The sequence below is a fragment of the Lonchura striata genome, chromosome Z, assembly GCF_046129695.1.
Source record: "Lonchura striata isolate bLonStr1 chromosome Z, bLonStr1.mat, whole genome shotgun sequence".
Taxonomy (NCBI): Eukaryota; Metazoa; Chordata; class Aves; order Passeriformes; family Estrildidae; genus Lonchura; species Lonchura striata.
Genome location: NC_134642.1, coordinates 74563520 through 74635608, shown reverse-complemented (window position 1 = coordinate 74635608; position 72089 = coordinate 74563520). Strand labels below are relative to the sequence as shown.

General features: G+C 44.2%; 1 protein-coding gene across 1 annotated transcript; it reads right to left on the bottom strand.

Moving 5' to 3' along the window:
• Positions 1–35651: 35651 nt before the first annotated feature.
• Positions 35652–60386, bottom strand: LOC144248252 (3'-5' RNA helicase YTHDC2-like). The gene is made up of 27 exons (XM_077790223.1): positions 60212–60386; positions 59491–59581; positions 58925–59118; positions 57126–57325; positions 56361–56518; positions 53818–53920; positions 52490–52646; positions 50179–50286; positions 48938–49086; positions 48413–48548; positions 47933–48059; positions 46910–46975; positions 45932–46116; positions 45685–45781; positions 45521–45608; positions 45341–45421; positions 44817–44899; positions 43790–43895; positions 43533–43652; positions 42912–43184; positions 42287–42413; positions 41638–41843; positions 40148–40343; positions 38932–39041; positions 37214–37503; positions 36641–36818; positions 35652–35841 (listed from the first exon to the last, which is right to left on the bottom strand). Exons 1-27 carry the CDS (start codon positions 60384–60386, stop codon positions 35797–35799), a joined length of 3849 nt encoding a protein of 1282 aa, XP_077646349.1. The 3' UTR covers positions 35652–35796.
• Positions 60387–72089: the final 11703 nt, after the last annotated feature.

Here is a 72089-nt window from a genome sequence, read left to right as displayed (position 1 = left end):
CAAACTACGTGTGCCAGGGAAGACTCATGCAGACAAGATGCACTCTCTTCTCATCCATTGCAGATGAGTAGAGAAATATTAATACATTATAATTAACAGCTCTACTTTCTAGAAGTGACCAAAGTGGATTTTTAACCTCTCATGTTTGCAGTATGTACATGCATATTCACAGGATAAGACCATGACCACTCACCTGTCTAAATAATTCACAACACTGGGACTCCTATGCTTCTTCATGATTGTGATTTCATTAACAGTTAGTTGCTTCCTCTGCTGTCCCTTAAGGCTTATTTTCTTTATGGCCACCTAAAATGACACTGAAAATCAGTAACTTGAGAAGCTGGTGGCACAAGGCCACAAGGCACATGGAGCAAGTGATTTTGCAATGACACAGTTGAGCTGTGCCAAACTGCCTTGTGATTAGGCATTGCAGTAATTAGGAAATGACATTGCAATAGCCCATTTCTCCACTCCCTCGGAGGCTAGTTACAGGACATGTGGCCACTGAAGTTTTGCTGTGAACACTTGGTAACACTGGTGTCTCAACTATCACCCACAAACCTCTGAGCCCACTCCCTGCTGCTTTGTATGGGATTCAGAAGAAGTAATCCATGCCTTAATACTCTGTGGCTACATCTTGGGCTATGGGCAGGGCTTCGAGTTTCTAGGGACGCCTCTTCGATCTCTCCCTATGTGCAGTTCCCAAGTGCAGCACTGCAGGTGGCTAAAGAACTACCAGTAACTTTCAGATGTATTTGCTGGCAACCAGAAGTGAGAATTCAGGACTCTGAAGCTGTAGCCCCAAAGAGCAGTGAGATGCTCTAAGGCACCACCTTTGTTTTAGCAATTGAGAGCGAGTGAGCACATCCTTCTCTGAAATGAACTGCTGCCCTGCGTGACTTCCTTCTGGCAGCTGAAAAGGACAAAGACTGTCCCCAATGTATTTTGCAGGCTGGTACCAGTCTGTGTTTCTTGTGCCTCTTCAGCACAGCTCGACCCAAAGCTCCAGCCACAGCTGCTCGCACCAGAGGGGAAAGGCCTTGAGTGCAGCAGAGTCTGTGGGGGATGTTGACATTTACCTCTCCTCCTGTGGCTTGGTTGAGTGCTCTAACCACAGATCCAAAATGCCTAGAAACAAAACAGAAGCAGAGAAAGGAGAAGCTGTTTATTTCTTAGAGTGAAAGCTGGCCCACACAGGAGATCTCTGCTGTAAATGCCTAAAACCTGCAGGATGCAGGAGGGCTCTGCCAGAAGGCAGATGATGCATTTTCCTCTCAAGTGCATGGGCAGTGCCTGGGCTGGTTGCAGAAGCGCTGGGGTTTACTGCCTCAGCTCCTAAAGGGAATTTATTCTTTCATCTTGCGTTTCAGTTTCTAAACTCTGTGGTTCCTATTCTGAGCATGGAGCATTTCCTTCCAAGAACCGTGGATTGAATGAAATGTTCCTGGGAACTGTTATCTCATAGCTTTGAGAGGGGCTAGGTTGCCCTTTCAGGCAAGCAAGATTCTTCTTTATTCATTAGTGTGGCAGTGTGGTTTTGAGACATACAAAAATACTGAAGAAATTAACACAGAGCTGTCCCACACTTGAGAGACAAGGAGATCTTCCAGGTCCTGCTCCTTGATGTAGGCAGACTTTGGCAGCATGGAGATGTCTCTGACAATGCCTTCTGAGCACCCTCACAAGTTCTGAGCAGCACTGAAGAGATAGGACAATCTATCTCCAGTGTCTGAACATGTTTGCAGCTGACCTGACTTCACACTGGATAGATATTCCAGTGGAACTCCTGATATACCAGTGATATACCAGAAGAACCCCTGGCCCATGGTTGTGTAGAAGTAAGTGTGGCTGGACTCACCCCTTGCCAATATATTCCATTTCAGTGTATTTCATCTTGGGATTTTCCACGTTCACCATTTTCCCTGAGGGAAACAAAATGCAAGATGCTCACTTTAAAGCATAGATCCCAGCTTCCAGGAGATACAAAAGGCAGCCCCAGTGTCTGGAGGCAGTCAGCTAGTTGCAACAACAGCAACAACATCAACAGGACAGGCAGCCCTGCAGTGCAGATGGCTGGCACAGAGACTGATTGTGTAGAGCCCTTGGAAGAGTTCTCTTGACAGGAAACAAAGCACAGGGAGATGCATTCCCAGGAGAGGAGCACATCTTCTCCAGCTTTCAGCCAAAACATTGCCCAAACAATGCCTTTCCAATTGTAATCCAGAGCAGCTCATGCTATAACCAATGTCAACAGTGCTTTCAGCATCGGGACCCTCACCCTTCATGAGCAGGCTGAGCTCACAGACACCCATCTTGGGGCTAAGGAAGGTTCCAGCCCTGTCCCGCCAGCCCTCAGGGACAGGGCAGCGACCACAACAAGGCTGGCAAAGCCCAAGCATGAGTACTGACAAGCAATGGGAAGAAGCCACAGGCAGCCTGGGCCCCGTACAAAGTGTTGCCCCCATTCATGCCACAACAGGATGGGCTTTGAGATCAGACACACCAAGGTGCAGATCAATGCCATTTTTGTCCCAACAGGTGATGGTAGACACAGAATCCACTGGGCTCTGTTCTCAGCCCCACCAGGTCTTATCTGAGAGTTCAGCACTGGCAGCTGTTACGGGCAAGAGGCAGATTCCTTGGGCTGTGCTGCAGAATCCCAGAGGACTTGATGTGTTTTCCTAGAGACGGATCTGAGCAGGGCTCGGGCCAATGGGTAGGATTCTAAGAGTCATGGGAAAGAGTGGGGAAGGTACGAAAAAGTGCCATGGATATGAGGAATATACCATGGATGGGCTGGAGGCTGTCTCCTGAGAAATGCCTGCAGTACAGATTTATCTGATCGCGCCACTTCGATGTGTCTCTCTTGGACACATCTTTAGAGGCATAAAACTAGGATATGAAATACAGATTGTTATAAAAGTATCTGTTTTTTTCTTTGGGGGCACACGGGAAACACCTCCTGCTCTCTATTTCTCCTGTAACCTGATATTCTTTCACAGTATTTTTTATTGACAAAAATATAGCATTCTCACGAAAAGAAACTGTATATGTAGTAGTGGCAACATAAAAATGTCATAAAAATGACATCAATAAGACATGTGGGGCAGAAGGGCTCCTTCAGGATGGAGATAAACCAACTCCACCAAAAAAAAACCCCTACAAAGAAACAAACAAAACCAAAAAACCCAGCAAAAAGAAAACCAAAAAAACAACCCCATAAAAAATAAACAGGGAAAAAGCAAAAAACCTCAAACCACCAGCCCCCTAAAAAAAAATCCCCAACCAAAAAGACAAAAGTCCAAAACCATAAAATTTCTGTGAAGATTTTTTGCTCTGATGACTGGTTGGGAGTCAGGAGTCTAAGGGGAAATTAGGAAGCTAAAAATTCTCTTTGGTTTGCCCACTAGCATGCAGGACTTGCCTAGCCTTCTGCTGATGCAAGAAAAATCCCTGCTTCAGCCTTTAGCCGAGAGGGAAGCTCAGGCAAACCCAGGCCAGTCCCAGCTGTCTTCAGAGGCAGCAGGAGCACCCAGAGCTCTCTCTCGCTGCCTCGGAGCACAGCACTTCCTCTCGGGAGTCCTAAATGGCCCTGTGACACCAAACTCAGGAGGAACATTTGGTACAGCTCTGCTGACACCTGCACACAATCCACTGACCCTGAGACAAGAAATACACCAGACGTACGGAGCATACGCAGGTACTGTTCCTCAGTCTCCTGGTTCTCAGAAGCCACGTGGAGGTCGATGAAGGAGCTGAGAAGAAGGAGATCACCAAAGGCTGAGATTGAGTTCACAGGTTCCACATCATAGGTTCCTTTAAGTAATGCTGCTGCAGAGCGAGGATTGGGACCAGAGCCCGTGCAGACGTGCTGAAACTGCAGCACTTTTCGAGGAGGGGGAAGTTCCAGTGGTCCGGGACAAATTTGGTGATCTTCACGGCCAGTGTGTTCTTGGAGGTTTTTGGAGGCTGCCTGGTGAGATATCAACACATGCACCTCAAGTCAAACAGAATAGAGCAGTCAGAGACAACAGCTTATCCCTCTCAGACAAGAGTGACTGACTGTGAGGAAAGGGAAAGAACAGGTTAACAAGGAATACAGACAGCTTGGAAAAGAATGGGGCCTCACAGATTCCTAGACAACTCAATCATCTCCTTGCAGCTTAGCAAAAGCCAAAAGAGACTGTACAAGTGAAGAAGTGCTCCAGAAAACTGCAGAACACTTCCACAAACCAAACACACCTTTCCACAAAGGGAAAACAGACAAAAAAGCCCTGCCACCTGCAGCACTGCCACGTGTGCCCTTGGCCACGACGCTGCAGAAGCCCAGAGATCGACCTTCCCTGAGCCGAGCAGCCAGAAGCTCAGCCAGAGTCCCCAGACCTTCAGGGCCTCAAAGTGACAGGTCAAAGGCCAATTTCTAGCTGGAGGCCACTGCCTGCAGGAAATGGCTACGTCCCACAGGATTGCAGCACTCTGCATCCTCAGCAAGCAACATGCAAGTGCTGGCTGGTCAGAAACTTGCAGCTCTGCCTTGCACTAAAGACAGCACCACCCACAACTGGCACTTACTGTCTTGGATCGATCGGCCACAGCTGCAGGCTTGTGGTCATCTTGCTCCTTTTGCTCCTTTTTGGCTCCTTCTCCAGGAGCAGAGGGAGCCGGGGCAGAGACCGCTGTTCCTTCTGCCATCTGCGGCAAGAGAGAAGCATGAGGGACAGGCCGTTACCTCTCATTTATGACCTCGTTTCTCCTCAGATCCACAACCACCTTTTCAAAGGAGAAATCCTCAACTTTGTTAGCAATGGGATTCTAAGTCACTCCAACCAGATGAAAATGGGCCAGCTCAACAGAACTCTATTTGATGCACTCTATGAATTTGATAGTCCTCCCCGGCTGCCATCAGCAAGCAATGGTGCCCCTGCACAACAATGGAGCTTTGAGCTCTTTTATTTATTGGCCTGAAATGGAAAAAGAGGAAATAGCCAGCAAGGCCATTGCTATTGCTGCGGCAGATATGGAAAAGTCAAACTGGATCAGAATGCCATCCAGTGCGTGAAAAGGGCAGGAACGTTTGTGCAGAAGCATCTGTGCTTGTTGTAAAAGAGAGAAAATGGGCAGGGCTTCACCTCCTAGCAAGCCAACAAGCCAAAGTGTTCCCTCCTCAGGTGGCTAAAGCACTTGGAGGCAGTGAGGGCATGTTTGGCAGGGAAACAGCCCTGGTGGTGAGCACTGTCACATATGGATCTATGGAAGTGTGCCTGAAGGTCCCTCAGGAGGCTCCCGTTGTCCAGGCTGAAATCCCTCCCTAGCTCTCGTGTCCTTCTCTGCACACGCTCCAGCCCCTCAAGGACTTTCAGCTTCAGAGGGGCCAACAAGTGGACACACACTCCCAGCTCTGGCCGCAGCGCTGCCCAGCCCAGGGGGACGGCCACTGCCCTGCTCCTGCTGCACCACTGCTGCTGACACAGGCCAGGATGGCCTTGGCCTTCTTGGCTATGTGGCCAAGCGCTAGCCCACATTCAGCTGCTCTTGACTGGCACCACTGGGTCCTTTTAACCTACTCAGGTCCCTCACCACAAAATTGCCCCTTTGACTTCAAATACAGCATCCCCGGTTCCAAGATGTCCTGCCTCTTCTCAGCTAAACAAGACAGAAGTCAAGGACTTGCAGCTTCACCCCCACCCTAGGCCCTAATGCCATTTCCAAAGCTGCAGGCTTCATCACAAAAGGCGTCCACAGAAACTTGCTGCTTCTTCTTTCTGCCACACAAGAAGTCTTCCCAACGAGGCACTTGGTTTCTTTGGCCACACTCAACAAGAATGGCACCCACAGATTCCTAGACAACTCAATCATCTCCTTGCAGCTTAGCAAAAGCCAAAAGAGACTGTACAAGTGAAGAAGTGCTCCAGAAAACTGCAGAACACTTCCACAAACCAAACACACCTTTCCACAAAGGGAAAACAGACAAAAAAGCCCTGCCACCTGCAGCACTGCCACGTGTGCCCTTGGCCACGACGCTGCAGAAGCCCAGAGATCGACCTTCCCTGAGCCGAGCAGCCAGAAGCTCAGCCAGAGTCCCCAGACCTTCAGGGCCTCAAAGTGACAGGTCAAAGGCCAATTTCTAGCTGGAGGCCACTGCCTGCAGGAAATGGCTACGTCCCACAGGATTGCAGCACTCGGCATCCTCAGCAAGCAACATGCAAGTGCTGGCTGGTCAGAAACTTGCAGCTCTGCCTTGCACTAAAGACAGCACCACCCACAACTGGCACTTACTGTCTTGGATCGATCGGCCACAGCTGCAGGCTTGTGGTCATCTTGCTCCTTTTGCTCCTTTTTGGCTCCTTCTCCAGGAGCAGAGGGAGCCGGGGCAGAGACCGCTGTTCCTTCTGCCATCTGCGGCAAGAGAGAAGCATGAGGGACAGGCCGTTACCTCTCATTTATGACCTCGTTTCTCCTCAGATCCACAACCACCTTTTCAAAGGAGAAATCCTCAACTTTGTTAGCAATGGGATTCTAAGTCACTCCAACCAGATGAAAATGGGCCAACTCAACAGAACTCTATTTGATGCACTCTATGAATTTGATAGTCCTCCCTGGCTGCCATCAGCAAGCAATGGTGCCCCTGCACAACAATGGAGCTTTGAACTCTTTTATTTATTGCCCTGAAATGGAAAAAGAGGAAATAGCCAGCAAGGCCATTGCTATTGCTGCGGCAGATATGGAAAAGTCAAACTGGATCAGAATGCCATCCAGTGCGTGAAAAGGGCAGGAATGTTTGTGCAGAAGCATCTGTGCTTGTTGTAAAAGAGAGAAAATGGGCAGGGCTTCACCTCCTAGCAAGCCAACAAGCCAAAAGACAAAAGCGTCCCCTCCTCAGGTGGCTAAAGCACTTGGAGGCAGTGAGGGCATGTTTGGCAGGGAAACAGCCCTGGTGGTGAGCACTGTCACATATGGATCTATGGAAGTGTGCCTGAAGGTCCCTCAGGAGGCTCCCGTTGTCCAGGCTGAAACCCCTCCCTAGCTCTCGTGTCCTTCTCTGCACACGCTCCAGCACCTCAAGGACTTTCAGCTTCAGAGGGGCCAACAAGTGGACACACACTCCCAGCTCTGGCCGCAGCGCTGCCCAGCCCAGGGGGACGGCCACTGCCCTGCTCCTGCTGCCCCACTGCTGCTGACACAGGCCAGGATGGCCTTGGCCTTCTTGGCTATGTGGCCAAGCGCTGGCCCACATTCAGCTGCTCTTGACTGGCACCACTGGGTCCTTTTAACCTACTCAGGTCCCTCACCACAAAATTGCCCCTTTGACTTCAAATACAGCATCCCCGGTTCCAAGATGTCCTGCCTCTTCTCAGCCAAACAAGACAGCAGTCAAGGACTTGCAGCTTCACCCCCACCCTAGGCCCTAATGCCATTTCCAAAGCTGCAGGCTTCATCGCAAAGGGCGTCCACAGAAACTTGCCGCTTCTTCTTTCTGCCACACAAGAAGTCTTCCCAACGAGGCACTTGGTTTCTTTGGCCACACTCAACAAGAATGGCACCCACAGATTCCTAGACAACTCAATCATCTCCTTGCAGCTTAGCAAAAGCCAAAAGAGACTGTACAAGTGAAGAAGTGCTCCAGAAAACTGCAGAACACTTCCACAAACCAAACACACCTTTCCACAAAGGGAAAACAGACAAAAAAGCCCTGCCACCTGCAGCACTGCCACGTGTGCCCTTGGCCACAACGCTGCAGAAGCCCAGAGATCGACCTTCCCTGAGCCGAGCAGCCAGAAGCTCAGCCAGAGTCCCCAGACCTTCAGGGCCTCAAAGTGACAGGTCAAAGGCCAATTTCTAGCTGGAGGCCACTGCCTGCAGGAAATGGCTACGTCCCACAGGATTGCAGCACTCGGCATCCTCAGCAAGCAACATGCAAGTGCTGGCTGGTCAGAAACTTGCAGCTCTGCCTTGCACTAAAGACAGCACCACCCACAACTGGCACTTACTGTCTTGGATCGATCGGCCACAGCTGCAGGCTTGTGGTCATCTTGCTCCTTTTGCTCCTTTTTGGCTCCTTCTCCAGGAGCAGAGGGAGCCGGGGCAAAGACCGCTGTTCCTTCTGCCATCTGCGGCAAGAGAGAAGCATGAGGGACAGGCCGTTACCTCTCATTTATGACCTCGTTTCTCCTCAGATCCACAACCACCTTTTCAAAGGAGAAATCCTCAACTTTGTTAGCAATGGGATTCTAAGTCACTCCAACCAGATGAAAATGGGCCAGCTCAACAGAACTCTATTTGATGCACTCTATGAATTTGATAGTCCTCCCCGGCTGCCATCAGCAAGCAATGGTGCCCCTGCACAACAATGGAGCTTTGAGCTCTTTTATTTATTGCCCTGAAATGGAAAAAGAGGAAATAGCCAGCAAGGCCATTGCTATTGCTGCGGCAGATATGGAAAAGTCAAACTGGATCAGAATGCCATCCAGTGCGTGAAAAGGGCAGGAACGTTTGTGCAGAAGCATCTGTGCTTGTTGTAAAAGAGAGAAAATGGGCAGGGCTTCACCTCCTAGCAAGCCAACAAGCCACAAGACAAAAGTGTTCCCTCCTCAGGTGGCTAAAGCACTTGGAGGCAGTGAGGGCATGTTTGGCAGGGAAACAGCCCTGGTGGTGAGCACTGTCACATATGGGTCTATGGAAGTGTGCCTGAAGGTCCTTAAGGAGGCTCCCGTTGTCCAGGCTGAAACCCCTCCCTAGCTCTCGTGTCCTTCTCTGCACACGCTCCAGCCCCTCAAGGACTTTCAGCTTCAGAGGGGCCAACAAGTGGACACACACTCCCAGCTCTGGCCGCAGCGCTGCCCAGCCCAGGGGGACGGCCACTGCCCTGCTCCTGCTGCACCACTGCTGCTGACACAGGCCAGGATGGCCTTGGCCTTCTTGGCTATGTGGCCAAGCGCTGGCCCACATTCAGCTGCTCTTGACTGGCACCACTGGGTCCTTTTAGCCTACTCAGGTCCCTCACCACAAAATTGCCCCTTTGACTTCAAATACAGCATCCCCGGTTCCAAGATGTCCTGCCTCTTCTCAGCCAAACAAGACAGCAGTCAAGGACTTGCAGCTTCACCCCCACCCTAGGCCCTAATGCCATTTCCAAAGCTGCAGGCTTCATCACAAAAGGCGTCCACAGAAACTTGCCGCTTCTTCTTTCTGCCACACAAGAAGTCTTCCCAACGAGGCACTTGGTTTCTTTGGCCACACTCAACAAGAATGGCACCCACAGATTCCTAGACAACTCAATCATCTCCTTGCAGCTTAGCAAAAGCCAAAAGAGACTGTACAAGTGAAGAAGTGCTCCAGAAAACTGCAGAACACTTCCACAAACCAAACACACCTTTCCACAAAGGGAAAACAGACAAAAAAGCCCTGCCACCTGCAGCACTGCCACGTGTGCCCTTGGCCACGACGCTGCAGAAGCCCAGAGATCGACCTTCCCTGAGCCGAGCAGCCAGAAGATCAGCCAGAGTCCCCAGACCTTCAGTGCCTCAAAGTGACAGGTCAAAGGCCAATTTCTAGCTGGAGGCCACTGCCTGCAGGAAATGGCTACGTCCCACAGGATTGCAGCACTCGGCATCCTCAGCAAGCAACATGCAAGTGCTGGCTGGTCAGAAACTTGCAGCTCTGCCTTGCACTAAAGACAGCACCACCCACAACTGGCACTTACTGTCTTGGATCGATCGGCCACAGCTGCAGGCTTGTGGTCATCTTGCTCCTTTTGCTCCTTTTTGGCTCCTTCTCCAGGAGCAGAGGGAGCCGGGGCAGAGACCGCTGTTCCTTCTGCCATCTGCGGCAAGAGAGAAGCATGAGGGACAGGCCGTTACCTCTCATTTATGACCTCGTTTCTCCTCAGATCCACAACCACCTTTTCAAAGGAGAAATCCTCAACTTTGTTAGCAATGGGATTCTAAGTCACTCCAACCAGATGAAAATGGGCCAGCTCAACAGAACTCTATTTGATGCACTCTATGAATTTGATAGTCCTCCCCGGCTGCCATCAGCAAGCAATGGTGCCCCTGCACAACAATGGAGCTTTGAGCTCTTTTATTTATTGCCCTGAAATGGAAAAAGAGGAAATAGCCAGCAAGGCCATTGCTATTGCTGCGGCAGATATGGAAAAGTCAAACTGGATCAGAATGCCATCCAGTGCGTGAAAAGGGCAGGAACGTTTGTGCAGAAGCATCTGTGCTTGTTGTAAAAGAGAGAAAATGGGCAGGGCTTCACCTCCTAGCAAGCCAACAAGCCAAAGTGTTCCCTCCTCAGGTGGCTAAAGCACTTGGAGGCAGTGAGGGCATGTTTGGCAGGGAAACAGCCCTGGTGGTGAGCACTGTCACATATGGATCTATGGAAGTGTGCCTGAAGGTCCCTCAGGAGGCTCCCGTTGTCCAGGCTGAAACCCCTCCCTAGCTCTCGTGTCCTTCTCTGCACACGCTCCAGCCCCTCAAGGACTTTCAGCTTCAGAGGGGCCAACAAGTGGACACACACTCCCAGCTCTGGCCGCAGCGCTGCCCAGCCCAGGGGGACGGCCACTGCCCTGCTCCTGCTGCCCCACTACTGCTGACACAGGCCAGGATGGCCTTGGCCTTCTTGGCTATGTGGCCAAGCGCTGGCCCACATTCAGCTGCTCTTGACTGGCACCACTGGGTCCTTTTAACCTACTCAGGTCCCTCACCACAAAATTGCCCCTTTGACTTCAAATACAGCATCCCCGGTTCCAAGATGTCCTGCCTCTTCTCAGCCAAACAAGACAGCAGTCAAGGACTTGCAGCTTCACCCCCACCCTAGGCCCTAATGCCATTTCCAAAGCTGCAGGCTTCATCGCAAAAGGCGTCCACAGAAACTTGCTGCTTCTTCTTTCTGCCACACAAGAAGTCTTCCCAACGAGGCACTTGGTTTCTTTGGCCACACTCAACAAGAATGGCACCCACAGATTCCTAGACAACTCAATCATCTCCTTGCAGCTTAGCAAAAGCCAAAAGAGACTGTACAAGTGAAGAAGTGCTCCAGAAAACTGCAGAACACTTCCACAAACCAAACACACCTTTCCACAAAGGGAAAACAGACAAAAAAGCCCTGCCACCTGCAGCACTGCCACGTGTGCCCTTGGCCACGACGCTGCAGAAGCCCAGAGATCGACCTTCCCTGAGCCGAGCAGCCAGAAGCTCAGCCAGAGTCCCCAGACCTTCAGGGCCTCAAAGTGACAGGTCAAAGGCCAATTTCTAGCTGGAGGCCACTGCCTGCAGGAAATGGCTACGTCCCACAGGATTGCAGCACTCGGCATCCTCAGCAAGCAACATGCAAGTGCTGGCTGGTCAGAAACTTGCAGCTCTGCCTTGCACTAAAGACAGCACCACCCACAACTGGCACTTACTGTCTTGGATCGATCGGCCACAGCTGCAGGCTTGTGGTCATCTTGCTCCTTTTGCTCCTTTTTGGCTCCTTCTCCAGGAGCAGAGGGAGCCGGGGCAGAGACCGCTGTTCCTTCTGCCATCTGCGGCAAGAGAGAAGCATGAGGGACAGGCCATTACCTCTCATTTATGACCTCGTTTCTCCTCAGATCCACAACCACCTTTTCAAAGGAGAAATCCTCAACTTTGTTAGCAATGGGATTCTAAGTCACTCCAACCAGATGAAAATGGGCCAGCTCAACAGAACTCTATTTGATGCACTCTATGAATTTGATAGTCCTCCCCGGCTGCCATCAGCAAGCAATGGTGCCCCTGCACAACAATGGAGCTTTGAGCTCTTTTATTTATTGGCCTGAAATGGAAAAAGAGGAAATAGCCAGCAAGGCCATTGCTATTGCTGCGGCAGATATGGAAAAGTCAAACTGGATCAGAATGCCATCCAGTGCGTGAAAAGGGCAGGAACGTTTGTGCAGAAGCATCTGTGCTTGTTGTAAAAGAGAGAAAATGGGCAGGGCTTCACCTCCTAGCAAGCCAACAAGCCACAAGACAAAAGTGTTCCCTCCTCAGGTGGCTAAAGCACTTGGAGGCAGTGAGGGCATGTTTGGCAGGGAAACAGCCCTGGTGGTGAGCACTGTCACATATGGGTCTATGGAAGTGTGCCTGAAGGTCCTTAAGGAGGCTCCCGTTGTCCAGGCTGAAACCCCTCCCTAGCTCTCGTGTCCTTCTCTGCACACGCTCCAGCCCCTCAAGGACTTTCAGCTTCAGAGGGGCCAACAAGTGGACACACACTCCCAGCTCTGGCCGCAGCGCTGCCCAGCCCAGGGGGACGGCCACTGCCCTGCTCCTGCTGCACCACTGCTGCTGACACAGGCCAGGATGGCCTTGGCCTTCTTGGCTATGTGGCCAAGCGCTGGCCCACATTCAGCTGCTCTTGACTGGCACCACTGGGTCCTTTTAGCCTACTCAGGTCCCTCACCACAAAATTGCCCCTTTGACTTCAAATACAGCATCCCCGGTTCCAAGATGTCCTGCCTCTTCTCAGCCAAACAAGACAGCAGTCAAGGACTTGCAGCTTCACCCCCACCCTAGGCCCTAATGCCATTGCCAAAGCTGCAGGCTTCATCACAAAAGGCGTCCACAGAAACTTGCCGCTTCTTCTTTCTGCCACACAAGAAGTCTTCCCAACGAGGCACTTGGTTTCTTTGGCCACACTCAACAAGAATGGCACCCACAGATTCCTAGACAACTCAATCATCTCCTTGCAGCTTAGCAAAAGCCAAAAGAGACTGTACAAGTGAAGAAGTGCTCCAGAAAACTGCAGAACACTTCCACAAACCAAACACACCTTTCCACAAAGGGAAAACAGACAAAAAAGCCCTGCCACCTGCAGCACTGCCACGTGTGCCCTTGGCCACGACGCTGCAGAAGCCCAGAGATCGACCTTCCCTGAGCCGAGCAGCCAGAAGATCAGCCAGAGTCCCCAGACCTTCAGTGCCTCAAAGTGACAGGTCAAAGGCCAATTTCTAGCTGGAGGCCACTGCCTGCAGGAAATGGCTACGTCCCACAGGATTGCAGCACTCGGCATCCTCAGCAAGCAACATGCAAGTGCTGGCTGGTCAGAAACTTGCAGCTCTGCCTTGCACTAAAGACAGCACCACCCACAACTGGCACTTACTGTCTTGGATCGATCGGCCACAGCTGCAGGCTTGTGGTCATCTTGCTCCTTTTGCTCCTTTTTGGCTCCTTCTCCAGGAGCAGAGGGAGCCGGGGCAGAGACCGCTGTTCCTTCTGCCATCTGCGGCAAGAGAGAAGCATGAGGGACAGGCCGTTACCTCTCATTTATGACCTCGTTTCTCCTCAGATCCACAACCACCTTTTCAAAGGAGAAATCCTCAACTTTGTTAGCAATGGGATTCTAAGTCACTCCAACCAGATGAAAATGGGCCAGCTCAACAGAACTCTATTTGATGCACTCTATGAATTTGATAGTCCTCCCCGGCTGCCATCAGCAAGCAATGGTGCCCCTGCACAACAATGGAGCTTTGAGCTCTTTTATTTATTGCCCTGAAATGGAAAAAGAGGAAATAGCCAGCAAGGCCATTGCTATTGCTGCGGCAGATATGGAAAAGTCAAACTGGATCAGAATGCCATCCAGTGCGTGAAAAGGGCAGGAACGTTTGTGCAGAAGCATCTGTGCTTGTTGTAAAAGAGAGAAAATGGGCAGGGCTTCACCTCCTAGCAAGCCAACAAGCCAAAGTGTTCCCTCCTCAGGTGGCTAAAGCACTTGGAGGCAGTGAGGGCATGTTTGGCAGGGAAACAGCCCTGGTGGTGAGCACTGTCACATATGGATCTATGGAAGTGTGCCTGAAGGTCCCTCAGGAGGCTCCCGTTGTCCAGGCTGAAACCCCTCCCTAGCTCTCGTGTCCTTCTCTGCACACGCTCCAGCCCCTCAAGGACTTTCAGCTTCAGAGGGGCCAACAAGTGGACACACACTCCCAGCTCTGGCCGCAGCGCTGCCCAGCCCAGGGGGACGGCCACTGCCCTGCTCCTGCTGCCCCACTACTGCTGACACAGGCCAGGATGGCCTTGGCCTTCTTGGCTATGTGGCCAAGCGCTAGCCCACATTCAGCTGCTCTTGACTGGCACCACTGGGTCCTTTTAACCTACTCAGGTCCCTCACCACAAAATTGCCCCTTTGACTTCAAATACAGCATCCCCGGTTCCAAGATGTCCTGCCTCTTCTCAGCCAAACAAGACAGCAGTCAAGGACTTGCAGCTTCACCCCCACCCTAGGCCCTAATGCCATTTCCAAAGCTGCAGGCTTCATCGCAAAAGGCGTCCACAGAAACTTGCTGCTTCTTCTTTCTGCCACACAAGAAGTCTTCCCAACGAGGCACTTGGTTTCTTTGGCCACACTCAACAAGAATGGCACCCACAGATTCCTAGACAACTCAATCATCTCCTTGCAGCTTAGCAAAAGCCAAAAGAGACTGTACAAGTGAAGAAGTGCTCCAGAAAACTGCAGAACACTTCCACAAACCAAACACACCTTTCCACAAAGGGAAAACAGACAAAAAAGCCCTGCCACCTGCAGCACTGCCACGTGTGCCCTTGGCCACGACGCTGCAGAAGCCCAGAGATCGACCTTCCCTGAGCCGAGCAGCCAGAAGCTCAGCCAGAGTCCCCAGACCTTCAGTGCCTCAAAGTGACAGGTCAAAGGCTAATTTCTAGCTGGAGGCCACTGCCTGCAGGAAATGGCTACGTCCCACAGGATTGCAGCACTCGGCATCCTCAGCAAGCAACATGCAAGTGCTGGCTGGTCAGAAACTTGCAGCTCTGCCTTGCACTAAAGACAGCACCACCCACAACTGGCACTTACTGTCTTGGATCGATCGGCCACAGCTGCAGGCTTGTGGTCATCTTGCTCCTTTTGCTCCTTTTTGGCTCCTTCTCCAGGAGCAGAGGGAGCCGGGGCAGAGACCGCTGTTCCTTCTGCCATCTGCGGCAAGAGAGAAGCATGAGGGACAGGCCATTACCTCTCATTTATGACCTCGTTTCTCCTCAGATCCACAACCACCTTTTCAAAGGAGAAATCCTCAACTTTGTTAGCAATGGGATTCTAAGTCACTCCAACCAGATGAAAATGGGCCAGCTCAACAGAACTCTATTTGATGCACTCTATGAATTTGATAGTCCTCCCCGGCTGCCATCAGCAAGCAATGGTGCCCCTGCACAACAATGGAGCTTTGAGCTCTTTTATTTATTGCCCTGAAATGGAAAAAGAGGAAATAGCCAGCAAGGCCATTGCTATTGCTGCGGCAGATATGGAAAAGTCAAACTGGATCAGAATGCCATCCAGTGCGTGAAAAGGGCAGGAACGTTTGTGCAGAAGCATCTGTGCTTGTTGTAAAAGAGAGAAAATGGGCAGGGCTTCACCTCCTAGCAAGCCAACAAGCCAAAGTGTTCCCTCCTCAGGTGGCTAAAGCACTTGGAGGCAGTGAGGGCATGTTTGGCAGGGAAACAGCCCTGGTGGTGAGCACTGTCACATATGGATCTATGGAAGTGTGCCTGAAGGTCCCTCAGGAGGCTCCCGTTGTCCAGGCTGAAACCCCTCCCTAGCTCTCGTGTCCTTCTCTGCACACGCTCCAGCCCCTCAAGGACTTTCAGCTTCAGAGGGGCCAACAAGTGGACACACACTCCCAGCTCTGGCCGCAGCGCTGCCCAGCCCAGGGGGACGGCCACTGCCCTGCTCCTGCTGCCCCACTACTGCTGACACAGGCCAGGATGGCCTTGGCCTTCTTGGCTATGTGGCCAAGCGCTAGCCCACATTCAGCTGCTCTTGACTGGCACCACTGGGTCCTTTTAACCTACTCAGGTCCCTCACCACAAAATTGCCCCTTTGACTTCAAATACAGCATCCCCGGTTCCAAGATGTCCTGCCTCTTCTCAGCTAAACAAGACAGAAGTCAAGGACTTGCAGCTTCACCCCCACCCTAGGCCCTAATGCCATTTCCAAAGCTGCAGGCTTCATCGCAAAAGGCGTCCACAGAAACTTGCTGCTTCTTCTTTCTGCCACACAAGAAGTCTTCCCAACGAGGCACTTGGTTTCTTTGGCCACACTCAACAAGAATGGCACCCACAGATTCCTAGACAACTCAATCATCTCCTTGCAGCTTAGCAAAAGCCAAAAGAGACTGTACAAGTGAAGAAGTGCTCCAGAAAACTGCAGAACACTTCCACAAACCAAACACACCTTTCCACAAAGGGAAAACAGACAAAAAAAGCCCTGCCACCTGCAGCACTGCCACGTGTGCCCTTGGCCACAACGCTGCAGAAGCCCAGAGATCGACCTTCCCTGAGCCGAGCAGCCAGAAGATCAGCCAGAGTCCCCAGACCTTCAGTGCCTCAAAGTGACAGGTCAAAGGCCAATTTCTAGCTGGAGGCCACTGCCTGCAGGAAATGGCTACGTCCCACAGGATTGCAGCACTCGGCATCCTCAGCAAGCAACATGCAAGTGCTGGCTGGTCAGAAACTTGCAGCTCTGCCTTGCACTAAAGACAGCACCACCCACAACTGGCACTTACTGTCTTGGATCGATCGGCCACAGCTGCAGGCTTGTGGTCATCTTGCTCCTTTTGCTCCTTTTTGGCTCCTTCTCCAGGAGCAGAGGGAGCCGGGGCAGAGACCGCTGTTCCTTCTGCCATCTGCAGCAAGAGAGAAGCATGAGGGACAGGCCGTTACCTCTCATTTATGACCTCGTTTCTCCTCAGATCCACAACCACCTTTTCAAAGGAGAAATCCTCAGCTTTGTTAGCAATGGGATTCTAAGTCACTCCAACCAGATGAAAATGGGCCAGCTCAACAGAACTCTATTTGATGCACTCTATGAATTTGATAGTCCTCCCCGGCTGCCATCAGCAAGCAATGGTGCCCCTGCACAACAATGGAGCTTTGAGCTCTTTTATTTATTGCCCTGAAATGGAAAAAGAGGAAATAGCCAGCAAGGCCATTGCTATTGCTGCGGCAGATATGGAAAAGTCAAACTGGATCAGAATGCCATCCAGTGCGTGAAAAGGGCAGGAACGTTTGTGCAGAAGCATCTGTGCTTGTTGTAAAAGAGAGAAAATGGGCAGGGCTTCACCTCCTAGCAAGCCAACAAGCCAAAGTGTTCCCTCCTCAGGTGGCTAAAGCACTTGGAGGCAGTGAGGGCATGTTTGGCAGGGAAACAGCCCTGGTGGTGAGCACTGTCACATATGGATCTATGGAAGTGTGCCTGAAGGTCCCTCAGGAGGCTCCCGTTGTCCAGGCTGAAACCCCTCCCTAGCTCTCGTGTCCTTCTCTGCACACGCTCCAGCCCCTCAAGGACTTTCAGCTTCAGAGGGGCCAACAAGTGGACACACACTCCCAGCTCTGGCCGCAGCGCTGCCCAGCCCAGGGGGACGGCCACTGCCCTGCTCCTGCTGCCCCACTACTGCTGACACAGGCCAGGATGGCCTTGGCCTTCTTGGCTATGTGGCCACACCCTGGCTCTTGTTCCACTGCTCTTGACCGGCACGCCTTCATCCTTTGGGCCCACGCAGCTCCCCCACCACAAAGTTGCCCCTTTGACTTCAAATACAGCATCCCCGGTTCCAAGATGTCCTGCCTCTTCTCAGCAACAAGACACCAGTCAAGGACTTGCAGCTTCACCCCCGCCTCCAGGCTCCAATGCCATTTCCAAAGCTGCACTGTAACCCTTAAAATGCATCTACAGAACCTTGCTCCTTGAGCTTTTTGCCTCACAACAGGGCTTCACATCTACACACTTTGTTTCTGTGGCCACAGGTCTTGTTCCCCACAGATTCATGGACAACACACTCGTCTCCTTCCATCTTATTAAAAGTCACAAGACAGCTGGGCCACACACTTTGTAGAACTGAATAAATTCTCAAGAAATCTGAAGAGCAATTTCACCAGCCAAACACATGTTTCCACAAAGAGAAAGCAAACAAAGCAAACAAATGAAGCTCCAGCACCACCTCATGTGCACTTGGCAACAGCACTTCAAAAACCAAGAGACAGAGCTTCACTGAGCCGAGCAGACAGATGGTCACCCTGAGGCAAACAGGCTTTGGTGCCTCAACATGACAGGTCCAAGGCCAATTTCTGGCTGGTGGTCACTGCCTGCAGGAAATCGCCGGGTCCTGGCAGGACTCCAGCACTCAGCATCCTCAGCCAAGCAGCAGCAAGAGCTGGCTGGTCAGAAACTTGCAGCTCTGCCTTGCACTAAAGACAGCACCACCCACAACTGGCACTTACTGGCTCAGAAAATTCAGGCTCTGCTGTGACCACTGATGGAGCCTTGCAGTCATACTCCTCAATTTGCTCCTCTTTGGCTTCTTCTCCAGGAGGAGAGGGAGCTGGGGCAGACACTGCTCTTTCCTCTGTCATCTGTGACAAGAAAGAATTATTAGGGACGGGCCGTTACCTATAATTTATAACCTTCTATATTCTCACATCTACCACCATTTCTTCCAAGGAAAATTGGGAAACTTTAATTGCAATGGGATTCCAATGCGCTCTTATGGCATTAAAATTGGCTAATCCACCTGTAATGCAAATTCCTCTGAAATAAATATTCCACCCTCCCTACTATCATGGAGCAATGATCTCTTTGTAACTGACTTTTTAATTCTTGAAAGCTCTGAAAACAAAAGGAAATCTTGCTGCTCTGTGTTGCACGATAGACAGCACCACCCACAACTGGCACTTACAGAAGTGTCAGGCTCTGCTGTGACCACTGATAGAGCCTCGCGGTCATGCTGCTCAATTTGCTCCTCTTTGGCTTCTTCTCCAGGAGCAGAGGGAGCCGGGGCAGACACTGCTGTTGCCTCTCTCAGCTGTAGCAAGAGAGAACCATGAGGGATGAGCCATTACCTCTCATTTATAAGAATCTTTCTTCTCCCATATAACACTAAATCTTCCGAGGAATATTAAGAAACTTTGATTGCAATGGGATTCTATGGTGGTCTCATGGTATTAAAATTGGCAGATCCATCTGTAATGCAAATTGCTCTGATGTAAATATTCCACCCTGCCTACTATGAGGTAGCAATGATCTACTTGTTTTTCTGATCTTTTGAATCTTGAAATCTCTGAAATGCAAAAGCGAAACTTGCAGCTCTGCCTTGCACTAAAGACAGCACCACCCACAACTGGCACTTACTGGCTCAGAAGATTCAGGCTCTGCTCTGACCACTGATGGAGACTCGCGGTCATTCTGCTCAATTTGCTCCTCTTCATCTTCTCCAGGAGCAGAGGGAGCTGGGGCAGACACCGATGCTGGTTTTGTGCTCTGGGACAAGAGAGAAGCGTGTGCGACAAGCTATTACCTATCACGTATAACCTCCTTCCTTCTCACATCTACGACCGTATCTTCCAAGGAGAAATCATAAAATTCCAGAGTAAAAGGATAGTAAAAGGATTCTAAGCCACACAGATCAAATTAAACCAGGCCAATTCAACAGAACTGCATATGGATATGAAGCTGATATTCCTCCCTGGCTGCCATCAGCAAGCAACATTGTCTCTGCAATGCAGAGTTTTAGCTTTTGAAAGCTCTGCAATGGAAAAGAAAGAAAGAGACAGCTACACCTTTGCTATTGCTGCTGCAGACATGGAAGCCTACAACTGGATCTGAATCTCATCCAGTGCTGGAAAAGGGCAGGAAATGTTGTGCAGAAGCATATTTGCTTGTTGGAAAATGAGAAAATCAACAGGACTTTTCCTCTACTAAACCAGCAAAACAAAAATGCAACCAGCAACAAGCAGGGAGTGTCTCTGACACCAGTGTCTAAAGCACTGGGATGCAGTGAGGGCATGTTTGGCAGGGGAACAGCCCTGGTGGTGAGCACTGTCACCTATGGAACCATGGAAGTTTGCCTGATTGTCCCTCTAGAGGCTCCCGTTTTCCACCCTAAAGCTTCCTCAGCACCTCCTCCTTGGCCTTGTGCTCCACAGCATTCCCCAGCTCTTGTGTCCTTCTCTGCACACGCTCCAGCCCCTCCAGGGCTTTCTGCTTCAGATGGGCTCACAAGTGTTTACGTTAATAAAAAGATAAAAATCTTTCTAAAGTGTAAGATGACTTTAGAATGTAGACATAATTTTGGGAAATGTTGGGAAATTTGAAATTAATAAGCACAATCAGGACCATAAAATCGGGATCTAAATCATTAAGGAAAATTAAAATTTATAAAGCTGAGACTGCGAGTTGCTATAGTAAGAATTTAGTAAGGAACCAAGCTGAGACTTCTTTCAGCAGAAAGCCCAGAACTGTGTCTAGAAACCAAGACAGATTTCTCTCAGAGCTCAGTTGCTACAACATTAATCTGCCTAGTTCAGAACATGATGTAGCAACATCTGATTAGAAAAAAATAGGGTTATATCTTTTGGAAAAAAAAGAGGTTTTAAGTTTTTAAACGAACAAATTTTATCCATGCCAGTCTCTTATGGGAGGGATAATAGTAGGCCTATGTATTAATCACTCTCACATTATAACTCTTGTTTTTTGACATGGAAAAAGAATTTTCTCGGAAGGCAGAGGTCAATTTGGATATTGACCAATTGAAGGTGGACACGCCTCTGAGAACACAGAGGGGTTAAAATCAGAATTCCCAGGAGAACTGGCTCTCTTTGGTTCCGGTCAGCGTGCAGTGCAGGACTCTCCCCTGCCCGGCCGTGGCTGGGTGGGGAGGGGGAGGCCCATGGCCTGACTGAGGTGGGCCCAGGGGTGGAGGGACTGGAACTGGGCTGGCCACTGCAGGTAGAAGGGTGGAGAAATCTGGGATGTCTCCATTTCCCCCCAGAGTCGAGAGAGAGAGAGAGAGAGTGAAGAGACAGCGGTGGTTTTATCAGCATCAGCAGTACGCCGCAGGAAAGGAGAATAGCGAGGGGGCCGCAAGGTGCCCAGCTGCCTGTGGGAGCCAGAGCGTGAGCATCGAGCCAGCCCTGGGAGTCAGGACTTTTAACCCTTCCTTGAGAAATGAAAGCTTGGTGAAATTTCACTCCTCCTCGGTTTGAAAGAGAGGAAGAGAGACAGCTTGGACCCTGGGATGTTAGAAGGAGGAATTCTAGGTGGGAGGAGGTGAGGAGTGTTTTTTTTGGCTGGACTTTTCCTTGTTGGCCATAGACTGAACCGATTTTTCTCTTTCAAGAGAGACTGTATTTTAGGAGGATGCCAGTGAGCCAAGAGACCTGCTTCAGCTGGGAAAAGACAGAAGTAGAGCAAACAGAGAAGAGTTAGGGGGTTTGTGGTGGTGTCCCCTGACCTCAAAGAAGAAGAAGAGAAGAAGATCTCTGTTCTTGTACCCTCGGCCCCAGGGGAAAATGGGGGGAACTGTTGTCCCAAAAAATGAAAAAACTGAGCTGTTGTTTTCCCCCTCTTGGAAAGCATCCTTGAAAGAAAAAATCCTAAAAGCAGTCGGTCCATCCAGGCATTGGTGGTGAGAGCACTGTGCATGGAAAGGAGCAGGGTCACCATGGCAAACTTTTTCTCCGGGCGGTGCCATGTGTGACATGGAAACACAGGATGTGGCAGTGTGTTTCTTGGGGGGGTCTGTGGCACAGAGGAGACTCCTGTTCTCCCTTGATGGACTGAGTATCGATTGTCTGCAGGGTGGAAACCTGATTGGGGTCCAGATTGTGTCTCACTGTGGTTTGTTGGAGTTGGTGGTGGGAGGAAGAATACTTTGCAAGGTTTTAAATTTGATCTTTGTGTGGTTTTTTTCTCTCTTTTTTTTCCCTTTTATAGTAGTAGCTTGATAAAGTTTTTTCCTTGTTAAAAAGCTTTGGCTTGCTTTGCTCTGTCCTCGATTGCATTACAGCATTCAATTGAGAGATTGAATTTTCATGGGGGCACTGGCATTGTGCCAGTGTCAAACCATGACAAGAACATCAAAGAGTGAAATCAAACTTTGAAAGAAAGCAGAATTAACTCTCTTTATTTTTAATTATGTGTTAAAAAGTATTTTTTTTACTCTTATGAACTCATGCCAACTGATTATCGCATTGTGGCAAGACTGATTTTAACTAATTCACAATTTATGTTATTTATGAAAACTCCAGCAGAAAATACTTACTAAGGTTTTAAGGGAAAAATATGTTAGTAGTACATATGAAACATTTTCAGAAGCTAAATTGTCTAGCAAACTGCCATATGATAAACCAGACACAGAAACTTTTTTCCTAGGTCAGTGCTGAGAGATATTAAACAAGCTGCAAGAAAAACTTTCATTTCTGTCAAATCAACAGGTACTCCTCTTAAAGCATATTCGACCATGACACAAAGAACAAATGAATCATATCGTACATTTTTAATTAAGTTAACACAAGCTGTTGAATAACAACGCCCTGATAAAGCAGCTCATTCTTATATTCTCCAAAACCTAGCATTTGTAAATGCAAATGATGATTGCAAAAAATTTATTTCTACATTACCCAAACAGCCTCCAACTGTTACTCAAATGCTTTCAACTTACAGTAAAATTAGCACTCCAAGGTATCTTGCTACAGCACAAGCTAGTGCCTTTAGAGAGCAAATTACTAAATCTCATGATTCACTAAAAAACAAAGTTTAAAAAGCAATTGAAGAACAAATAAAACTTTTTGAAAAACTCTTGCTGCTGTTCAATGAAATTCTACTAAAAAGTCGTGCTTCAGATGTGAGAAGACTAGTCATGTGATAAAGACTTACCTTGATCCAATAATAAAATCTGAAGAATACCTTCTCTTAGTCCTCAATATCAAAAAGGGAAACATTATGCAAAAAATTGTCATTCTAAATTTGATATAGATAGTAATCCCCTACCGTTAAACTCCAAGCAAAGCGCGACCCACCACGCAGTGAAACAAGCATTAGTAACCCAGAATCCAGGGAATTTTGCCCCCTTAGCCTTAACTAGGAGACCTCAAAGCCAAACACCTTTACCACCAGTACCACAAGATGTTCCTTCTTATTACCTCCAAGGACAAAACTGGACTTGGCCAACTCAAAATTAATACGGTTTTTAAAAAATTTCTGTTACGAATGTATACCTACAGGTGTGATTAAGAAATCACAACAAAGACAAGAATTTTAAATTCTTATAGGTTAAGACAACAATACAAGTCTTGGACTATTAATTTTTCCAGTTATCATTTCAGTAAACTACAATGAAGAGCTAATAGTTTTAGCTCTTCTCCTCAAAGCCCCAACAATAATTCAACCTAAGACGCCTCTTGCTTTTACAATTGCTTTACCTATAGACATACTCAAACAAAATGTATCTCAACAAGATGCTTTGTTAACCAATCAAACGGTGTACCAAGGTGTTCCAGATGTGATTTCTACTCCAATGCTAGGTGTCTTCTAAGTAGAACATACTTAGAAGTATGTTCTAAACCAACCAGAACTGACTTGTGCCCTAACTCATCGTGGTAGAACAATTTATGTTACAGGCATACCAGATACGGTGCAGATGTCTCTGTAATTTCTCTCCTGTTTTAGCCCAGTAGCTAACACTTAGTATCACCTATGAGAACACTCACAAGGATCAGAAGAACTACTGTTTGCTTACAAAGTGAATCCATAATTACTAGTACAAGTCCTGAAAGGAAGACAGCTGCTGCACGTCCCTCTCTATCAATAATTTCTAGAAACTGGCCTCTTGTCATTATCGCTATAAAAGACTGTTTCTTCAACATACCACCACTTCATCCTGAAGATGCCCCAAGATTTGCCTTCTCAGTTCCAGTCATCAATCAAAGAAAGCCAATGCAAAGATAGCACTAGAAATCTTTACCACAAGGGATGAAGACTTCTCTAACAATTTAACAATATTTTGTCACACAAGTACTGTGCCCAACTTGACAGAAGCATCCACAATCCACAATTCTACACTACATAGATGATCTCCTCATTGCAGCACTGACACAGACAAAGATGAAACAAACTCGTGACAGTGCTGTCACTGAAATCCAAAAGACTGAACTAGAATTTCTACATCTAAGATACAAGAAATCCCACTCTAAAAATATCTAAGATAGAAGATAGCAAAACAAACAATTTCACTACAAAAGATACACCTTCAAGTCAACATCAACACTTTGCAAGATTTACAGCAACTTTTAAGAGAAATGAACTAGATGAAACCTATTCTGAAAATTGCCAACGATGAACTTGCTCCACTTTTTGATCTACTGAGAGAAAACTGTGACATTAAATCTCCCAAGATTTTAACACCTGAAGCTCAACTCACCATAAAAAGTCACAAAAACTTTCCAAAGAAGACAAGCCCATCATTATGCTCCCAAGAAACCTTTCTTCCTGACTGCTTTGAGACAGAAGCTACAACTTTATAGCCTCATTTTTCCATGAGATCCATCTGAGAAAGATCCATTATTAATAGTAGAATAATAAGTTTTTCTTCCCTACAAGTCTCCAAAAACAATTTCTACAACCCTAGAGATAGTAGCACAAATTGTAATTAAGGCCAAAGCAAGAATATTAACCTTAATAGGTAAAGATTTTACAGTTCTCTAATTACCTTTAAATAAAGATTATTTAGATTAGGCATTACAAAATTCAGATGATTTACAAAATGCATTCTTAAATTTTGCAAGTGTTTGTGCTATTCATTATCCAAGTCACAAATTATTACAAACAAAATTGAGTTTCAAAAAATAGCCCTTGCTAAGTGAAGGGCCTTTAAGTAATACAACGCTCTTCGCTAATAAGTCAAGAAAAACACATAAATCAGTAATTGTATAGTTAAATCAAACTACAAAAAATTAGAAATCAAATATCCAAATAGTTGAAAGTTCTCCTCAAGTAGTTAAAATAGCTGCTGTTGTTAAAGCTCTTCAGCTATTTTCAAAGCCTTTCAGTTTAATTACAGATTCTACCTCTGTTACTAATGTAGGTAAAAATATCGTTTTAAAAAATATTAGTAATAATAATTTATATTGCTAGCTCTCATGTCTTCATAAAAATTTACAACACAGAACTAACCTATATTTTATTTCTCATATTACAACTCATTCATCTTTACCAAGATGTTTAGCAAAAAGAAATACAAGAACAAAAAAACTGGCCATAGTTATCTCAAACACATTAGCAAACATTTTTCAGCATGCAAAATTGAGTCATACCTTTTTCCTCAATATACACAAGTACTTGTACAGACGTTTTGTATCTCTAAATCCCAAGCTAAAGCTATTATTAACAGTTACCCTGATTGTCACCTTGTGCAAACCCCTGTTTCTACAGGAACTGTTAATCCACAAAGTTTATAAAGAGTACAATTATAACAAACATCACTAAATACCCTTCTTTGGGGAGATTTAAAAATATTCATGTTTCAGTAGATTCACTATCAAGTACAGTTTTTACCTCTATCCACACAAGAGAACAAGTAATCGTACCTATCAACATTTTTTACAAACATTTACTTCATTAAGTGTACTCCAGGAAATGAAAACAAACAATAGCCCCACATATCTATCTCAAAAAGTAACAACATTCCTAATAAATTAAAATGTTCATCACACCTGTAGTATTCCCCACTCCCCCACAAATCAAACAACTGTTAAAAAGACATATCACACATTAAAACACATTTAGATCAACAGAAGAGGGGAGCAGAAGTAATACTACAGATAAAATTGAGTCAAGCTTTATATGTTTATAATTTTTTAAACAGTTCTTTTGCAGAACCAGATCCACCAATTCTTAAGCATTTTACAAATAACACACAAACAAAACTAAAAAAAAATTCTCTTGTTTTAATTAAAAGACCTGAAAGAAGACAAATTAAAAGTCCTCGCCAATTAATAACTTAAAGCAAAGAGTATACTTGTATTTCTCCAAGTACTAGAAAAGCAAAGTGAATTCCAATAAAGAGCATCAAACCATACAACACACCAAAACACACTAACAAACCCAAAAGTAAAAAAGCAATCACACAAACGTAAGCTAAACAGAGACTACAAGTCACGCCCAGTGTTCCTATGTCACCTGTAGAATCTGCAAACTTCAATCTAATGATAATGATACATGTGTAGAGCTTGTTTCGTAGAGCTCTTTTAACAAAAACATGAAAAGAAAGATTTCTTATCATTAGATTCTAAAAAATTAATATTCTAAACTCTCCAAAAAATGCAGTTTAAAAGTTAAAATATTATCGAAAATTCTTTTAACAAAGAGTAACTCAACAAAAAAGATATGAAAGAAAATCAGTTCACTTTGTATTTTCTAACTTTGCTTACTTTTTATCATGCAAATTTTCCTATACAACACCAAAACCAAATGTCTAAGTCACATTAACCAAAGCTACAAGATCAGATACCATATGTATGTCTCACTCAAATCCAAAAAAGCCTTTTTCAACCTGTTTAGTTAGTGTACCACTAAAAATTAGCCAATACCTATATAACATGATCTTTTAACAAAAAAGTGATTTAACAACAAGCTAAGTGAAATTACTAATAGAAACAATCGCACATGGGATTAAAGCCTCTAGACCAAACAACTCCTCAAAACAAGTTCAGAACCCCAAGAATTAAAGATCCATAGTTCCTTAGCAATAAATTTCCGTGTCACATTTTCAAGAAACAATTAGAAAAAAAATAATTCTCCAAAATACAGTGCTATTCACTCTTACTATGAATACAAAAATTTAAGGCTTTAGTGCAATTACTCATACACTGTAGATAAAAATCTAAAGTTAACAAATATCCACGGAAATTACCAAAATGTTATTAGTTCATTTGTAGAAATAAAACATAGCAAAACATTCTATCATACCCTAAAGACAAACCATGTAACATTAGCACACTCACTGTAATAACACCTAGTACTAAAACAGTTTCAAAAAAGACAAGAAAAGACAAAAGATCTATTCATATATACCCAAAAAATTACAGCAGTAATTTCAGTCTTTCAAAAAAAACCACAAAATATTTCAACAAGCTTCTTCTTACCTACAATTGCTTCAGAAAAAACATTAAGACAAATAGACAAGATTAAATATTAACTAAACAAACAAATACCACATCCAGTGCGCTCAGTAACACGCAGACTGACATCAGCAGTGTCCAACAAATTCCAAAATCAAACAACAGTTAATTTTCTTTTCTAACACATAAACAGAGTTGAAAAGAATTCAAAAGAATGTGCTACATAAATTTGTCTAATCATTCTAAATCCATTCACAAAAATATACAAAAACTTAAAAACTCTACAATCTACAATTAAAAATAAAGAAACATAGTTAAACAATTTATTCAGGAAGTAGAGCTTAACTCCTTAAGCAAAAGAACTTTACAAGTTCAGTAAAATCTTGTTATTAGAATATTAATATTAATACCACATACACTTCATTATTCACAACAAATTACAAACTCATCAAAAAAGTTTTTATTTTCCAAAAGAAAAAAATTTTAAAAAATTATAGACAATTCACAAAACCTCAGCAAAAACAATTAAAGTCACTCACAAATTTAACCTTTACATTGAGGCCTTAAAAAAGTCAAAATTTATCAGAACCTAATACAGATACTAAACCTAACTTTACCCAACATTAAGAATGGTTTAACTTAGAATTATAGAGCTTAAAACAAACAAAAACAAAAGTACCTTCATGTAAAAAGTTTATAACTTTTTTCCTACATGAATAAATATATGCAGTAGTAAAGCTATGGAACACAAAGTAATAAATAAGTGACAAGTCAAAAATAGTTTATTTAAAAAGAGAGGGGGAATTGTAGGAATATATAAAAGGTAAAAAACTTTAGAAAGTGCAAAAAGGCCCCAGAAAGTAGACATAAAGCTGAAAAAGGCTGGGAAATTTCAAAACCTTCTCATGGGAAGCTAGGAAAATAAGAACCAAGTGAATTCATTTCTATTTATCATAAGGAGCAAGAAAGAACAAGAACTTAGTGATAGTTTGAGATGTCAAAAGTCCTAGATATATGCTTTGCAAAAATAGAAAAAGTTTCAGTCTTATATAATGAATTACTCTATATCGTTTGAGGTTCATAGAAGTCCTTCTGGTAATGTTAAACCCACATGGGTCCTTTTCTTATTGGTTAGGGTATAATGACTCTGCACCTTTTCTTTTATGTTATAGGTTCAAAGAATATGTAGAAAAAGGCTTTGCATCAACTGCCATCTTGCCTTTGATCTAGATTTGCATGGATGTTCATTTCTCTGTGTCTCTGGCTTTTTGCTTGGAGGATACAGACATAATAAATGCTAAGTCTGCAACCAGTCCGGGTCCCATCCTGTTTTGTGAGACGCAGACCGACCGGGCAGAAAGTGGACACACACTCCCAGCTCTGGCCGCAGCGCTGCCCAGCCCAGGGGGACGGTCACTGCCCTGCTCCTGCTGCCCCACTGCTGCTGACACAGGCCAGGATGCCCTTGGCCTTCTTGGCTACCTGGCCAGGCGCTGGCCACCTTCAGCTGCTCTTGACCAGCACCCCGGGCTCCTTTGGCCCACGCAGCTGCCCAGCCACAAAATTGCCCGTTTGACTGCAAATACCGCATTAAATTGTCCTTCTAATTCTACAACCACATCTTCTAAGGAAGTATCATGAAGTTTTATAAGGATAGGAATCTAAGTTGCTGTGACTTCATTAAAATGGGCTTATTCAACTCTCTGCAAAACTGAGTTTGTAGGTCTTCAAGGCTCTGAGTTGGAAATTAGGAAATATCCAGCTATGCCTTTGTATTTGTTGTGGAATGCCTGAAAATGGATTTTCTTTCAGCCTGCATGCCTGGCCCTCTACAGCCTACTGGTTCTGGCTAAGCACACAGCTTACTCTGCAATTGCCAAACAGCACAAACATGAAATGTTCCTTTCTTACTCACCTTAGGACCAGCACCGCTGAATACATGCTTCAGGTGACCTGTAGTAGGCAAGGGAAAATGAACCAGATGCTGTGAGAAAATTGTCTGGGCTGGTGAAACCCACAGAACAAGCACCACGAACAGAGAGTTTTCCCTTTCACAACATCCCTTCAGCAGACACATTTCATTCATACAACCAGCAAGAGATCCAGATAATATTCTTGGGCATGCCTACCCTTTGGCCTGTTTAGCCATTAAATGAACACAAACATGATGAAGAAAATGCAAATTGTTCTCTAACACTCAATGCTCCTGTTCTACCAAACACATAACACCTCTTTTAAAAATCCTCTCCTTCTGGTACCTAGGGTTTTTTTTAATCAGATGCATGCACAACTTCTCATTAACTTGCTGGAAACAGTTGCCCAGAAAAGCTTTTCCAAAATTCCACTATGATGGGGCAGGCTCTATTGTGACACAACACAGCAGCAGCTCCAAGTTCCAGGAGCAGACACTCACTGCTTTGGAGTTTGCTCTTCCTTGCAAAGGGAATCACTATTTAACACTCAGTCAAGGCTCAAGTTAGACAGTCAAATCCTTTCATGACAAAATGTAGAAAGAAAGAAGCTTTCCCTGAATTCTGGGAAATACTGCACAGTTGTTAGAAGGCCTTCCAAGAAGGTCTCCAGTTTACATTTTCAAAGCTGTCTTGCATGTCCCAGCAAACTGAGGAAAAGACAGACTCTGCTGCCTCAGACTCTCCCGTGGAGGGAAAAGAACCCCTGCAGGTTCCCTTGCAAATGCTGCCCCTGTGGCTGCAGAAATCCCCTTGTACCTGGATGCCTTGACAGGAGCTTTACCAAACCAGTGGCACCCTAGTGTTCTTTCTGTTTTAAAATAACTCAGGCACTAACAAAGAGCAGGAAGACATACAGAAGCCAGGTTCGGGTACACCCAGGGAAAACCTCTACTTACGTGCCAGGTTAGTGAGGTAATAGCCAGAATAAACAACGCCATAAGCTGTGAAAGCTGCAGCAGCAAGTTGCTCAATCATTGTAGCACTGCTGTGCAGATTTGTCCAACACTAGAAAAAACAAGGCTCTTGTCAGTGGGCAGCTCTCACTGACAAGCACCTCAACCAGGAGGATGCTCCTGCACTGAGCAAGCCCTAGGGTTGCTCTGACACTGAGGCCTTCCGTGCACCAAGACAACCTTCTGCTGTCACCATGACCACATGGCAACCATGCCCTGACATCACAGTGCAAGCACTCTATATTGGCCTGTGAATTTATGCAGAGCAATAACCACCCTTCCGTACAGCAAACGCAAAATAACCGGGGAAGTTCTTCTCTGTCACAAAGCAGCACAAATTCACTTTGTGGGCAAACCCTGTTGTTCAAGGAATCCAAGAGTAACTCCAGGAGTGCACCAAACACCTATACCTTGTACCCCAACTGAGCACTCAGATGGGACCCAAGCAAAGGAAACCAGACCAAGAAAACGGCCCAAAGCATTGCACTTCTGAGAAACAACGCTTACTTTTAAAAAATTTAAATGTTTATTAAATCTTAACAAAGGACTGAATAAGGAAAATTTGCAGCACTGGGAGTCTCTGACCATTACAAGCAGCACATCTATAGAATGGATGCTCTGCCTTTTATACCCTTAACCCCTCCAAAGTTTTGTCAAAGTTTTGCCATCCACTGGTGGAGATTCCTTTCTTACATTCTTATTGGAGGTCAGGTGTTGCTACGCCACCCACACCTCCTGGTCACAAGCCAGCCCTCCCCAAAACCCCTGACTACCAAGGCTATTGCAAGGGGCAGGGGAAATAGGACTCTGGGAGGATGTATTACAATAACATCACTATACATTTTTACATCCCCATAATATCTACCTCTTAACAGTGAGAGCCAACTGTTACATGACTCATCTATAACACACAGAACCAGGAGAGAAGGCACTGTTGGCATAACAGCTGAAACAATTCCTGACAAATCTCCCACATGTTTGCACATTTATTGGATATGCCCAGGGCTCCTGAGCATGTACATCTCTGCCTTTATTCCCCTTTGAAAGCAGTCAAACTGGCAGCATCTGCCTGCCAGTAGGAGCTGCTCCGAGCTGGGAAGAAGACTGTTGGTGCTGATTTCCAGAGGCTTCTGTGTCCCAGGAGAAGATAAGGAAGGAGTGGATTGAAAGGTGCTGGCGCTGCTGCTGCTCTGTGCCAGACAGCCCTGGCTGAGCAGGGCACGGCGCTGCAGACTCTTGCTCCTGTCAGAGCTGGGCACACCTGGGAACAAGGCATGGCAACTTGTGGGGAAACCAAGGACTTCATGGGTTCTGCACTGCTCAGCACACACCCAGGCCATCTGTGACCCAGAGTTCTGGCACCTAAAAAGATAAAGCAGACGGAAATAGCTGGGAAAGGTTTCATTTTGACCTTTCTTACCTGTTCACAGAAGTGGCCAAAATGAAAGTTACAGAGCAGGGCCTGATCCTTTCTCCTGCAGGAGGGGCCCTGTACTGGCTCCTGCCCAGGGCTGGTGCCCATGTGCTAACATTCAGCTGAGTGGGAGCAGAGCTCCTGGGGCTCTACAGCGATACACCAAGCCCAGCCCAGTTACCTGGTACACATGCAAAGCTTCAGAAAAAGATTAGAATGGAAAAATGTAACTGTCATGATCATTGTATTTTACTATGTTCACATGCTGTATAGGACTGCAATTTTATGTATTTGTGGTATTTTCACACATTTTAATCTCCGAAATACTGTCAGATACACTTTGATTCCTAATGGAAAGTCTTAAACTATTAATTTAGCTTATAAAATGAAGTTACTGACATTAAATAATATGTACTTTGTAGCGTAGAAGAACACAGTAATAGTATGAGTAATTATGATTGCTTAAGCACAATTGGCTTGGGTCTGTACAGGAATGTGAAATTTTGCAAGAAAATAATATTTTCACTAGGTTTTGTAAAATATTTGAGAAACACTTCTTGTTTGAAAGAATACGTTTCAAACAACCTTTTACTTAGGAGTTTGAGGAAGGTTCTTACTTTTGAGAGCAGTACAATTTTACATTTTAAGAATAATGTAAGCAGCTGATGAACTTTAGAATTATTGCAGACCATATTTAGTCTTTCAGAAAGTATTAGTGATATATATCTGATTCAATGCATCTTTTAGCCAGGTTTTGTCAGTGTAGGAAAGCCTGGTTGTAAAGCTCCCATTGTTGCCATTACAGCATTTATGTGCTGTAAATCATGTAAAAGTCTCCATTTTCCTGATTTCTTTTTTATTACAAGGGGTATTCAAGGGGCCGAATGATTCTTTAATATGACCCACTTGCAATTGTTCTGTGACTAATTCTTGCAGGGCAGTAAGCGTTTCAGTAGTAAGGGGCCACTGATCAACCCAGACAGGTTTATCTGTTAACCATGTCAAGGCTACAACTGGACATTCACCACCCTGCATCACAGTGGCTCCTATTAAAAATCCATAGCAATTCTGTAATAATAGTAATTAAAAATCCCAGTAATTCTGAGGGTCTGATGTTAGCTTGTTGGCCATCGGGATGTTTCACATGAATTACAATGGCTGACAAGCCACCTGTTGTAGAACCACCCAACCCCATCAGTCCAAAACTTGCACGAGTGAGAGGTCACGATTGAGGCCAACGCAGTCACGAGAGTATTGTAGCATCTGCTCCAGTGTCAATCAAACCTGTTACCGATACGGTCCCTGGATGATATCCACTGGCTGTGAGGATGCATGTCTTTTCTGGATGGTTCTCCGTTACTTTCTCAGTCCGGAACACTTGAGGTACTTACCGTATTGGGAACAAAACTCACAGAGGCTACAAGCTGAGTGATGCAAGTTCCTTTCTGAATAGTAATAGGGCACTCATCAATTCATATCATAGCATGACTCTGTCCTAAATAATCAACATCAATAAGTCCTAAATGCACATGAATACCTTTAAGTGTAGTACTTGATATCCCTATCAGAAATGCACTCAATCCACGTCCTATTGGGCCATAGGTGTCATGGGGCACTTTGCAGATTTCTTTTGTCAAAATAGTTACTGTGTCGGTGGTGGGTACATCAATCCCTGTGGACCCACTTGTTGCTCCTGAATACTGTTTGCAAATGGGTAGCTTTACAGTGCTGGGAAGGCCCATAATTGCTGTTAATGGTCGTCAGGTTATTTGTGTCCCCACACACCCCTTCGTGTTCTTCTTCCCATTTCCCTGCAACAGCTGACCATTTGCATGATACTTACTCGTGCACAGTGCCCAAATTTAGCACAATGATTGCACATAACATTGCTGCTTGCATTTGACTTAGATGTTATTTTCTGGGTATTACACTGTGCCCTTACATGCCCTTGCTGTCCACAATTACAGCATTTCGGTGGTGGTCTTAGAACTGCAGCAAGAGCTGTCATTTTATGCTCTACTGAACCATCTTTTGAGCAAGCAGTAACCATTTCAGGCAATGTGGGCTCCCCAGGTAAGGTGTCAATAATCGTTCTGCAGTCTGGGTCTGCACTTTCTTTCACCAATTCTATACACAATCTATGTCACAAAGGTTCATTATCTACCTGTTTTTCAATAGCTGCAGCAAGCTTTTCCACAAACTGCAAAAATGGTTCTCTCATCCCTTGTTGTATAGTAACATATCTCTGTTTTGGAGCTGCCATTTCCATTGTTTTAATTAAAGCACTCATGCCTATTTGCCGAGCTTGTGTCAAAATTGAAGGATCCCACCTTGCCTGCAAATCTGGGTTAGCAAAAGGCCCAGTGCCCAATAAGGCATCAACACCCACAGCATGACGAGTCGTGTTGAGGCAGCTGCATATTTGTTAAAGCTGTGAGCTCAGCCACTCACCTCCGAGTTTCTTGAAACACACCATACTGTACTGGTTGGAATAAAACTGTAGCAAGATGCATGATGTCATAAGGTACAAGCATACTGCATTAATTACATGTATTAATTGCATTACCTCTGAGGAATTAATACCAAACTGAGCCACTTTCAATTGGAGATCTTGCACAACCTTCCAGGCAAAGACATGATGACTGTCATCCTGCCCTATTCCAGGAACTGCATTAAAAACTGGAAAAGCCATAGGATTATCACAGGCAACATTTGCCTTAACACTCTCCTCCTGAGGTACTTTTGGGGCACCAAATCTTTCTATTAGGTCCCAATTTTTTTATTCAGCTGCTTTCTTCCTAAGAAATTCCCAAAACTTCTGAGGCTGTCATGGAAGCACAGTTACTTGACACAGAGGCAAAGTCCATGGGGCAGTAGGGCTAGATCTCTTAGAAGCTGAACTGCCAACAGTTCCCTGCCCCACCTCAGGTGTTACTGCGGGTGACTCTTCACTTGATTTCCTGTCACTGTCCAGCAGTGGAGGATACGACCTTGCAACTGTTCATGCAGCTCAGAGGGGGGCGGGGGGCAAATGGCTGGGCTAGAGTGGAGGGGTGTAGGTCTTAGATTCAAAGAAAAACCATAAATTTCTAACCAGGTAGAAGCTTGAGAAAGTGTTGAGAAAGAATGTAAGTTCTTTATCTCTCTTGTTCACATTGTTTATAATTAGGTTTTACTACTGTACGTCATCCACTGCACACCAATAGGGTGACATGTTTTCACTTCAGGACCAATAGAGTTGGTCTGCACAAAGCTCTGTATAAAAGAGTGATGTATTTTGAAATAAATCAGTTATAGTCTCAGCCTTCTGAACAAAGTCTGTTCATTCCCATCCTGCCTCAACAGCGTCAGAGGGGAGCAGGGGGCAGACAGCTGGGTTTGTCTCTCTGCCAAAGACATTTCCGCTAACTGGCGCAGTGGTGCAGTGTATAGAGGCACCGCTGAAAGCTGCTGTGCAGGTGAGATAAAGAGGCTTAGGAGTCTGAGAAGGAGATACTCTGTCAGTCTGCCCAGAAGCCTTAGCAGCTTTCCCAAAAGCTTCAGCATCCAGCCCAGAAGCTCTGGCAACTTTCCTGGAAGCTTTGGTAGCCTGCCTGGTAACTTCCATGGGCACCTGCACTTTCTTCAAGGATGTATGCAACAAGTTCCCCATCAGAGGCCCCATCTGACTCATCCCTCCCATCAGACTACTTTATCAACCCCAAATCTTCATCCACCTTGTACTCTGCTTGTTCCCGCTGTTTTCCATTCCTTTAATGCCTCAAAAGGCGATCTCCAAGTAACAACTAGATTGACAATAGTTTTATCTCCCGCTCAGGTGACTTCCCACAGCTTGTTCCTGACTTTTTTTCCAACCTTTAACACTAAATGCTGTGTCAGGATCAGTAGCAAAATCCTATGATCTAGCCCACAGCAATATACTACAAAGGGCATAGTCTGAAGTAGTAATTCCCTTATTTCTTAACAAAGCTTTCTATGTAGCCAAAACAGTCTCTTCCTCTTTAGATTTATCTCCCATTATCACTAGTTGTTGCCTCACCTGCTTCCAGGTGTGTTGATAGGAGAAAATCAGGTCAGGACTTGCCTGTGGCTTCCACCCGCCACTCTCAGCTGCACCAGCGCCGCCTCCCCCGCCACTCCCCAGCGGGTCAGGGCTGCCAGTCGCTGGGACCCCGCGTGGCTCCAGACCGACCACGCTGCTCAGGCTGCTGCTCCACGCGGTGGGCACCAGCTGTCACTGGTATATACACTGCATCGTGAGGCGGTCGCCACACAAAGCACAGACCACAGGCGGTCTCAGATGGCAACTCTTTATTATCGAACATGACCTTTTATAAACTTTCTAATTGTTTATACTTCTTCTACCCCAACTGTTGGCCACAAAAAAATCAACATAACACCACTGGTGAACAGTAACAGTGACTTTAGTTAACTTTCTGAAAATGCTTTATCCAGCTGCAGTTCTCTCCTTATCTTTCTCCAGTTCTTCTCTCAGCCTCCTTGGTAGCAGCCTTGGAGAGAGCTCTTGATCAGCTTCTTGCCTCTCAGCTTCTTTTTGCTCCTTTAGCTAACAGGCCTGCTGTTAGCCCCTTCCACAGTAATTCATCCATGAGGGGCAGGAAACAAGAATAGGGGGCAGGAAGCAGAATAGGATTAAAAAGCCTAGTGATTAATTAGAATTGGTTAAAATCTGACAGACCTTGAGATGACACCAAAATTCATCATCCTAGAGTGTAGCCTACAGCACACTACTCGCATTTCTATATTCGGGAAACATGTTTTCTTCCTTTTACGCTGTCTTAATTTAAAAGCTGAAAGATTCAAGAGGAATTACTACATCCTCCAATGAGTCCATGAAGTTTCCTCTGAATGATCTCCTTTGTGTTACTGCAGTCTACTATTCAAGTATATAGGGACAACTGTCACAGTAATCTCATTAAAAATGTGTGCTTTGTTAAAATAACCATCACAAAAATCAGTCATAGTAAGGCAGGTAAGACAGAATCAGTATTGATACTGAAAATCTATTATGAATGCAGAAAAAGGCAGAATCCAAAAACTTCAGAAGTATGTATATAATATACTCATTTAGTTGAAAAAAACTTACACGTTTATTAGAACAAGTTTGGGATTTTTTTTAAATCTCATTTTTTCTACTTTGGATAGCTTTACCTCAGCAGTCCATAAATTATTTTTGCTGTATTAAACTAGTGAAACAAGGATATTTAGTCTAGATTTTTAAATTCCAGAAGGAAGTATTATGCAGTGTTACAAATGAAAAGCTACGTTAGATTCCTAATTTATCAGTAAAATACCTAACTGCAGAATGATATCAGCAAGAAATTCTATTATTTTGGAAGAGCAGGGTAGTATGTTAGAGAACTCTACCTTTCCAGACACTGGAGAAGAAGGAGTAGCACAGGGGCTGGAATAGCTACTGCTTTCTGCAGGTTTTACTGAGGACTGAGCTGATCTGTCATCTGAGGATTGTCCGGAGAGCAAAATGTCTTTTTCTTTGTACTTCTTTGGCTGGTGGAGTGCAGGAGAAGAAGATTTCACTGAAACCCTACAAAGGACATACCTTGAGTTTCACAAGCAGTCACTGAACAATTTACATCGACCTGTCCACCTACAGCATGACCCCATGTATTACAGCAACTACAACATCTATTAAACCTAACTAAAAACTCATACTGACCATTCATTGCTTTTTAATGCTACTGTTAAACTTCTTCTGCTACTTCTCAAACATCACAATTCATGGACAATATTCCTGACTGCTCTCTCAAACAGCAGCCCCAGGTATGAAATACTTCTCTTTGGGATTACAATGCAGCATACAACAGTATAACACCTTCCAAATGTACTTCCACTGTTTTCACCTATTACTAGCAGAAACTTAAGTGATACTTGTATACATAAACTGCAACCTACAGTAAGCAGAAGACCTCAGCATCTTACTTTTCAGCATGAGAGGAGTCAGACAATTCTGTTTCTGTTGAGCTTTTTCTGCTGCTGGTTGACTTCCATGTAGATGCCAAAGGAAGTTCTTCACAAGTCACAGGCCTTGGTCTCTGGCCAATTCCTGAAGGCTGCTGCAGACCTGCAGACTGTTCTTCAGCACTCAGAACAGCTGTAATTGCTCTTACAGTTGTTTCATCAACCTGAGACCACAGCTTAGAAGGAGCTCGCATACGACGCAGAAACAAGCTGTGCCACTTCTGCCTGAGCTGCAGCAGCATACCAGCAGCCTGCAATGAATTCCAATTCTGTTAAATACTGATGAAAATTAGATCACACAGGTAAGAGAACCCTGTCTTTTCCCTATCAAGCAACACCTGGCATTCCAATATAAACAGAGCCCAGAATTGAAGGCAAGACTAAGGTCTTGGGGAAGGGGAATAATCCATATTTAAACTATGATGTTAATTTGCTTTCTTTTCCTTGGGTACAAGGTCATTTTGGAAACATTTCATTTAGCTCTGTACTAAACTTAGCTTTGTATTGTAATTCCACAGACTTTTTTTTTCCTTCTTATCTTTCAAGAAAACTCAATCCTTTCATGCTTTATGCCCTTCCTCTCAAATCAGTCTCTACTCATGCACTCTTCAGTATAGTTGATGGAAAAGAGCTCTAAGTGATATTTTTCTTACATCGACACCTGGTCAAGTGTGATGACTAAATTCAGAAGACTATTGTCTAATTCTGCTACCAGAAACGCTTCCATTACGATAAATTTTTAAAAATCACTCTTCTGGACATGACTAGGAGAGAGAGTATTATTATTAGAGTTGGTAAAGTTGTGTGTTTCATGACCCATAAACTGCAGCCACAGCTCCTCAATGATATAAAGACTTCTATTTCAAAGAGGATTTGAAATGTATCCTTCCAAAATCTGACAGCAACTTTCTCTCAGCAACTTCAGCTTCAAGTGCTCCTTTTTTGATCTGATTTTGGTTATCCTCTCAGAGAAAGAAGAACACAATATGCCAATGTGACTGTTCTCTCAGCTCCTGTCCAGATTTTAGCTTATCCCAGCTTGTGCTATGGCCTGATGGAGCACCATGCAGGCAGGACAGGAGGCCAGAAGGAGCAGAAGGGCCCTTATGCTGTCACTGTCACCTGCAGCTTGCTGTCCCTTGCAGTCATCATTTTTTGTCTGCCAGTCTCTTCAGAATCTGCTGACTTGTGGAAAGGGACAAAACTGCCAAGCTCAGATATAAAACATCATATTACCCAGAAAGTTTTTGAAACAGACCCAACAGCATCTGGATTGCTGAGGCTTTCCTGCTCCCTTTTGTGAGAGACAGGACACCCACACCAATATGGAGGAAGAGGGATGAGCACTCTCACTGTTGACTTAGGTGACTATTCTCTTTCTTTCTGCTGACAGGTAAAAGAAGAGAAAGGTATGGGTGACAGGTGATCAAACACTGCAACTTGGATTTTGAATACACAAATTCATGCAACAGACAACTCTGTGCCAAAGGGGATTGAAGCCGTTTAATTCTTAATGAGCTTGTGAAGTAAAGGTTAAATCACAGAGTACCTAGTTCGAGAGACCTAAATGGACCATGACATTCTTGGAGAAAATTCTTGGCTACTCAAATGTTACAAAAACCTTTTCACATCTTTTTACAATTCCTCTACATGAAGCAAACCCAGGAGTAATTTCTTACTTCAGGGTCCAGTTTAAGATGGAGCCATTCATCCAGCTTCAGCAGTGCCAGATCAGCAGACGTCCTGTCCTCCATCTCACTGTCGCTGCTATCATTAGATACCCCTCCCCCTGAATTAAAGACAAAAGGTTCATCAGAATTTCCATATTTTTTCTACTATTATTTCTATACAAAAACCCGCATACTACTATATTACCAGCAATATTTTTCCTTCTAAAATTGACTTTAAATGTAAACATTTGTAAAACTACCTCTTCTTTTCTGCAAATACACTGCAAAGTCTTTGCTCCAGATAGCAGCAATCAAGTAGCCAGACCTGCTGAAGGTCCTACTATGTAAAAACGTGGATTGATATGATGTGACCCAACTCATGTACCTTCACCAGTTTTCACAGGCCACTATACAACTTTTGCCTAAAGCTGTTGGCAAAATCACACATGCCTCTATTTCCTAGTAAAACAGCAGATTTAAAGACCCAGTAAGAAAAAAAAATATGTATGGCTATTAATTAGGATTCTTTATTTTTCTTAAGTGCAATTCAGTCAGCATGAGTACTACTCTAAGGTTCACAGTTTAAAAGCAAGACAGGAAAGCTTTAGAAATAAGTTGGACTTTTAGTTTGATTCAAACTATGACAACTAGAAGCAGTTATTTTTGCTTCCATTCCAACAGGACTCAATTTAAATGAGAAAAAAAGAAGGAAATGTAAATATATTCTCTATTACTTACAGTTAATAGTACAGTTAACTGAAATTAAAAATTATCAGTAGAACATATCTTGAAAATGTATGTGTTAGCTAGAAGCAACATGACTTGTTTGCCATACTGATTGTTTCTAAATTATTCTGTTTGAATAATCTGGTTCAATGATTCAAATAAAGTAGTCTGCAGAAAGAGAACATGCATACTACACTTCTCAGTACCAATACTACAGTTCTCATTAGATATTGTGGCTGCATTCTTTCCTTACAAACTATACTGCAGTTTCTGAGACCCTACGACTGTGTAATTTATGGACTTGAATAGGTAAGGAATCCCAAAATGGAGAGATTTGTTACAGAACCAACAAACTCTTCCTGAATAGCTACAGGAATTATAACAGCGCTGTTTCCAGAATCAGCCAATATATGTATTAAATATTACTTAAAAATAAGCTCTGCATGTCACACGCTGATGTATACCAATGGAAACATCCCAAATCCAGACTCCAGTGTACCTTGAAAGGATGAAGATGCCTGCAAGGCATTACTTTGCAGTCTGGCTGGTCCACAGAAGAGGGCCACGGTGACAGGTGTCACAACAGAGCAGCACCTGATGTTTGCTGTCTTGTGAGCTCTCGTCATTTCATCATATATAAGCCAGTCTGTGGGGAGGGCCTGGATGGCTGCAGCTTGTCCATTTGCTGGGGCAATCTGTGGAAGAGCAGGTAAAACCAGGCTATTGTACCCTCTACCTGTAATTAATGTAAATTTGAACGTATTTCTCATTTTATCCGGAGACACTGTGGGTGCCTCAACCTGGCAGTGCCCAAGGCCAGGCTGGGTGGAGCTCTGAGCAACCTGGACTAGTGGAAGGTGTCCCTGCCCATGGCAGGGGCTGGAATGAGATAAGCTTTAAGGTCCCTTCCAACACAAACCATTCTATGATTCTGTATTTTGAGAATTAAATACATGTACAATTATATACATATAAAAATATACATGCATGTTGCTATCATGCTGGCATGGTAGTGTGGAGGAAGGTTTTAGAAAGGCCTTGGGAATGGTAAACAGAGGAAAAAGATACATTTATGTATGCCCCATTGTTTTAGGAAGGCCCTGGAAATGAGAAACTGAGGGAAAAGATACATTTATGTATGCTCCATTGTTTCAGGAAAGTCCTGCTTCAGCATTCCTCTCTAAACCCCCTTTCTCCCCACCCCTGAGCAGTTCCCATTGGACCTGGCCCCTGGGGCGGTTCTGATGTGTCTAAGATGAAAACTGTCTCTATTGTTTAGACCTTAACTCTTAATTCTGCTGTATAAAACTGTATCTGGGCAATAGCCCAGTGTCTTTGGTCCCTGCAACCGTTCAGGCAATACAACCTCTCTGGACAAGCATACCATTGGTCTCTCTTGGTCTCTTTATCTCGAATCCTAGCGGCGACTGAGGCAACGCTGCCGCTCGGACCGTGCTAACCCAGCCGCTGCCTGGTGAGCCCAGGGCAGCGGGACCGCGGAAAACCCCGGCCCCGAGAGGGGACAGCTAGCCGGAGGGTCCCGGGGGGCCGGGGAGGGACGGGGGACAGCAGCGAGAACCCCCCGAAAGCCGCACATGCACATAAAAAAGTGTGAGAATTCAACCAGATTCATCAATTATCCTACCATGGTAAAACAAAATATGTTGTTTTAAAAAGAAATGTTAAAAATGAGTTTCAGAGAAAAACTTGCTTTTAAGAATAGGGATCATTATATCTTTAAAACAATTTTATAGCAGGGCAGTTTTTTTGCCTTTTTGCCTTTTCCATCTAGAGAAAGGACTAACTGAAACGACAGAAAAATGAATCAACTCCAATTCTATCAGCTGGGTAGAACAGTATTTTCTAAAGCTGTAGTGTTAAATGCCTATACTGCTTTTGAAGTACTGACAAACAGGAAAAGACATTTCTAAAACACGTGACAGATTTTAGTGCCCTTTTTTTTGAACTATGAATTCAAAGTGTCTTTACCTTTTTATATTGAGACTGACCAAGAACAGAGGTAGGATGAAATCGCACTTTCTTCTCCTTTGGTTCCGTCAACACCAGGCTGTCTCTGTCTACATGCACAAGATTGGGATACATCCCAGCCACTAAGGCACCTTTAATTACAGCCCAGTTCTCAGAGTTAGTATTAACATCTCTAATATCAGCTCCTCCTCTGGCTCTCACAAAACCTGACAAATGAAAGAGACAAAACAGTGCCATGTTACCTTGTGTTTGGCTCTCAAAAGGAGTCAGAAACAAAAGGTGAAATAAATGACTTCTTTGTTGCATTTTTCACCACTGCCAACCTTAACAGCACCAAGAAGAAACCATTACACTGAAATCCTTCCTGATAAGGGGTTTCATACTGACACAGAATACCACTATTTTCTACAATATAAAGACATTTCCTATGGGAATAATTCATTAAAACATGAAACGCAGTGGCATGTGGAGATGAAGGTGCTTTCAGTTTGATCAGCCACAATTCCTCATCTGCACCATACCCTGCATGAATGTGTGCATGACAGTGTATTTCAAATTAAGGAAAATTACACCAGTGAACATGATTTTTGTTACAATTTCTATATGCTTGACTTTAAAACAACGTTAAAATTGTTTCCAACTTCTCTACCTGAGGCTCTAAGCTGGCCAAGCACCTGTGTTCTCATTCCTGCAATGATTTCCATTGTGGCTCGGGACAGGAAGTTCTTTTCACAGAAGGCTCTCTCCCAGCCATCACTGCGTGCCTTCTGCCATGCCTGAAAATGTTTTTACATTTGCCTATTAATTTGAAGGACTTAAACTAAAAACTGCAGGTGTTTTTTTAAAGATTACATTTATGTCAATAAAATGAATGCAAAACCCACTCTAAAAGTTAATGTATCAAACCAGATTATTTTTTCTGTTCAACAATTAGATTCTCTTTATGTGCTCACTCTAGTGATGATTATGTCAAATTAAAACAATAAATAAAGATCATTACATTAAGATCATGATTCAAAGTTCAGTGTAGTAGGATGCAAAGAGGCACATTGTTGAAACATTCAAAATTTTCTAGGGTTTGAAACAAAACATACTACAAAAAGGGTTCCCTCACAAATTTATGAGTCCAATACACAGGAAAGGCACTAGGCAAAAAGAAAGTCTTCTCTGAGGACTTAATCACAGTCCGCCACTCTACATCCAACTGGTACATCTGCATTTTGCTTGGGTGATGTGCTGTGATTAGTACTCTCTGAAATGAAATGAAAGACTACCTGGAAAGCCCTGAGCAGGGCCATGTGGTCACTGAATGTCCCGGCAGCAAAACGCTTCCTGCACAGCACGGCTGCACGCTTTTGGGAGGCCAGCGTGGGCAGCACAAAAGGGTCTTGGCAGGCAAGAGCACAGGCAATGGTCAGAACAGGATCCAGGCACTTCAGAACTACAGCATACAACACCATTTTACCGAGGTGTGGCTCTACAGGTAATTCAGTCAGCTGATAACCAAGCTCAGTGAGATCTTCCCAAGGGTCCAGGGCATCTATGGTCTGTTCATAAACAAACAAACAAACAAATAAAGGAGAGGAGGATGGGTACAGTGGACAAAATCAATTTACAGTGAAAGCAAAAAGGATGTGAATAATGGACTTTAACTAGACTTGTTTCCAAACACTGAAGAAGCAAGTCAGACTATTAACAGAGACTTTGAAGCACTCTCTTCCCTTGACATGGAAAAACACATCCCCACACACAAAATGAAAACAGACAACAAGCAAAACTTCAAAACATCCTTAAGTAATTAAAAACAGCTTCAGTACAAACTGAAGTCAGTAAACTGCTACACCACAAATTTGGGATCAAACACAATTACCATCTAAACTTATTCCTTTTCTGACCTTAAGCATATGCACAGCATTTCTCACAGTTACAGCAGGCAGAGGATCAGGAGCTTTCATAAGAAAGTCTACAATTGGACAATTAATTGGAGCCAGAATTTTTGTGTACAAACAGATCTCCTGCAAGGTAAAAGGCAGTACAAAAAAAGATTACCAAGATTTGGAAGCAGCCGCCAAACACATGATTTGTTGCAATTAGTAGTATGGTTTGAGGACATTGTATTTTTTAAAGTTATAGTTTCTAACTGAACATGCACCTGAAGCGGCAGTCTTAGAAGTTCTGGAGATTGAAATTCCAACATATTCTGAAATCGGAGCCTGCTGAAGAGATGAAAGCAGACCCCAGGCTGACAGCGCCCAGCCCTTGAAAATAAAATATGGGAAGTTGTGAAAATGAGGATTTCTTTCTAAAAACAAAACCAAAAGCCAACAAACAGACACAGAAACTCAGAATGGAAAAGAAGAGGCACTACCATGAAGAAAGTGTTGTTAGGTCACATGCAACATGAGAATTTCCTAATCATTAATTATTTTTGAGAGTGTGGCAATTTTTTACTGTAATTTTAACCCAACACTGAGAAATCTGGAGAAAGAAAAACAAGGCTTTTCTAATGTAAAGTGCTGTGGGTTTTTTGCTAACCTAAGACCAGTCCAAATCTCAATCATCCTTTGTTGTAAGGAACCAGTTGCAAACTTTCTTGCTTCCCCTCACATCCCCTAAACAGAAGTTATCCTTGGAGTAAAAGGTAGAATAAAGATGAAGTAACTTGTGAGTGAATGAGGGAGGAATGAGCAAATTCTCTCAGTCATATACATCTATGTGCATACATGCAGCTTAATGCCAATATGATTGATTAAACAGGCATTTGTTGCTACATAAACTTCTGAGCCCTCCCCCACAGTGCTGGGAAGAATATAATCATGGCCTGTTAAGTCATGGATAGCTTGGAGAAAGTGAAATAGGCAGTCCTCTGCCCATACACATGATGTGAAAACATTGTGACTGCGGGTGCTACGTGGGAGAAAGAGGAAGGAGAACAAATTAATGGGGGGAAAACAACCCAGACCTTTGGGAAATGCCTGAGCATCACTTTTCTACAACTTGGGAGATTATTCCAAGGAAATACATGCTGACGCCTACTCGTCTGCAGAGAACCAGTGTTGGCCTCTATGCAACACAACACCGGAATAGGCCAGAAACAATTACTATGTTGTGTGGTTTATTCTAAACATAAAGGACTGTGCATATCTGCAAAATGGGAACCACTATGAGGCATTTATTACCTGCCTTTTCTCTGGATAGCACTGGCTTTTGAAATCCACCCCATTTTTAGCACTGTAGCACAACTCAGTGCATCAAAAGACTTCTAGAAAAACAAAGAAAGGAATACAAACTGAAAACTCAATAGGGTACATGAAATACAAGTTACTAGTTAGTTAGATTACCAACAGGAGTTTTCTAAAAAGTATGAAATAGTAATATATACAGCAGCTTCTGAGACAAAGGTACCTTCTCAATTTCAAGTGAATTAATGAGGGTATCTCCTTTCTAGTATCTTAATGCTCCACAAGTTTTGAAATTCAAGATTTTCAAGGTTTTTGAGACGGATAGCTTACAGTATTTGTCTTAAAACAAATTCATGTTGAAGCCTTTCAGAAAGGACTGTTGCCTGACAGGCACTAGCTCTCAGCTAGTAAAAGCTTTTTCTCACTTTACTGTAAAGTAATAAAAAAAAAAAAAAAAGTTCTCCAAAATTTATACACTGTGTGTTTTAGAATCACACTAGGAAAATTTAAGGCAGTCCTACCTCTTTCACCTTTCCTGAGTCAATGACAAACACCACATCATTGACTGTTATGCTGGTTTCTGCAATATTAGTAGAAAGAATCTGCAAAGAAAAAACCCAAAACCACCAAAACTATAATAACTGCAAAAGCAATGGCAAAATAGGTCATTGTGGCATTGGAAAAAGTCCTCTAATACTTGCAATTTTGCGGATGCCAAAAGGTGGACTTTCAAGCACTTTCTTCTGGTCCAAAGTCTGCATACTTGAATGAAGCACGAAAACTTGGTATCTAATGCAAGACAAAAGGAACATTTTAAGGATCCTTAAAAGAAGCAATGAAAAGCCACAGTAACTAAAGGTTTTACCTGTGAGCATTATCAGAAAATCTCTTGTCATCCAAAACAATGCGGTCCCTCAGGCTCACTATCTCATCATACCCAGGAAGAATTATTAAAATTGCTCCTAAAAAAGGAAGTGGGTTTGCAAAGTTAAACAGAAAATTCAAATACATGTCGAATAGCACTCAGAAGGTTTTAACATCTGTGGATTGCTGAAAAAAGAGCATGATTATCAGAAGTCAAATCCACAACCACTGGTTAGGTATTTACCTACCTGCATCAGAACTATGACAGATGCTGTGAAGTAAGTGCATTATCAGATCCAGATCCACTTTTTCATCATCAAAACTGTGATGGTAAGCTGTCAGTAGCTCTCTGTCCTCTGCACTAAGGTCACTAGCACTTTTTTGGACCAGGGAACTGGAACTTTCATCCATGTTTCCAAATCCAAATGAAGCGCTGTAACAGGAAAATACACCAGAATCAAGGCTGCCCCTTCGGGTTTGCATTGAGCCATCAAATCAAACTTAGATTGAGACCAACTCAATTCAAGACTGTTGGTCTTGAATTCTGATGTTTAAGTGTTGCAGAAGGGAATCACCATACTATTACTGTTTACTGATTCCAATGTTAACCCAATGAAGGATGCCACTTTATTTATTAGTGTTAACTTTAGTTTTCTTCAACTTCATTGAAACACAACCATAAGCAAAGGAAAGTATAAAGATACTTCTCGTTTATCTGTTCAAGTAAAAATATTTGAGAGATATGTCTTCTCCAAAAATTTCCCACTAGCAGAAACTACACTAAGAGAAATTATAGTAGAGATAATCTTTACAAAACACTACCACAAGTATGACAACTGTAAGTTAATCAGAAAATCATTCTTGAATGGCCTAGTGTACACATTACTTCTGCAAATTTTCTTTAATATGCCTATTGCATATAAAAAATATAGATAAAAACACATTACAGATTTGTTTCCAAAATAAGCATGTGAAAAGAAAATGGTACATAGTATAGAATTAGCAAGTTGTGCAAGCATAAACAATATGCTATTGAGTACAAACTTTTTTGCTGTTTATTTTTTGAAATACTCCTATTCTTAAAAAAAGGTATTGCTATTAAGTCCAGATTTTAGAGCATGAAAAGCTAAAACCTGTTCTGATTAGAAGAACACAAATCTCAAATTTCCCATCACAACTCTATGTATATCATATACAACTCATTCTGCAAAACAGTTACAGCTTACCTGTAGGATTCCAACAGATGAACAACCTCTGTCTGTCCAAAGTGCCTAGCCCAGTCCACAGCCATCCTGAAATAGTTGCACAAGTATTTTTATTAGACTTTTCACTTCAAAAGATGCATATGAAGAGCACATCAGGAGAGGCAATTGACATCAGACTTTTGTACCCATTTCTGTATTGACATCAGTACTGTTATTGCTGGATCTGCAACTTCCCATTTGAAAGTGCTTGAATAGGTGTTAACAGCTGACTTTTAGGTGACTACAGTTCTTTACCACAACAGAATGTCAGTTTTACACAGGAGCAAACATGCTCAAGGAAGTGAGGAGGAAGAAGGTGCCATTCCTTTAAAAATGGTGCAGAGATCAGACCTGCCTGTTTGCAGTATCCTTGAAGTCATCTCAAAAAGTCACACCCCAGGCATAACATCTGGCTATTTCATGTCTTTCAGAAGCTGTCCTCACTATGCAGTTCACCCTTTTAACTTTAAATTGCATTTCTTCCCCAAGTTATTCAAATGTTAGTACCAAATATCAGACCCCTGGAATCCTAATTCTTATCATTCCATACTACAATTATTTACTGTACTTCCCTGTTTATATGAAGACATACTCCATGACCACAAAACCTGAGTTTCTACAGATCCACAAATATTTTTACATGCTACAATATATTTAGAAACATAACAGAAAGATCTTCTGATATGTGTAACTCCATGAAAATAGGAATTGCCAAATATTTTGGTTCAGTTCAGTAGATTACAGTTGTTCTACTAACCAGTATCCTAAACAAGACCTACTGAAACAAAATTTATAGCTCACAATCAAGACCATGTAATTAAGAATTCAATTTAGAATTTACAGAAAACAATGTGATTATCAGGAGTTAGAAATTGTTGAGGCTGTCAAAATCTATAGTTCTTACAGCAGTGTGATAAGCTAGCAAATTAATTTAGATGTTAAAGAATTTTCTTCCTCTCTCCTATATTGACAAATAAATCTATCTTTTGGTTTCTCTGTTTTTACCAGCCATTAGATGATTTGCAGTGGATACTTGCTCCCATGCTGATCAACTGTTCTACTTGACTCAAAAAGCCTCCCCCTGAAGAAATCATCAGAGCAGTCGCACCAGTTTCACTGTGCCTATAATCAACTGAGAAATAAAAAAAAAAAAAAAAATCCAGCAAACCCAGTAGAAATGTTATTTTTTCATCTAAATATAGTACAAATACTGCTTTCAAATTCCAGCCCAAAGAGAATTTGTTTCCTCACTTTATCTCTGAAGTTAGTTCATATGAATTCTACACTGTTTTAGAAACACACTTCTGTCAATACTTCAAAACAATAACTAACTAAACAACTCATTATTTCTGCTAGCCCTATCATTTTTCAGTCAGCATCAGAATGCAAAGGTAACACCATTTGAAACTGGAGATAAAAGTAGCCATAAAAATCTAAGTACATCTGAGGTTGCTCTTTTCTTATGCAATAACACATGAAACTTACCACTGACATTTTCAGTTAAAATAAGATTTAACAGCTGAGCAAACGAATCAATATCTTTATGCAACCAGATGTCAGAAAGACAGGAATCCATTTCTTTTACTATCCACGGTTCAAGGCAATTCACATCTTTTTCAGTCTGAAGATAAAAAACAATATTGAAAGCTTAATCTTTTCCAAGAGTTGTCTTTATTCTCATACATTACCCACAAAGAATTGCAATGGTTATTTTTCCCAGCAGCCACAGAAACCCAGCACTCAGGTATCAGTTCATGCATTGATTTTGTCATACGCAAGTACGAACACAATGGCAGTCGAGCCATTTGATCTGAGGAAAAGCTGTGTGCAACCACCCGAACTGAAGAGCACACTTCAGCTAGAGCCGTTCATCCTCATCAAGTAATCTTTAAAATACGTTAATGTCCTGAAAGATTCAACAGAACTTTAGAAAACAGATTTTAAATGGCTAGTAATACAACACAAATATAAACACCTGTAACATCTCTTCCGACTAAAGAAAAAACTTACCAGTTGATTAAATACTGTGTCACCGCCATCATCCAACTGTTTGTACTCCTCATTTGTCCTTGGAACCGATTTTTGTCTCCGAGATGTCCCTTTGTTAGTGTTATCTTGAGCTGAACACCACTCAGCAAGAGTGTTCTTCTGTTTCTCTTCTAGAATGCAAAGTATTCCCCAAGAAAGTTTTAGAGTCATATTTATTATCCATTGTTTTCTACTAAAAAAGTTAGTCACAGCAGGTTTTACCAAGTTTTACCCATTCAACATCTTTTTTTAGTCTAGAATGCTACTACCAGTCCAACAGAAATGACATGTTTAAGGGTACCCAAAGTGCACTGCACCAGGGCTATAAAAACGAGGTAAAACCCAACACTTTGGTGTTTAACCCCCCAAACCTCCATTATTCCAAACTACTGCATTCAAAGTATCTTCCTTAAGTAATCACCTTCCACACAATCTCAGGCCAGATCTTTTTCCACAAATGGAATTCTGAAGACAAGTGATACAGTCCCTGCATGTAACAACTTACTTTTCTACACCAGTGGAAGAAACATCAGAAAACACCAGTGTCCTAACTGAACTTTTCTGACCCCAGTGATCAGAGATGAGCACTGTGATCAATACCCAGTTAGGACTGGATATTGAATGTTATAGCTTTGGGGTTTGCATTTTTTACTTTTCCTTTAAATAATCACTGGGATCATTACTTTCAGTTGCCAGGAAAACCTCTGAAGCAGTATCTACTTAATCAACTTAAAACCAATGATGTTTAGCTCAAGAGTGTTAACACTTAAAAAAATACATCCATGCCTGAAGAAAGCAGTGAAAAATGTTACTGAAGGGAATACCTTGTCCATTTAGTGCAAGATGTACAAAATCATGCCTGCTTTAATAGCTGCACTTTAATTTGCACCCAAAGGTACAGAGCATCCTATGCTTCTTTAGCATTCATGTGGGCAGAGCCCCCAGTTATATATAACTCTACAGCATAATAATTAGAAAAAAGATGACATTCATCAACTGAGTGAAAACAGAATGCAACCACTGAATCAAAGTGATCTTTTTTCTTTAATTGCATAAACTATTTCCATAATGTAAATATTGACAGCTTAAAGATACTTGCTGTCATCTAAATCACACTCATTTAATCTCCTGACTCTGGAATTTCAACAGAAAATAATCCTGTTAATTGTTTGTTCAATCAATGATTCTCATTGCCAACCCTTAGAATTAACAAGTCCACTGACCTTGCTGCTTCTTTTCTTTGTACTTCACCATCTCTTTGTTTGTATACCCAGTGCTTCGTAAAATGTCCTCCAGAAACATCTCTTTAACTTCAAAAGGTCTCCCTTGGACTAAAATAGAAAAAATCCGTAAAAGATCATATATTCACCAGCTTCACTTACAGAATTAATTTTTTAAAAAACTACCTTCACTGGAGTTTATTTTTCTCGAAACTGTACAAAACAAAACATTTCCAAAATCAAATGCCACCTTGTTTCTCCTCAACCTCTTCAATTTTATGAAGTGTTCCAGCAGATGTTCGTAAGATTGACAATTATTAACTACAATTTTTTTTTAAACGAGAAAAAGAAAACAGCTGTTTTTGTTTAGGCTTACAAACAAGAACTTGCCATGTAAGTCTCCCATCTGGATTAAAAATGTAATTAAATAATAAGCAATTAATACAGCTTTTTGCAAGGTTCCACACAGAGACAGTAAATCTTTGTACTGAACTCCTTTCTTTTCATGAGAATCATGTGAGAAGGCAGCCTTATCTCCATGTCCTCTACTAATTCAGCAAAGCTGAGCTTTCTTTACTGAATACTTCTTGACAGATGAGACATCCCAGCGGCCTTTACCTTCTGATAATTTATCCTGATCTCTTTTTCAACAGGACTGTTTTCTAGACCTTATCTGTCGACATTGCAGGATGCTTTTTGCATGAAGATTAAAATCTCTACATTTTGATTTCTTGTTCCTTAACCTGACTCAGGAACACTCAGGATTTTCCTTCAGAAAGAACAATCCACAATTCACATACTTTTAGAAGCTGGTCACAGAGGAAGCCTTCCAACACTGATCACAAACTCTGTGTACTACAGCGATCCACAGCCACAAAATGTGGTTTCTGTGGTCAGGATTTTGTCAGCCGTATTGCTGAAGGAGACTCAAACCTTGTATATTAAATTAACAGACAAAGCCACTTCTTTTAATTCTTAAATTAACCAAAAAAAAAACCAAAAAAAAAAACCCCAAAACAACAACAACAACAAAAAACGGGAAAAAAATATCTTTTGAATTGTTATTGGCCTGTTACATAACCAGCACAAACACTGTGGTAAATTGGAGAGATTGGGAGAGATTGCCAGCAGATTTTCCAACACAAATTGACCGATCTGAAAGAACAGGAAGCTGCAAAAAGACTAAACTGGAAAGTCATACAACAATCATAACCGAGGCACTCCCTTGCAAAAAAAATTCAAAGAACATGAAATCACGTGTAATTTCCAGATTCCTGTCTCCAACAAGCTGCAAACCTTATTCAACTGGGCAGAAATTCAAAACTGAGAACTAAACAATTCCATCTGCAAAAAAAGGAAGGAAAAAAAAGGTTTCCTCCTCACAAACATTTGCTAAAATAAACCAGTAAGCAATCCCATTTCCTAAAACCATTGAGATTTTTTTTAAAAAGGCTGACATGCAGAGAGTCTACCTGATTGTCAGATAAAGCATTTCTCTTAAAAGCTACTTTTCAAAACACATTAAAGTTGGACATTACTGTTGAAAAAGTAAGAGGATTGCAAGGTGCCAGAGGAGGTCACCCATGCAGAAAACCTGCAAGCCAGGAGGGTGGGGCAAAAACCGCAAACCCACAAAAACCCGCAATCTCCCACGCATTTACATTTTGGCTTTACTAAAGATCAGTCAAATAAAATTAAACCAGCAAATAATGGTAACTTTTCTTTGCATTTGAATGTAGTCTAACTGCAGGTAACTGAGTCTGCAAACAAACTAAGCAAAACTGGATGTCTTTTCTGAATATTTACCTAGATGAACAACTACTAATTTTCCTTAAATCAGAGAATCATGTGATTCTTTTTTCATGTGAAACCCAATCTGCCTAAGCCTGTATTTCTGAACTGAACTGGTACAGTTATCTGTGTTTTATCCAGTAACCAGTGACAACCTTCACAAAGCCTGAAGAGTAAGATCCTACTGGAATGCACTGATATATATCACACTCATGTAGCTCCTAAGTCCTGTATCAGCATGAAGACAGAACTTCAATAACCTCTTCCTACTTCTTCAATTAAGAGTGGAGGGGGGCAGGATGTACCTGCATTTACAGAACTCCCAGTGACTCAAACACTTCACTTTGAATGAGGTGCAAACAGTCAAGAAACAAGAAACCTGCATACAGAAAGAACAAGGATTCCTGGAATTCTCAGTGTATTAATCATGTGCCTTTACTCAGAATAATTTGCTACAGTTTAGTAAGATCTGTGAGTCTCAGGGCAGGTATACTCAGACTTAAGAGTTAAGATCAAGACTTACTATGTATTACTGGGCAGCTTCCAAAATACCTAATAAAGAGATTTGCATCTAGAGGAGCACTAGAGAGAATTAGTTTTAAATTATTCTGGTTTTGCAGCACATCTCTCAGTTTTATTAGCAAGAAGTCACTGAACCTATCCCTCTCATGTACTTCATCCTGTAACAAAAAGGGAAAAAAAGAGATAAAAAACCATCACAGATTCACAACTTCTGACAAAAACAAACTTCTCTAAAAAAAAATACATGTTTTGGTGGCACATTACAGAGGCCTTAATATGTGTGAGTCTAGTTTAAGTAATAGGTTTTTTTTAAAAAAACTATCCATAAAGAAACAAAAATGCCTCAAAAAGTTTTTGTCAGCGCTGAGTGCATTGCAATGCTGAAGCTGTAAGCACCTTAACTTTAGAGGCTAAAGTGAGTATCTGAAACCTCTCTGGTTTTGTATTTGAAGCCAAATTTCAAGAAAACACCACAAAGTACAAATCTTATTTTAATAAATTCTCACTTCACCACTGATAAGCATTTAAAAAAATGTATGACACCACATAATCAGAAAAACAGACAAATTGCTTAGACAAGTCATACACAAAGCCTATAAGTTAAGGTACATAACTGATTAATCATCTTTTTCATTCTTCTGTTTTGATTTATATTATGAATGAAGGAAACAAGGAGTCAAAATACAAAGTTTGTAGGCTGACATCAAGAATGTATAAATCATTCTCATGCTTTTTTAACTCTGATAAACAGGCAGGCACCTAAACTTACCTTTTCATCTTCAGTACTTAAGTCTTGCCAAAAACATTCTAGTTCCCTTTACTTATTCAGTTCCATCATAGGAATATTGACATAATCACAAATGAACAATCTGAATAGTTTGCTAGCAATTAGACTCCACATTATCTAGAAAACTCTGGGCAAACAAATGGACTGAAAACCTGTATTGCTAAAACAAATGGTAAGAGAAAATCTGACACAATCACATTGAACCACATCAAGGTAAGCCTCCCTAAGGATTTTCTGCTGACCATGGAAGTTCAGAAATATTTACACTTCTGTCCCTCTCCACTCCTCCTGATTCCACACTTAACCATTGGCATGAAAATAAGATATTTTTACAGGAAAAACGCAAACACACAGAAAAACACCAAACTGCATGAAACATGCATTCTACTCTGAGGACTCAGAAAGTCTTTGAAGTTGATTCAGATTCTACCAAACAAAAACACCTAAAGTGCTCAGCAAATTTCAGTAAAACAAATGAGGACCTCATTTTCCAAAGCAATACATATTGCTCCACCCCACATGAAAGACCACAGGATGCTCACCACAATAACATGGGTCACGGTGGAGAGAGTGCTGTCTCCTGCCATCAGCGTGCCAAGGAGCATGTCATTAGTGCAGAATGTTACCAGCGTCTTTGGAGAAACCCTATGGATCACATCACAGAGACAACTCAGGGGTTTGCACCATTTAAAGCTTTCCATGGATCAAAAATTAAAGCAGCTGCTGACCAGAAGAGAAATTACAGTTCTCTCCTCAAAAGATTCATGCACACCACTTGTTTTTAAACTATGCCTTTTCCCAGACATTTCCTAACAATTTGTAGTGCTTGCGCCTCAAAACTCTGGACAACGTATTAATTGAAAGAATAAGATTCAATATTAATAACTAAGGAAATAAAAGAAAACTGTGAAGAAACCCTGCACGTCATTCATTTTACTAGAAAATTCCATGTGGAAAACCAGGTTCCAATTCCTCAGCCTGTGCTTGGATATAGCCTTTGTACTTGTCTACACGTGGTGGGATGAGCCTGTCTGGACGCCAAGTGCCTACCCAAGCCACTCTATCTGTCCTCTCCACGGGCAAGGGAGAGGAAACATAACAAAAAGACTACCAGGCCCCAGAGAAAGATAAGGAGAATGTGGTTCTCTCCCACGGGAAAGTGGGCTCTCCACGAGCTTCTCCAATATGGGTCCTTCCCATGGGCTGCAGTTCTCCAGGAACTGCTGCAGCACAGGTCCTTTTCCACAGGGTGCAGTGCTTCAGGAACAGTTTGCTCCAGTGTGGGACCCCACAGGGTCACAATCCTGACAGCAAACCTGCTTCTGTGCGGCTCCCTCCCCGGGGCTGCAGCTTCTGCCAGGAGCCTGTTTCAGCACAGACTTCCCAGAGGATCACAGTCTCCTTCAAGCATCTACCTGCTCCAACACAGAATCCTTCACAGGAGGATCCCTGCTGCACCACAGACCTCCACGGCCTGCTGGGCCACAGCTGCCTCACCATGGGCTGCACCATGGGCTGCTCTGGCACCTGGAGAATCTCCTCCCCTCCTGCACTGACCTTCCTGTGTGCAGAGCTGCTTCTCTCACATGCTTTCACCACTCTTCATGAACTGCTGCCTCTGTTGTGCAGGTTTTCCTCCCCCATTCCCCACTGTCCCAGAGGCACTATCACCATCACAGATAGGCTCAGCCTTGGCCAGAGGCAGGTCTGTCTTGGCTGGCACCGGCTCTGTCACACACGGGAGAGGCTTCTGGCACGTCCTCACAGAAGCCTCCCCACAGCTCCCAAAGCCTTGCCTTGAAGACACAACTCATTACAGCTGACTAAATCACAGAGGCATCTGCTTGATCCTCTGGTTTTTCAGGAGGTGAAAATACTGAAATGTTACAATTCCATACCTGGGGCACAGTTAGCTGTCCCAATAAAAACAGCAATTCTCACTACTCCCTCTGCTACTGCCATCCTAAAAGAGCTGAAAAGTTCCTCTGTACTGTACTCTACAGCTTTTCTCTGGAAGACAGTTGAGAAAACCTTAAAAATTATGTTTCTGTCTTACTAGAAACACCTCTCAACATCTCCACTCCAAATTTCTTTTGTCCACAGCTCAAAATATTGTTATCTCCCCCTTTCAGTGTTTCCCTGGAGTAATTGTATTGATTTTTCTCAAGCTGGATTTTCTGCACTGCTCCCAGTAATTCTACCATTTTCACCTGACTTTGCTCTTCTTCTGCCAGCATAGTACTTCCATATATTAATCATTCGGCTTATTTGTGACACATCTTCACCAGCTCTTCTAATCTCTTAATATCCTTGTGAGCTTTCATACACATATTTGAATTCTTATTGTGGCTTCATTGTTCAAGTGCATTCATTTTCACCAGCTATGTGTTATCTTTGTTCACTCAAGCAACACAACCTTTAGCCATCTTCTGGTCACTCATATCTCAACTGCTGGCCTTTCCCTGAAATGTCATTTCGCTACACGGTGCAAAGATGTAAAAACCCCAAACAATCCATTCATGCTCTGCTTTACAGACAAATTCATCAAGTGATACTGAAACCTCTACTTTTACATCACTTCATGTTTTAAACACAGCAGCTGAAGAAGAATACATTTAATCCAGGCTAGACTGATAAATAATGCTCAGCTTCATCAGTCACATTCCAATTTTTCTGTTTTCCCTTTTATGGCTCCTATCAACTCTCACTACATAACATTTGTTACAGCATGCTGGTTTTCACACCTACCTTCAAAGCTTGCAGACCTTTTGAATCCACACATGTTAAAAGCAGAGAGGACGGGGAAAAAAAGAAGAAAGTGTAGACTTGATCTGAAAATCAGACAAGGATTTCCATGCAGAAGAAATCAACAGAAAATACCTGAGATTCAGTTCTGTAAGACAGCCTTCTACATGAAACTGCAAAACACAGGAAGAAAGCCATCCTTTTCACTCTTACGTATTCCTTACCTGCAGTAACGTATCCCATCTGTGAGGCTGCAGCACAAACATACTGCAGTTTCAATGTACACAAGATTCACAAGACCAACACAAGATCAACCGACACTTAGAAGTACCATTGGTACCTGCTCTCTAACCGGATCTGGTAACCAATTGTCTGGCCAATCTTCTCTCTTCTTTCTGCTGCCACTCTTTCAACAGCTGCTAAACGTCTTGGCTGAGTACAAAACACACGACAGGGAGTTCCATTCTTGTAGCAGTCATCAAGGATAAATTGAGGGATCTGTAAAGAAGTGGTTCAAATTTGCTATTTGAGAAAGTCACAGCTTTGTTAGCACAGGGAAACCATTAACTGCATATCAATATTGCACACTGCAAAAGACTTTTCATTACAATTATCATAGCAAGCATATCTGAATCAGCAGAAAGTAAATTTCTAATTATAACCTATTTAGGTTTTTTTTAAAGAAAAACCTTACAGTGCCTCCCTCCTGCTTCAGAGAAATCTAAAAAAAAAAACCAAAGCCCTGCAGATAATCTCACATTTTAACACAAAAAATAGATTACTCTGGATACTAAGAACAGAACTAGCCTTAGAAGAAAAAGGGTTATACAAACATCACAGCTACTTTCCCTTCAATATTTTGTATTATTTTAATGAAAAAATGGTATCTACCAGAAAATTGTAAGGAATCATTTTTGCTTCTAGTACCTATCTAGAGGCTTAGTGTTTCAAAAGCAACAAAATAAATTGGAACAACATTTTCAATCACACAGGAAAAGGAAAGCCTTGAAACAGCATCAAAGTACCCCATATCACAAATGTTACACAACTGGCATTAGTTTAGAATAAATACTGTTATAGTTTTTATTTCATTGAAGCAACATACCTGCGTCGTTTTTCCTGATCCAGTCTCTCCTATAATCAAAACAATTTTATTGTCCTTTATGGTTTGGACAATTTCTTCCTGTTTTTCAAGAACTGGTAGTGACTGCCTGAAGGAATCAAACTCTGATTCCCCTCTTTTCCCTGGGACCTGGGGGATACCATCAATGAGTCGACCACTTGTCTTGTTTACTTCTTTCTTTTCTGTGAAGACAAGTTAAAAGGTCTTTTATGCAGACACAGAGGAAGGTCACAAAAACACTGCTCAAAAATTGTACTTAAAAATTAACATTGCTGGCTTTTTATGCATCCCTGTGGGTAAAGTGACAAACCCATCACACATTTAGATGTCATATTTATAGCATGTCCTGCAGTGCTTGCAATAGATATTTTTCAAAACAGTTATTACTTTCATAGGTATTTTGAAGAAAACCAGACTCTTCCAGAGCATTGCTCCAAGTCAAAAAAGCCTACAAAGAGCAAAAGGAGAAACAAACTAAACCAGAGAATATCAGCCTGGCGTATTTTGGTGGCCTTTGTACCTGCGCCCACATTTCACACCTGCAGTTCCCTCTAGAAATACACACTGACAGAGTTAAACCTTTAAGCTATTCCACACGTTTGCCTGAAATCATACCAATGCAAGCATGCTGTATCAAGAGCCCTGGCCCCCACGCAGCAGTGCGATGTGTTAGAAAGCAGTGCATAAGTAGCCAAAAAACAGGCACATCTTCTGAGGGAGCTACTTCACATCCATCATTGCAAGTGCTACTCTGTAATTCCTTGAGAATTATTCTCTGGCAGAATGAAAAGTTTGCTGTAAACTCAGTTATACATATGTAATGCCATTAACAGATTCATATTCTAAATTTCAAGCTCTGTTGTACCAAGACAAACAGACTAAGAGATCAGGAGAACTAAAAATACATTCTTGAGATGCAGAGAAAGGCAAATATTAGACTGTTCATTAACTTATCCCTTACATTCCTAAGACATTGCATTTCAGCACTTTTATTACAGCTTCCCTCTGGTTCATATAACAATCCTATTAAACAACTAAAACAATTGGAAATAACAGCAAAGAAAGCACGTCAAGAAGAGACACCACGTATCAAAACCATGCAATTAAACAAGGCATACTGGTACAAATGTTTTCTGTTCACTACACCCATCTCTGCACACAGAAACACAGTGCAACTCTTCCACTTGTAGCTGCTAAAGCAATAATCTAGATGAAAACCTTGCTTTTAAAAAAAAACCCAACATTTCGACCAAAGTTTGTCTTTCCGTGAACTCTTCCATATTCAAGAAATCAAGAAGTCTGGACAGTAGTCTCTTAAGGACCAAATCTATTTTGTAGAGATGAAGAAGTAAAAACTGAAATTTTTGATTTATCAAGCACATTAATTTCTATAAGCAGAACAGACAACCTCATTTTCTAATATAGGCATTCTTATGGCATCACAGTAACACTGACTCTTCAACCCCACCTCATAGTTACTTCTGTGAAGCCACATTTCAAAATGTGCTTCCAAAAAGATTTGGCTGGAACTGGCTCAAAGATTCTAAATTAACACAACACAAGGTGGACATCTCAATGTGCATGATATGACTTCCCAAATTCCTCACAGCACCAGTTATAAAAGACCTTAAAAGTAAGGAAAATTAATGCATTTGTTTGAAGGTGTCTGTTAGGACACCAGAGGGGACAGAGCAGGAAGAGGTTTGTTTTGTCACTGGGTTGCAGGTGGTTTCGAGTGGTGTCGATGGACAAGTCCAAATCAGAACACATGCTGAACGTACCAGATTCAACAGCACAGGCACTTCCTCGCTCTGTCCTTGGCAGGAGCTCCGCACGTTCCTTATTTGTGACGGGAAAGCGCTGAATTAGGCTCCGAACGGCGTGTTTCGTACAGAGAGCCAAGTCACAAGTCATGACTGCGTGTGCCTCTGACACATCCTTCTTCCTTACAGTCAGGTATCGATTGGCTCCTTTTCTGTCAGGGGGAGGGAAAACTTATTTTAGGAAAAAGGAACCTACTCTAGGTTAACTTTTTTCTGTCAGGGTATGAGATGCTAAGCAAAATCTTTGGAAAAAAAACAGAAATCACAGTGAGAACCTTTTTTAATGGAGCCATTAAATCCACAGAGTATAAAATCATGCTGTCCCAAAATGCATGTCACAAGCTTTTCCAAGCATGCATACAGCAATGAACAAAGATGCTCATATCTGTAGCTACTTTTACACTTTTTTCTCTAATACTTTTCCTTGCAGCAAGTTGAGGATGTTGAAAACATCAATCAGGTTATCATTAGTCTTGAAATTCTATCATCTGCACCAAAGAACTGAAAACTGTACCCCGACTCACCCTTTGCTTTTAGATACCAGTCCAAGAGACTGACAGAGCCGGTGAACAAATGCTCTTTCAGTACTAGTGAAGCTAGAAGGAAATTCCATCTCTAGAATGATAAATAATAATGAAAAGACAGTAACAATGCAACAGGCAGTAATCTTGACAACTCAATGTTACAGAACCACAGAATTGTTAGGATTGGAAGGGAGACCACCCAGTGCAACCCCCCTGCAGGGTCACCTGGAGCAGGTGACAGAGGAACACATCTAGGGTTTGGGATGTTTCCAGAGGGGGAAATTCAATGCTTTCCCTGGGCAGCAGTTTCAGTGCTCTGCCACTCTCAAAGGAAAGAAGCTCTCCCTCATGTTCAGGTGGAACTTCTTCTCTTTGAATTTATGGCCATTGCTCCTTGTCCTGTCACCAAAAAGCCTGCACCGCCTTCCTGGGACTCATCTCGGAGATATTAATATGCATTAGTGAGATCCCCTCTCAGTCTCCTCTGGGCCAAACAGGACCAACTCCCACAGCTCTCCTGATGAGAGACCTCCATCTCAGTGGTCTCTGCCGGACCCGCTCTATCAGCTCCCTGTCTCCGTGCTGGGGAGCCCAGAGATGGACACAGCACCCCAGCCGTGCCTCACCAGGGCCGGGCAGAGGGGCAGGATCCCCTCCCTGACCCGCTGCCAGCGCCCTCCCCACACCCGCAGCTGCCCCCGGGCCGGGCCGTGCCGCGCACCCGCCTCGTCCCCGCTCCGGAACCGCTCCAGGGCCAGCTGCGCCGCTATTGCCACCACCTCGTCCACGCCGGCGGCCCCGAGGGGCTCGGCCCGGGCGCGCACCGCGGCGGCGGCAGCCCCGTCCCCCGCAGCCCCGCCGGGCTGCCGCCGCGGGACCCGCCCGTGTCGCGACATGGCCCCGACACGGCCCCGCGCGGCCCCGCACGGCCCCGACACCGCCCGGACCCGGGGCCGCAGCCGCTCGGCCCGAGGGCGCCGCCGGGGCGGGGCGGGGCCGGCTGGAGCCGCCCGCAGCCGAGCCGGCCCCGGCGGGAGGAAATTGGCGCTTGTGCCGCCGCTCGGGGGGCACGGCTGCCCGAGGAGCGCGCTGCGCGTGTGGCTGCGGGCAGAACGCGGCCCTGCTCCCTGTCCCGTCATGAATTACCTGCTTTCATGGCATGGTGTGAAACGGAGCTGTGGCGAGGGTCATCTCGGGCCTCAGCCTCCTCACTCGGTAAAGTGTTGCTTGCCCTGCTTTTCCTGCTGTCCTTGGACTCCACGCTGAAGACACGAGCTAGAAACTTAACCAAATCCACTTGGGCCTGACACAGGCCTCGGTACTGAAGGCTGCTGCTTCGGAAACATCATTAGGTCAGAAGGAGAGTACTTGGAAGAAGAATAAGCTACTACTCCTCAGTTGAAATGGGCAATTAAATAAATAGAAAATAAACACTCACTGTCTGATGTAGCTAGCTGAAAAGTAGCTCTTAAGCGACCTCCAGCAAGGCTTTTACAAAGCTAACTTCAGCATAATTCTGCACTGAGAGATTACACTGGAGCGGAACAATTGATCTGTTCTAAGGTTACTTTAATTTTTTTTTCAGTTTTTCAGTTCAGGTATCTGACTATGTATCTTCAATCAAAGTACAAAATGCTAGTTCCTCATAGCTGTTCCTGTGACGTTCAGTACTGCCACCTCAAAGCACATCACAGTTATGGAAAATTAAACACGCCAGCTGAATAAGATGAGCATTCCTCTTATCATCCTTGGTATCAACAAGGAAAAATGAGAGTTCATAACTAATTTGAAAGAGTCACATCTTTACTTAAGCACCCAGATCTCTTAACAGTTTCTACCTCTTAACAGCATCAGCTTGCCTTCCTACAGACAAAAAGCCCCATGATTCTGAAAAAAGATTCCTCGGCTCAATTCTGCTCTCAGTTTGCAATCCTGTAAATACAGCAGTGCACAGAGGTAACTGTTGGGTTAGGGCTCATCTGTATGGCTAAATGGTGTGAAGCCTGAGTGCATCCTGCATAACAAATTCCTTAATACATGCCCTTCTCTTTTCATTGCTTTTTTGACTCTCCAATGCTATTAGAAGGGTGAAAAAATAGGAGAGTGTGGTCAGGCATGCACTGCCTGCTGCAGCCCTGCTGAATACTGAGTCACAGTCTGCACTCAGCATATGAATGAGCAAAGAATTGTGCTTGACCAAGCTCTTAGACATGGAGATTGTATTCTTTATAGGTATTCTCCTAGTAAAAATTACTAGCTGTGGATTTTCGTATTTGAAATAACAACCTGTAAGTATTTAAAAATTCTGCTTTCATGATTGGCCTCAGAGATACCTTCTGGCTAATGTTTACTCAAAACAAATAACCCCTGGAATAAGAATTATTTTCTTGTATTAACATACGTCAAATGCCCATGTATTTTTTATAAGAAGAATTAAGAGGCAGCACAGTTTTACGCAAAAAATACATCTGCATGTTTAAATACAATTAGGCATTCTTATTTTACCTTCCCTAGAGTCACTTTTGCTGACTTCTTTTCAGTTTGCAGAACATTTTCTCTCTTGTAAACACTCTTATGTTCCACAAAATATGCCAGTTCTAAGAGAAAAAGAACTGCAAAGGATGTTAGTGAAACAGTAGTATTATGCACTGTGTTAGACTGTGTCAGGCTTGACTGTAAAATAATTAGTCTTTCTGGTTTTTGTTTGTTTGGGATTTTTAAAATATTTTAAGTGGTGTAAGACTTGCTAGCTGTTGAAATATGATGCAAGGATCACTGGTAAGCCAATTCTTCAAGATCAAGTTAATGAAAGAGCACAAGATATATTTATCTTTTCAGTTCCTTGAATAATAATAAAAAAAAAAAACAAAAAACAAAAAAACAAAAAGAAGCAGAAAACCCATAAAAAACCCAAAACAAACAAACAAACAAAACCCCCAAACAACCCAAACAAAAAAGGAATTCCAGTATGCAGGGGTTTAAGCATTATGGTACATTTGTAACCAGACAGCTGTTTGCTGCTGTGATCATTAATGATCCCATGAAGTAAGTTATGTATTTATACAGATTTAGGGAAGTAAGGCTGATGTCAAATTATATTGAGAGATATTTGTTTAATAAATTAACTGCAGTGAAAATGGGCATTTCTTGCTTTACTGCACACTACTGGATACACTCCTACGTTGATAGTTCCCCAGACCTTTGGCTGCTGATCCGGGTGATTGCCACTGCCCCCTTTCTGTAACCTCTCCTATCATCCGCTGACGCATCATTTCTTACTTTTCTGTCTTTTCCACTTCCACTTCCCTTACTTCACTTCTATTTATTTTTGAGACATCAAAGAAAAGGCCTTTTGATCAGTTCTGTCTTGTTCTGTCTTTGTAAAACAATCTCTCTCAGGTCCTCACTTGCCATGGTCCAGAACTTGAGCTTTGTCTCTACAAATCCATTTCCCACATCACTGTTGAACTGAACTGAACTGCAGCCCTTCAGTGCCCTCAAGGCATCCATAGTATTCAGCAATTAATCCAGAATGAAGGCTGGGAAGAGCACGATTCCAACAGACATTGTGTCTCTCACTGCTTCCATTCAGGCATTCGCAGGGCCACTCTGGCTGCAGCCTGAACTCTACTGAGCGAGAGGCCACGGCCGAGAGGATCAAGCCAGGCCTCTCTGGTGCTGGGCACAGCCTGTTCCTGGCAGACCTTGGTGCCAGGCACGGAGAGGATGTGACTTGTGCACTGCTTTGTCACCACCGCTTCTGCCTGGGCTGCATCCAGCGGTGGGCACACAGGAATCCCTCGTGCCCACTCTGCAGGACACCCATAGAGACCGTCAGGCTTTCTGAGCACGCAGACGAGCATCAGGACACAGCCGGGACTGCCCCGGAGCAGCTGCCAGTGGCCACCGGCCGGGCAGGGAGAGCTCCCGGCTGCCTGGATGAGAACAGCCCCATGGCCCTGTGGTGTCCTGTGCAGCTGTGCCACAGGGGACACTGTCCCCAGCTGAGCAGGGCCCCTCAGGGCCGGAGTTCCCGGGTGGCCTCCTGCCCGAGGTGTGGGCCCGACTTTTCCGTGGACAGCCGCAGCTGCTGGAGCCCCTGCAGCGCTGGCTGCGCCGGAGGCTGGAGGGGATATTCCGGCTCTGGTGGTGGCTGGTTGAGGCCGCAGAGAGCTCCATCCTGCACGACCTGTGCCTCAAGGGGCTGAACGCCGAGGTGTTGGTGCAGGGGCTGCAGCCTGTCCTCGAGCAGCACACGGCTCCACTGGTGCATGGCACCATCAGCATCATGGTGGGCCAGTGCAGCGAGGAGGCCCAGAGGCTGCTGTGCTCTGGTGCCTTCAGGGATGACAACAACAGCCCTGTGGCCAGTGCCAGCTCCACCACCTCCAGCAGCTCCCAGAGCAGCAGCTCCTGGATGGGGGCTCCTGTCCATGGCCCCGAAGTCTGTCATGTGGAGGAGGAAGCTGGTACATCGGAGGCTGCTTTCCCTGGGGGTCCCAGCTGCCCCCCACCTGTGCCAGTCTCCGTGGAGTGGGACTGGCCCCAGGAGGAGCCATGGCAGGAGGTGGTGACAGTGGCAGATCCCTCTGCCCAGGGCAGCAGCTTCAGCCCCTCCACCCCTCTCCTGGGCTACAACCGATTGCCATGGGCACCCTTGCACCCCATTAAGAGAAGGGACTCAGCCCCTAGGACTCTCCCCAGCCCTGCAAGAGGCCAACCCACTGGCAACTCTAGCAGGGCTCTCACAAATCTTTACTGAAGGAAAAGGGAATAAATGGTTATTTCCCACACACGCTTTCTCCCTGTAGGGCAGGAGTGACAGGAGTGCTGGGTCAACTTCTAGCTAGCCCCTTCCCTGACCATGCCGAGAGTGGCCGCCCCTTGCCTGGATTGGCCTGGTGGCAGTATAGCAGGGCTGCTAGAAAGCTGCAGCAGTGAGGCTGCTCCCCCAGAGCACGAGCTGTATCTGCAAAAGGGTCGGGACAAAGAACAGGGAGGGGTCTTCCAATGGTTTCTCAGGGAGGTTTATTCCAGGAGAAGGGTCAGGGAAGGAAAGACACAGAACAAAGGTGTGCACCAATTTATATACAGGGGAGGGTACAAGGGGAGGTTACAGACTTTCTCAAATTTCAAGGAACCTGGGGAGGAGCAGAAGGTAGGGATTACAATGCTCAAACCCATAGGGAATAACAGGGGAAGAGTACAGTTTGAATGAACCAGTTAGGTCTTAGGGGGATACAAGATTGACAGGGAAGGATCTGGAAGTAAAGACGGGATTATACTGACAGACAAAGGAGGAGGGCAGAGTTACAGTGATGGACATGGAAGGTACTGGAACAAAGAGCATCTTTGGGGAGATGGACAAGGGAGGTGAGAGGATAGGCTTCAAGGACAAACCATCTGCACAGGGATAACAGAACCAACTTATGGAAGAAAAACACACTACCACCCCGGAGAAGCTAAAGGCAGAATGGACAGCTCAGGCAGCTGATCTTGATGCAGGACCACGCTCTCAGACCAGGGTGGGATTAAAGATAATTTTAATGACCATACAATGCTTGATGAGGGAGAATATGTGTTAAATGGAGTAGGCGAATTGGGAATCTGTACTTTCTCACTAACTCAGCGAATGAGGAAACAAAGAGGGCAAGATGAAATTGTGAGTTTAGGATAAAAGAGAGACTGCGACTTCCAAAAACTCAAGACACATCCCACAGAGTTATGGCCCAGTGGATTCTCTCCCCTTATTCATATCCTTATTTTTCTATTGACTTTGGCATTGCCATGTTGTTTTCCCTCACATGTCCTCACTTCTTCCTCTTCTCTGACTAGAAGAAAAACTGCTCCTATGGGGTACCATTGCCAAAAAGTTTGACTAATTCAAAGTTTCTTGCAGGATGTCACAGCACCAAAATGTTGATCTCATGTAGGCTCTGCTCCAGGGAACCGCTCATTACATTTCTGCTCCCAGCCACGTGGCCCTGCCACCACCATGGGGGCAGTGGTGGCCACTTCAGGGCTGGCACTATTGAACACCTCTCTTTATGTGGATGCTGGGAAGGAGAAGCTGCTGCCATCGCCCCCCTGCCCTTCTGTCCACAGTGCGGCTGGCCAGGAGCAGCCAGGCAGAGAAGGCTCACCACAGGTCGTGCCAGGATGGCAGCAGCCGTGGCAGCTCATCGCCACGTGCTGCACCTGGATGGCCCCTGGCAGCAGTGCCTCGCCACCCCTGGGAAAGAACCACACATGGGCTGTTTTGCTTTTGTTCTTCAACATGTCATCACAGAGATGTTACAACCTCTCTAATTTGCCCAGCAGCATGTCCCTCTTCAGAGCCATCCCAGACCAGCTCGGTCGGACATGGTGGAAGCTTCTAGCAGCCTTCCAGAGAAGCTACCCACATGGCCCTCCCCTGCTACCAAAAACCAAGCTGTGCCAAATCCAACACACCCAGGTGCCTTTTTCCAGCTCTGTCTTGTTCCTTCTTTACTTCCTGGGATATTCCTAAAAACAAAATCTTCAACAAAGTGATTACAGCCCATTGCTCAATCAAAAGCTTAGCAGATCTTGAGGGCTGAGGGCCCAGGTTGGACAGTCATGAGCCATCATAAACTGAAATGAAGAGTCATCACCATCTCAGCAGAAAATGCCTTCAGTAGCCAAAGCAGCTGCCAAAGGGCTGTTCTTTACTGATCTCCTTAGGATCCATTGTGGAAACAGCCTGAAAGATTGTTCAGCACATTTAGGATTCCTAGGAAAAGCAGGCAAAAGCTGTACACGCTGGGAGCAATAGAGTCCTTTTGAGAGGAGACACCAGGTCAAACACTGGGAAATAACGACCATGAGGAAGAAATGAGCAGCTGGATCTCAGGGGAGGCAGTGCCACAGCCTGGCTTCATTAGTGTGTGTGTAGATCAATTTTACAGCCCATACTTGAATGTATGTACATATCAATTAAAATAAATACTTTTTAAGAAGAAGAAATCCAAATTCCAAATCGCTTCAGAATTTGAATACATTTCTGGAATAGAGTTTTCTATGTGTTTCCTGTGATGTTTGAGCCAAGGCAGGATTAGAGCTCTGCATCCCAAAGCCCCATTCAGGAGCCTAACCAAAGTGTTTGGATTCTTGCAGGCACAGCAGACGCTTCAGCCCCCAGCGCTCCACCCGGCAGTGCTGGTTGTGCAGCGCTGAGGGCATCCAGCTCAGCACAGAATGCACCTGGGGAAGGGGAATCACCACCAGTAGATCTGGGCCTTGCTGCTGAGAAAATGATTTGGGAGAGCAGAAGATCCCTGCCTGAGAAGTCTCCTTCTGTTCAGGAACCTGCATTGGACAGGGATGAAAGAGGCTGGACTGAGAGCGTTTGAATGCTGTTGCACGGCTGAGAAGCAAAGGCTTCTTCAGTTCAGCTGTGAATGGACAGGGCAGGATTTGCTTGGTAAAAGAAGATTTCCTAAAGAAGAGGGAATGAAAAGGGGGATAGCCCTTAAGTGAGGATGAGAGGTGTTGGCCAGGTTTGCGTGCTCATTTTCCTGGGGAGAATCCCTTCTGCAGGGGCCTTTGTGGTAAGGAAGTGGAAGCTCTGTAGGTTCTAAGAGGCTTTGTTTGATGGGAAAGAAGAGAAGAGTGCCTGGAGAATTGCCACTGAAGGCAAAGTGTCCTGTGCAGGGAGGGGCATGCGAGAGGTGCCTCTGTTCCAGAAGCAGATGTGGAGATGTGGGGTCTGCCTCTTTTGGGTGGGAAGGCCAAGGCAAAGCAGGGATGGGCTGCAGCTGCTGCTGCTGTGAGAGCTCTGCTGTACCTGTAGGTGCTCCCAGAGCCATGGGTGGGGCTGGGCTGGAGCTGCAGCTTTCCTGTCCTCTCAGTAACCTGGTGCCTGCAGTCCAGTTTCCATCTGGGAAATCCTCAGCTGGGCAAACTGGCCCGTCTTGCTGTCCATGTTGCAGAGCTCAGTCGCCTTGCTCTTGGGCATCTCTGTGGGAAGAGATGTATGTTCCCATGCAGTCCCTGCCAAGCTGTAGCCTGGATGAGACTGCTGTGCTCAGGGCTGTGGAGGGAGGAGCACATCCCTGTGCCAGGAGCTGGCAGGACTCCTTCCTTAGAAGCCATCTGTTGCCTTCATGGGAGACAACGGCGACCTGGTTGCAAGGAACAGCACGGCAGCCCAGTCTCCCCTGGGCCACTCGGGCTAACGACATACGCAGGACACCAATGTGGTGGACGGTCGAAAAGCATTTATTATCTTATCTCATGGGTTTAAATAGTCTTGGGGGACTCTGCTACGTCAGGGGGGGTTGGCAGGGTCTCTAGGGTTAGTCAGGAGTGGAAAACTACTTGGTTAGGTGTGGTTACATTCTTTGGGGTAATGGATAACATGTTGCAGGGTGAGAGGGGGATGGGGGTCTTTCTTTCCGTCACATCCCGAAATCTTCCGTTCGCCTGTCCCTATCTACTACACCATCCCATGTGTTCAGTGTCACACCCATGTCCAACACTGTCAGTTTTTGGACTGTGTTTGAGGAGTCAAATCTTTTTGACTATTGAAGGGCTTTGGTGCCCAGACTTCTTGTTAGGAGCAAGGGATTAAGAGTGTGAGCCACAGAGTTTTTGGACCAGGTGTTCTGTGTAACTGCTGAGAAGGGTTTCTTTCTTTCTGTTTCTGTTTCAAGGGGAGTGTTATTGTTGCCCCTGAGTGTTCAGGAGAGGAGCCTGTGGACAGAGCTGCAGCAGAGGGAGCTTTGCCTGGCACCCAGAGCTGCTGGAACAATTCCCACAAGCCTGGTGAGGACAGAGCCCCTGAAGGAGTCAGAAGGAGGGTAATCTTCAAAATGGGCTGATGTTTCAGAAACTTTGTTTATTGAAAATCCTCCTCTATAATCCATTCTAGGAAACTCATCAACAATCCTACTCCATAATCCTACTCTACAATGCTATTCTACAACTCTTCAACAACCCTACTCTACAATGCTATTCTACGAAACTCTTCAACAACTGTACTTTACAATGCCACTCCTCAACCCTCCTCTACAATCCTATTCTACAAAACTCAACATTCCTACTCCACAATCATACTCTACAATCGTAATCTACAAAACTCTTCAACAATCCTACTCTACAAGCTGTCTCTACAATTCTATTCAACAGAACTCTTAAATAATCCTATGTTACAAAGCTACTCCACAATTCTCCCATACAATCCTATTCTACAAAACTCAAAATTCCTACTCCACAATCCTACTCTTCAATCCTATTCTACAAAACTCTTCAACAATCCTACCCTACAATCCTATTCTACAAAACTCTTCAACAATCCTACTTTACAATGCTACTCCACAATCCGCCCATACAATCATATTCTACAAAACTCAATATTTCTACTCTACAATCCTACTCTACAATCCTATTCTACAAAACTCTTCAACAATCCTACTTTACAATGCTACTCCACAATCTGCCCATACAATCATATTCTACAAAACTCAAAATTCCTACTCCACAATCCTACTCTACAATCCTATTCTACAAAACTCTTCAACAACCCTACTCTACAATACTATTCTACAAAACTCTTCAACAATCCTACTTTACAATGCTACTCCACAGTCCGCCCATACAATCATATTATACAAAACTCTTTAACAATCCTACTCTAAAATCCTACTCTACAATACTATTCTACAAAACTCTTCAACAATCCTACTTTACAATGCTACTCCACAATCTGCCCATACAATCATATTCTACAAAACTCAAAATTCCTACTCCACAATCCTACTCTACAATCCTATTCTACAAAACTTTTCAACAACCCTACTCTACAATACTATTCTACAAAACTCTTCAACAATCCTACTTTACAATGCTACTCCACAGTCTGCCCATACAATCATATTCTACAAAACTCAAAATTCCTACTCCACAATCCTACTCTACAATCCTATTCTACAAAACTTTTCAACAACCCTACTCTACAATACTATTCTACAAAACTCTTCAACAATCCTACTTTACAATGCTACTCCACAGTCTGCCCATACAATCATATTATACAAAACTCTTTAACAATCCTACTCTAAAATCCTACTCTACAATACTATTCTACAAAACTCTTCAACAATCCTACTCTACAATACTACTCCAGAATCCTATTCTACAAAACTCTTTAACACCCCTACACCACAATCCTCTACAATCCTATTCTACAAGACTCTTCTACAAAACTATTCTACAATCCTACTCAAAACTGGTTGTGGAGATGACACCTTGTCTTGGTTATACATTCTTCCCTCCTGCATCCTCTTCAGGACAGTGATGAGTGGTGCCAGGATGGACACTGGCTTGGCTGATGTTACAAATGGATGCTGGCCAAGGGGAAAAAAAAAAACAAAAACAAACAAAGAACAGTGAACCATCTCCTTCCAAGTTTAGTGCTTCAAATACTCAATCACGATTCCTCTGGTTCCTAGAAAGACCTGAAAAGTAAAACAATGGGACCATCAGCTGCTCAATTCTCATGTGCAGGATCTTGCCATCACAGGCAAACCCGGCCCAGAATCCCACTCATCCATTTATTCTGGTTTCTCCATCTTGCTGGGGTTTTTGCCCTGCCAGTGCTCTAGAAATGGTGCTTTCTGTCCCTGGAGTTTCTTCCTTTCAAGAAGCTCCAATGACTCCCATAGGTCCCTGTCTTGTGCTAGTTTCCACAGGCACACAGAGCAGTGTCTGCCTTTCCATGCCCTGCCCCTCCTGTGCTGCATGGCACCTTCCTTCCCAGCAGGGTCAGCCGAGTGGCGCTGGGTCCTGCAGTTCCCTCTCTGCCACACAACCTGGCAGTCAGCCTGGGCCAGTTCCCCTCTGCCTGAGCGTGCCAGGCAGCAGATGGGGCTGGGACAAGTCCCTCTCAGCTCTCCCTGTTTGTGTGCCAGAAACCTCTAAGGGTGGGGTGGGGGGCACAAACCAGGACCCCTCAGAGGCTCACAGTGAATCCCCCACAGCCCCTCCTGCCCACAGCCAAATCTCTCCAGAGTGCTCTGCCAGGACTGGCAGCCGTGGCTTCCTCCACCACCATTTCATGTCTCTCTACAATGCTCTACGTCAATTCTTTTGCTGTTAGGTAAAACAGGACATTACAGAGCCCTGCCAGCCCAGCCCAGTCTAGCACTCCTCAGCATTTTCATTTGAAGAGCACCAAGAGTGGAGGTGAGGAGGAAGGGGGCTCATCTGAGGCCTCGGACCTTGGTGGAGGAGGAGCCCATCCCTCGCACACTGTTTCACCTCAGCCCCTTGGCATTTTACCTGCAGCAGCTCGTTGGCAGACCAGCGCCGCTCCTCGTCTCTCTGCAGGCAGCAGCTCAGGAAGTCACGCAGCCAAGCCAAGAGGAGCTTGGGCTGCCGCAGCTGTGGCGTCCCTGCTGTTGCTATCAGGAATTTAGTCTGGAGAAACAGGAAACACAAGGCTACACCTGCTTCTTTCCCATCTGTAACTGCCCTCCCAGAAGCCATTGTTTAACCTCTCTTCTTCAGTGGCAGTTTCTGCCCTGGCAGAGACCCAGAGATGACTGTCCTTTACCAATAAAAAACCAAACTCTGATGCAGCCACAGCTTTGCCATCATCCCGCAGATCTTGCCTTGGCAGCCAATTTCATTGATTGACCTAGTTAGTTGGGAACTACATCAGCAAAAGCACATTTGCTTCTCTGAGGATTCACACCAGTTTGGCAGCCTTTTTGGAAGGGTGACTTTGTAATACTAACTAATTCCAAGGATTAGGACATGAAAGGCATCTCTGCAGTGCTTGTGGGTCCCTTCAGCCCGGTTGCCATACAACAAGACTCATCAGGTTTTTTGTCTGTTATTGAAAACAATGGTAATTGAACAAAAAGAAAGGAAATCCATCAGTTAATCCCCAGGTAAGGAAACAAATATTTATAATCTCATATTCCACACAGACACATTAAGGTGCATGCACAAATGTATGGGGATGAAAATGCCTGCTTGGACACACAGGAGCCACCTGCATCTCTTTCTGTCAGCAGTCTGAAAATTTCAGCTTCCCTTATGCAGCAACAGAAAAACTTTTCCTGCTCCGAAGATGGAGAGGTGCCATCCCTGTGGACACCCTCTGCTCATTTAGCTACACAAGTCAATGCATGAATGGAAGGCCTATCCCAGAAAATGCCAGGAAACAAACAGGAGGTTTTTGCAGGCTCTCCCTCTCACCAGGCTCCGGCTTGGTGATGTGGAGAAGGTGGCTTGGGCTATGAGAGAAACACAGTCACTAAGTGTTTCAGCAACACTGCACAAGAAGGAGAAGAGACTCTGTGGCCCTTGCAGCCTCATGTCCATGTTCCAGGCATGTTTCTCAGTGGGCAGAAACTGCACAGGGGATGAAGTTCCTCACTAAAACCACTCTTTTAGAAGCTCTGTTAGGTTTGGCTTTCTTTCCTTAATTTCTGGAAGGACAGCACCAATTCTAAGATGCTTGTTTCCTTTTATTGTGGCCATCTACACAGACCAAAGAACTGGAACCACTTACAACCCAAAGGAAAATATTGCCTGAGCACGGGGTTTGTTTGCATGTGGTATAGCTTGAG

What these genes read in the sequence shown, in the direction of transcription:
- LOC144248252 (XM_077790223.1), bottom strand. Translation starts at nt 60,386, where the DNA reads ATGTCGCGACACGGGCGGGTCCCGCGGCGGCAGCCCGGCGGGGCTGCG. An exon ending in AAGCTGCCCAGTAATACATA is followed by an intron (nt 50,287 to 52,489) that starts GTAAGTCTTGAT and finishes TTTCTATTTTAG; the next exon opens with TCCAAGGGAGACCTTTTGAA. An exon ending in CAAAGAAAAGAAGCAGCAAG is followed by an intron (nt 49,087 to 50,178) that starts GTCAGTGGACTT and finishes TTTGCATTCTAG; the next exon opens with AAGAGAAACAGAAGAACACT.